The sequence below is a fragment of the Podarcis erhardii genome (genome assembly GCF_964252035.2).
Source record: "Podarcis erhardii genome assembly, chromosome: 4".
NCBI classification, from domain to species: domain Eukaryota; kingdom Metazoa; phylum Chordata; class Lepidosauria; order Squamata; family Lacertidae; genus Podarcis; species Podarcis erhardii.
This window is the reverse complement of record NC_138508.1, coordinates 52,078,767-52,150,855: the sequence shown is the minus strand read 5'-3', so window position 1 is coordinate 52,150,855 and position 72,089 is coordinate 52,078,767. Positions and strand designations below refer to the sequence as shown.

The 72,089-nt window shown below is 41.6% G+C and overlaps 1 protein-coding gene across 1 annotated transcript; it reads left to right on the top strand.

Moving 5' to 3' along the window:
• The first annotated feature begins 13,899 nt into the window (after positions 1–13,899).
• Positions 13,900–70,512, top strand: ADAMTS5 (ADAM metallopeptidase with thrombospondin type 1 motif 5). The gene is made up of 8 exons (XM_081859415.1): positions 13,900–15,693; positions 28,490–28,622; positions 47,853–48,020; positions 54,157–54,440; positions 57,283–57,466; positions 58,079–58,254; positions 59,360–59,535; positions 61,255–70,512. Exons 1-8 carry the CDS (start codon positions 14,596–14,598, stop codon positions 61,823–61,825), a joined length of 2,790 nt encoding a protein of 929 aa, XP_081715541.1. The 5' UTR covers positions 13,900–14,595; the 3' UTR covers positions 61,826–70,512.
• The last annotated feature ends 1,577 nt before the right edge of the window (positions 70,513–72,089 follow it).

Here is a 72,089-nt window from a genome sequence, read left to right as displayed (position 1 = left end):
AGTTTATTCTTGTTTTCCCAGTCATGGTCTGTCCGAGGAAAACAAATCATGACTACTGGTTCAAATGTGGTTTGTTGCTCCCAGTCCAATTAAGGGATTCATGAAGTGGGAGCCATTATATTCACCATGCAGTTCCTTTCTAGGGGACATGCTGGGCTAGAATCTTTGTATCTGACTTTCTACTTTTGCATGCATGCTCTAAAGTATATTTCCAGGAACATTTCACCGTGACAAAGATTTCTCTGCATGTATTAGGCTCTTAGCCATCTAGGTATCTGGTAAATATTTGTCATTCCAATAGCAACTCAGAAACAGGGCATACAATCTATAATATGCATTTAGCAAAAATTATATTTTGATTCTTTGCACTTTTTGCCTTCCTGCTGGAGAGGAAAGTGGTGGGTGGGAAGGTGGCACACACATCTCTGGTGAAATGGCAGAAGCCAAGAAGCTTCCATTTTCTTTGAAATAGTAAGCCACACGTACCAAAATGACATGTTTAGTTCTGCATGCATGAAAAAGGTAATGAAGGGAAGCTGTCAGCCTTTCATCTACTACCATCAAGCTGATTTCTTTTGGAAAATATTATTTGGAGGAATTTTTAACCAGCCTCCTTGGTTTTGACTTGGCCAAGTCACCCCATGCTGATACCTAAGTAGAAGAACGGAAGCACTAATCACACTTCAGGCTTTAGCAGAAACCTGAATCCCCCTAGAAACACACATTTGGAAAACAAAATGTATTTTCTGTCAAAGCAAAGGAGCCATTTGATCTATAACCACCCACACTTTGCAACATACACTGTGTGTTGTGTGTGAGAGAGTGATGCTTGGCTCATGGACCTTTGATGTCAAAAAGAGATAGGCCATTGACTTCACCATGCCCTGGATCAAGCCCAAACACTGAATTTTTTACCTTCTATGCCCACATTTTAAATGTGGCTCTTTTTTGGGGGGGGGGAGGTTGGGGTTGTTTTATTTTGATCATATATATATATATAGAGAGAGAGAGAGAGAGAGAGAGTGGTTTTTATATTGATCTTTCTGTGAACTGCCCTGAGACCTCCGGGTATAGGGTGGTATATAAATTCAATAAATAATAATAATATTTTAATCAAGAATAGAATCGAATGAACATCAGAAGTAAGAAATTCATTGGAATGGAGGCTGTGTCTAGCATTTATATCCTGCCTTTCATGCCAAGAGCTTGGTGTGTAGCATTTTAGCCTGACCCATCACTGTGAAGATAGGTTGGCCATGGGTCCTAATTTATAGAAAAGTCCACTATTTGAATGACAGAGAATTGCCCTCTGTTTGAAGGGCTGCCCTGTTTAAAGACAAACAATTCTGAGAGCAGGGGCTTTGAAGTTGCTCATCAACAGCTATACATATAAATTAGCACATGCAATTATTATTTTTTGCAAATCATTGTCTTCTTTTGTCCCCTGTTTTGTTGATGCATTCCCCCCCCCCATTAATGCACACATGACCACCGTATGTGAGAAAATGTAAAGTTTGAAGTCAGTAGCTTGCCAAGAGCCACTCTGTAACTAAATATGTGCTTATTTGAACCAGTTTCCTAAACCGAATCTGTTACTTCCTACTTCCCACAGCCAAGACAACATTGGCTTATCTCATGTTTCCCATTGTCCATAGCTGAACAGCTGCAATAAATCACCTCTCCTGTGAATAAGGCTTATCTTCTAAAAATTAAATGTGCACAATTTTTTGTGATCAATAGCATTTTTAACAGCACAATATATGTCTACCCAGAAGAAAGTTCCATTGTGTTTGATGAGACTTACATCCATGTAAATTATCTAATTCAGTTTAAACATTTTAGACAAGTCAGTAAATATTTGCTCAACTAACATGAGTGAAGGAAACATTACTCATGTTAAGTTTGCTAGAATGATAAAAATAAAATTGTGTCACGGAAAATGGATACGTTGTGAGCACATCCTTAATTGCCACCTTTACAAAGTTCTGAACCGCATAGTTGTTTTATATTATGAAAGAAACACAACTTTATCTTTAAAAAAGCATGCTTACATTTTAATAAAATGTCAGTAAGAGAAGCATAGCTTTAAATGGAAATATTAAAATATTTTGAATCTCATTAAGGGTGCCCTTCCTTTCAATATTTGTATTCTACCTGCAGATTCCAGGGGAAGAAACTGTTTCATGCAGACCCACTTCTTGCTTGCACGGTGTTGTTAACCATGGATGGAATCTCTGAACAACCCTTTTAAACAATCTGGTCCCTGAAACTCTCCATTATATGCTGTTTTACCCTGATGCATTATTTGTTTGATCTTATGATTTATTATGCCGTGGTACTTTAACAAAATGTAAGCTTCCCTTGAATATAGACACAAGATATATACAATGTCAGAGGTGGCCTCTGTTATATGTGTTTTCTAAATTCTTCTGGATGTTTATCTCTACCAATATGCCCCCTTTGTAGCTATCTGAACTCTCGTCTGGCACTGAATTATACAAACAAAATTGGGAGACTTAACCTTCGAACAAGAAGATAGCACCGCTTAATGACACAAGAAATCCTAGCACATATACAGCCAGCCGACTTTAGTTTGGATTATTCCCCGCCAATAGCAGAGCTGAGCAGGGGAACAGCTGAAGCCCTTGGTACATATGGTCTATAGGGATGCCTTCCTATTTGGAGTGAGGTGCCATAAGTATGCTGATAATACTCAGCTCTCTCTTTCCATTCCAACTGAATCAGGAGATGCCACTGAAGTTCTGGACAAGTGCCTGGAGGTGGCAATGGGTGAGATGAAGGCCAAAAAAAAGAAAAGGAAAAGAAACTGAATCTACACAAAATGAAAGTATTATGTGTTCTGGGTTTATGAGTCCAGAAAGTGATGATACAGCCTGTCTTTAGATGGGGTAGTACTCCTGTGTAAAAAGTGATCTATTCTCTAGTAACCTCCAGACTGTGTTACTGAAATTCACACTATGTGGGGTTTCCCTGAGACACATTTCAGAAGCTGCAAGTAGTGCAAAATGCAACAATTACTGTTGATCAGCATAGTCAGTAGGCCTCATATTTCACCTGTGAGAATTGAATTGGTTGCCTGTTTTAATAGACACCAGTTATTACTGACATTTTATGAAAGCTGAATGTTTGGAAATTTTGAGGAAAGAAGACGAAGAAGAAGAGGAGGAGGAGGAGGAGGAGGAGGAGGAGGAAGAGGAGGAGGAGGAGGAGGAAGAGGAGGAGGAGGAGGAGGAGGAGGAAGAAGAAGAAGAAGAAGAAGAAGAAGAAGAAGAAGAAGAAGAAGAAGAGTAGTAGTAGTAGTAGTAGTAGTAGTAGTAGTTGTGGTAGTAGTATAGCAAAGAAGGAAGAAAATGATATACCAAAATACAGTTTTTGTTGTTGAGTGTGGGAAATGTGTTAATCCTAGCCTCCAAAGCAGCATTTTCTGAGTTGCTTCAGATGTGGCTAGATTTGGAAATTTATTTTGAAAACCACCATTTTGGAATTTCCCAAGTCAGTGGGATGGATCCTAAAGACCTCTACTTGAAAGAGTGCCAATGCAGCAGCTTGAGTTTCTTTCTGAAAGCAGAGTTCTGGTAAATGTTTATAACTCCAACTGCTGTATGCATCCTGTGGTCTATCGTTTCCTCCTGATTACTCTGCAATCCAGCAAAGCTCAGACACCCACGGCTGGCAAGCAAAAGAGATTTCAGCCATTTGAACTGAACGAAAACCCCGTAGTCCCACCAAATGAGGCTTGCACACAATGCAATTTTACCTGCGGTAAGAGAAACACATTTCAAAAATAATGACAGGCCTCATTGGGTTTTATCAGAGCAAACACATGGTAGGTGCTCACACTACTTCCATATGTAATACCATTAGACTGCCAACTTTCTGTGGCTTTTACTACCCCAGCGGTGCCTATTTAAATTTGTTCTGGAATCTTGCCTGTGTCCCAATATAAGTCACATTTCGGGAGAAATATTGATACAGTATTTCAAAGAAGAGTTTTAGAGCAGATATATCTTAAGCAATGCATTTATTTCCGTTCTTCAAATATCTACAGATAATGTACTAATAGGATGGGTCCTTGTCTGCTTTACATATAACTGATTATCTTATTTAAAAGCTATGTATAACTGAGTCACCAGAGTATGTGTGACACAAAGGGTGTTGAGCATGCAGATGCTGTTGGACTTCAACTCCCAATAGCTGCAAGCCAACATGGTTCAAGGGTTGATGGGAGTTGTAGCTATAGTCCAAAAATACCTTGAGGGTCACAGGCTCACCACTGCTGCATTACACAAGCACAAACACATAAGGGCTGATTCTGCCATAGCACATCTCTCACCAACAAGTGCAACTACTGACACAAGGCATGGAAGGGCCAGGATAAGGAATCAATGTGCAGAACGAATCTGTAAGAATTCACCACACTGTGGCAAATGGTGCAACATAGTAGTGCCCTTATGGGAAATGGGGGAAAGGGTCGGATGAAGTAGTTCTTATTTGAAGGGGTGAAGCTACGTATGTGCTGTACTGCTGCACATAGAAAGCAAAATGTCAAGGCTAGATAGAGTAGAAACTTTTTCTCTGGCATTGAAGATTCCTTGGCTTATTTTGTCTGAAGGATCATCTAATAATCTGAGCTTCACCTCCCTCCCAAGAGAGACTCTGAAGTGATATGGTTCAGGAAGAGATTTACCACCACAGTGAGAGATCATATACTTTGGTTTGTCCATGCTTATTCTCCCATAATCTGCTTGACTTTAAAAACAAAGGATGGGGGAGAAATTTGATTCAGATCGTATGTAAATGCAAATCTGCACAATTCATACTTTCTGAAACAATACACAAACCAAAACATAGCCATCCTTAAAAATTGCACTTCTTCAAATTTTGCAACGGAGTTCTCCAATCAAGTAGCATGTACAAAAAAATGCACAAAAATGTGGGTTTTACTGCAAATAACATAAACATGTTATATTTGGGAGCTTTGCTGGAGTGTGTCCAATTAGAGGAGAACATTTGCTTGTAAGTTCTTATCCGTTCCTGAAAAAACAGAATGCTTACATATTGATCCTTTGAAAATTGAATTCTGCATTTTAACATATTTTGCAAGGGAAAAGCCCCAAACAGCTTTGGTATATCAAGGCATAATACACAATAATGGTAAAATATAAAGTCCTCCCTAGTTTTGCACTTTCACTTATATTGATTAATATAGGAAAAGTACTCCAATGATTAAAACTGGTTAGTTGTTCAACATTTGTATATAAAGGGATTCTCAAAACAACTGGCCTGAGAAGAGGACTTGATCAAAGATTGTAAAAGCAATCTCCTAACAATTCTTATCACCTTTTAAAAAAAACCAACCACACTCCCCAGGATTCTTTGGGAGAAGCCATGACTATTTGAATTGTTGTGTTACTGCTTTAAATGCATTTGTATAACATTGTTCTTGTTTATAAAACCCAATAAAAAAAAGTATAATGCAGATGGGGCCCTTTTCACAGCTGACTGTGGCCCACTATAGAAGGGTAGCCAGATCAGCACCACTGGGCACAGTATACCATCGTTGTAACCTAGGCTTGGCAAAGCATATATTTCATCCACCCATCAACTTATTAATTGTACCACTGCCATGTCCAGGGAATAAGTCCAGATGGAATGTACCAAATCTAGAGGTTGTGTCTGGACAGCAGAGGAGAGGAGATCACATGGAGTATGAAATATTAGTGTAAGGAGGACAGGGGAGCTGAAGGGAGCATGGAACAAATGTTGGAACTGGGTGGGTGGACAGAAGAGGGAACAGTGTAGTGGGTAGAGGAGATTAGCTGGGTGGGAATGGATGACCATTGAATAATTGTCAGTAAAGCACATGCTTAAAGGTTTGCACATGTAATGCCAATACTTACTCCCAAGCAGTGCTGTTAGCACAGCAAAACTGACTCAGAAATAGGAGTTCACATTGTATGTTGAAAGCTGTAAGACTCAGAAATACGCTGAGTATGAACTAGCTGCCTTTCTGTTACTGTTACTGTTCTGTTCTGTTCTGTTACTGATGTCAATTATGCCTGCAATCTATTTGCAAATCACCTGTTGTCATTCATTTCTTCAGAACTGGCACAATTAGCATTACATGAAAATATGGCCTTTTAGTAGAAAAATATTATATCCCAATTGTTTCTCCCTTATTCATAAAACAATGCTTTATTGACTAGTTTGAGGAAACAACGTTTGGATCTAACCTCAAGACTGTGCTGCTTGGAAATATATTGAGTAGTATTCAAGTAAGTTTTACACAGAGAAGTTAATGGACCTAACTTAGTCATGTTTATTAATTTCAGTCACCTCTGAGTACAACTTTGTTGAGTACCTTCCCCATTCTTACGCAGTGCAACATAGAAGTTTCGCCAATGCTAGGTCATCAGGGGCAGGCCAGTGAAATAGATCTTTGTGTGCTAGAAAGTGCTTGGTTCACCATTTATTATTTACTGGCTGTAACTGAACAGAATTGCTATCTTCCTGCAGGAAACTGCAAAACAATTTAAGGTTCCTTAGTCCATCTTAAATGTCTTACACAGTAATGTCCTTTGAGAGTAAGTGCTGCTATTGTCTTATGTTACTTTTCAATGATAATTTATCAGGGGCAGAAGGATACAATTTCTCTCTCTCTCTCTTTCTCTTTAAGACAGAGCTTTCAGGTTAGATGAGAAAATGAACTGCACAGGACAATAGAGGAAATGAACTGGAAGAAGTGCATGAATACACAAGGTTTCCTCTGTTCCAGCCATTCATATGGAGACACAGAATGGAATATTATGCACAGTGCAACACCTGATCCTAAGGGAAGCTAGTGAGAATCTCAAGTTATATCAGTCTGGAGACTCCTATAAAGGATGTATTGAAAACGTCACCGCAGGATGGAAGCATCCATGTTTTGTTCCCCCAGGTTAAAATTTCTTGGCAGGCTTAAAATAATAATAAAAGATTGACTATCCCTTCTTTTTATACTATTATTTTAGGCAAATATTAAGGATAAAGCAAACTTTGCTCAGTGGCCAGCTGCTGTAATAATGTATAATCATTAGGCTGCTTGCCTTGGATGGAGTTGTTTTTCAAAATGAATATTACAGCTGTGAGGATATATGGATGTAGAACTCTAGTATTTGAAAGCCATGTCTGACACTTGTACCCTTCAAAAGCTCAAAGCACAATTATCAGGGAACCTTCTATTCTGATCTATTGGAACAGTATCCCCCATATCTAGTAGATGAAACTCCTATCAAGAGACACAGGGAGAGTGAAGAGAAATTGCAGCAGACTCTGTTTTTCACAAAAGGTATTGTTTATTTGTGTAAGGTGAATTGGAGGAACCATGAAAACTGATCTTCTTGCCATTGGGAGATGGATAGCTCATAAATATACTTTGCATGCAGAATATCCTGCTTAACCTCTGACATCTTGAATTAAATGGATCTCAAGAGGGGCTGGGAAATGCCTCCACCTGAGTCCATGCCAGTCCGAGTAGACAAATATTGGGCTAGATCGTTGGTGGTCTATTTCAGGATTTCTCAGAAGCTTCATATGGGCATCGCCTTTATCTTTGTGTTTCTTTCACATGCTCTGAAATGAGCTCCAAAGTATAGCTCATAGAGAAGAGGATAGAAAATGGTGGTAGAGGGAAAAGCTTCCTACAAAGAGGAATTTAAGAGAGAAAAGATGTTAAGAGAGAAAAGTGGATGGAGAAAAGAGAAAAGATCAGGCAAATGGTACTGTGGGAGAAGTAGAAGATTGGAGTCAACAGGTCATGTGGAACAGAAAGGCTAAGAGTGAAGGGAGAAGAAGAATCTCCAGAAATTTTCACAGGAAAATGTCTTGTGAGAAATTTTTGCTCAGCTCTAGAAAATGCTGAGCAAGAAGGACCAACAGCCTGCTTTGGTACAGGGCAACTTCATATATTCATGTAGGCTGTGTCTGGAAGTTATGCTGAATGCACATGGAGGAGATGTGGCCACAGGCGCAATCCCACTTCACACCCATTTGCACATAAACGTGATCAGTCAGCACCAGCAGTCATTCCACTTTTAAGGGTTAAGGCTTAACCCCTGCTGTCATGGCACTCTTGAAAGCAACACAAAAAAGTTATTGGCTATTCTGAGCTTTGAAAGCAACACAAAAAAGTTATTGGCTATTCTGAGCTTTGAATGCCCTTTTCAAGGAATAGTGGCCTAAAGGGCTACTATTGGAACTGCACTTGGGCCTAGTTACATTTGTCCTGCCTTGCTACAGATACATTAACCATTGCAGAGGTGGCTTTTAAATGGCAGGAGAGAGGTTAAGGAAACGTTTGCTTCTCCCAGAGCAAAGTCTTCTAAAGTTTTTGACCTCTGCATTTTTGTGAAGCAACAGCTGGAAACTACATTATCTATATCTCTATATAGAGATATATCTATAGATATCTTGTTTTAAAACATATTTTTACAAGAAGTTTCATATTTTTTTAAAAGGGAACAGTTAACATTTTACCCTTCCCTTGATATTCTTGCTGTGGTTTTTGGAAGAGAGGGTAAGGGTCCAAAAGCATCCGATACTTCCTGTAGTCAGATGTCTCCACCCAACATGTGTTTTAAACACGTTTCATATTAGGTTCAGTGGTCAAAAATTACCCATTTATTTTGCACTGTGATTTATGTGAGTTCAGCAGTTGCATTAAACCTAGAAAATGGTGTGATGTGAGGCCTCTATAAAATACACAAGACTTCATGCACTCTACACACACACACACACACACACACACACACACACACAGAGGCATGTGGATTTTTTTTAAAAAAAACTATCTTCTTTGGAAGGCGTATCAATTAAACTATTATACTGGGGATATTTGTGCCATAAAATTTCAGTATTTCCCATTGCTGCTGATTTCTGAAGCAAAGCAGAAACACGTTAGAGTGCTTGGATTTTCAACCATCTTTTTTTTCTTTGTACCCACAGTTTCATGGACAGGCTGTTCCTGATATAACACACCAGTAAAACCAATTGCCTTTTTTTATGACGCAGCTTCCGCACTGACCCACATACAGCTACTTGCCTTAAGAGGACATATGAAGCTCATGTAGGTTTTCAGCCTGCTGAAACCGTTAGCCATACGTTACACACACACACACACACACACACACACACACACACACAAACCACTTACAAAAACACAACGGCTAAGCCAAAGGCGTTTCCTTTACTTCCCACGCTGCTCTCCTTCAGGAAGATATCACAAAGAAAAGCAAAACTTTGCTTCTTAAAGCTGCAGTGCTCCATGCAGGGCAAAAGGAAAATCCTCTTTAACATGAAGCAAAAGCAACTCAGTGCATTAATTATAAATGAATATTTTTAGATGGGAAAACTACATTTTGGAAACTTTCCTCAGCCATGCTGTGGTATGTGTGTGCTTGGATGTGGTGGTGGTGGTGGGGGGAGTCTGCTGTAGAAGCCCCTGCTGTGTCTGCTGAAGGTGTGAGCTGTTCTGGAGCTATTGCTGGTGGTATTCCTGTCAGCAGCACAGAGCACATGCCCCTCAAATGCCCCTCAGGTGCAGGGCAGAGCATGCCTGGCCAAGGGTCAATGGAGTCTAGGCTTGCCCATCTGCCTTGACTGACAGGGGTCAGCAGGGCTTCAGATATGGCAATACCTCTGTCTCTCCCCCCGGACAGAATTAAAATTGTTCTACAGCATTGTCACTGTAGCATTCTAGTGGGGTGGTGCTGTGGTCTAAACCACTGAGTCTCTGGGGCTTGCTGATCAGAAGGTTGGCCGTTTGAATCCCTGTGATGGGATGAGCTCCCGTTGGTCTGTCCCAGCTCCTGCCAACCTGGCAGTTTGAAAGCACACCAGCACAAGTAGATAAATAGGTACTGCTGTGGTGGGAAGGTAAATGGTGTTTCTGTGTGCTCTGGTTTCTGTCACAGTGTTCCGTTGCGCCAGAAGCGGTTTAGTCATGCTGGCCACATGACCCGGAAAGCTGTCTGGGAACAAACGCCGGCTCCCTTGGCCTGAAAGTGAGATGATCACTGCAACCCCTAATTGTCTTTGACTGGACCTAACCGCCCAAGGGTCCTTTACCTTTTACCTTCTAGTTATTAACACTGTTTTACAGCTGATTTGTAAGACAGGCTGGTATGTAAGGCACCTTTTCTGAGTTTGCTTGATTGGGTCAACAATTCCTTTTGTTCTGGTCACATTTCTTCATTGTGGTGTCCTAGTCAAACTATCCCATAAGACAATACAACTTCTGAAAAGACTGAGACTGATATATCAAAGCAAAGCACATTGTCAGCTCTCCTGCACCTTATGGCAGTGACAGCTTTGCAAAACCTAGGCTGCTTGGTTAGAGGAGAATACAATGCATGTTTTATTCATGTTAAGTAGAATAAGGCCTGTTTTGCAAGAATCTAAACAAAAGGAAAAAAAATATCTATATTGGTTCCTATGTTACTGTCCCAGTGCTTATTCTAACCAGTGTGGTTATCTAATAACAAAGAATAACTTATACCCTGTCAAAAGTACATGTACTGTAGTTCCACCAAGGCCCCACTTGATTTATTTTTTTAAAATGTAACTCATGCAATTTCAAGCTATTCAAGGATTTGGGGCTTTGTACCTTTGAGCTGGGAAAGGTCAGCCCTGTGATTTCCAGGTCAGAACTATCTGACAAGGATTTGGTGGTGTGGTAACCTGAGAAATGTTAACAAGGGAATGCTGTTAAGAATAAAGAGGGCAAGAAGGACAAACACAGAAAAGAAACTATTATATAATGATGTATTATAGTGAGTCTTGACAAATCTCTCCACCAAAAGCTATTCTTTATGACAAGGCATATTACTGAGGTAGTCCCCATAGTGCTGAAATACTGTTGTTTTGAACAGCGATCTATATAATCATGTACAGGTCTTGCTACAAAGTTTCTGTGGGGTCGGTCATGATAGTAAATGCCATATTTACTACAAAGTGTTTGGCCTCTTGAAGCTTCCTAATCTCTCAATAAAAGGATCTTTGTTAATGCCCATGGCATGTAACTGAGGTAGCTTCCTTAGTGTTGTTCTGAACATAAATCTATATAATCATGTATGGGTCTTGCCAGAGAATTTCTATTAAGGTTAGAATCTATCAGTTCTGAGTTCAGACCCAGCTACAGCCTCCTCCCCTTCTGCAGCAGCATTTTTAATGGTAATTTACATTGGGTTTTAACTGCTGGGAACCACTCTGGCAAGCTAAAAATCAAGCAATCAGGCTTAATCCTTTGTCTTTTCTTTGTTTAAAAAAATGACTTCTAGAATCATACAGCTAGAATAAAATCTTGCCGGGAAACTCAAGCTACTGATTTGCTTCCTGATGAACCATGGCCCACTTCAGGTGTTTAAACATGCAACAATAACAAGGATGTAGGGGCTTGGATTCACTCAAGCATTCCATGTGTGCTCCCCTCCCCTCCTATCTTTCTGTTTATTGCAAAATTTTGAAGGGAGCTTCCAAGCACATTTAGCTGGAGACTGGGAAGTGTAGGGGGTGGAGGCACACACCTGCCTCCCACAGTTTGCTCTTGTGTGTCTAAAGAAGTCTATGGTTTGCTGTTACAGCCCAGTTGGGTGTACTATAGTTTGTACTGCAAACTAGGGCTTGCAGGGAAAGCATAAACTACAGCTTGGCAGTTCAGGTATAGACAGCAGGAAGCAGGAAGGTAGGGAAGTGATCACAGCATGGGAGGATAGGAGGGAGTGGGAGTAAGGAGCATGAAGCTTAAGCCTCAACCCACACTCATTCGCATGACTCCAAGACAGGGTTTGACACTAAGCCAGGAGCTCCTGTTCAGCTAGGAAACTTATATATATATGGACAATCCAAAATGAATACAGGGGAAATGCTGAATCCTTTCTTGTTGCACTAGAGACTCCAGAATAATAGAGAAGGCCAAGTGTAATGTTCCCAATTGCCTGTCCTATGATCACAGCCCAGGTCCATCAGGACTACTCAGAGTCTGTACACTGAACCTTGGTTTCTTTGCTGCAATCATGTGGAGCTATTTGTTCTGTTTGCACCTTTCAACAAGTTCCCTGCTTGTAGCCCAGTGTGGTCTGTGATGGGATAGTGGCATAGTAGCCTTAGGCTGCAATCCAGTGCACACTTTGCCTGAGATTAAGCCCTTATGGCCTTACTGAATTCAACCGGAGGACTTACTTATGAGTAGACACGCATATGCACAGCTTCACTGTCAACAGGCCAAGTTACCCTTTTCCTTTTTTAAAAGTGACTTGAGGTTGGGACTGCTAATTCAGAATGCCAGTCATGAACCATACTGTACATTAATTTGTTAGGAGGCAAATGTGAGGGACTTTGAAGAAGTGCAAAGAGTTGGGGTTAGAGTCCTTTCTACTTGGTCCTTTCTAAAAGTAAAATAGAATCGAAACATTGATTATCTTAGCCCAGGATATTGTCACATTTATGTTTTACAGGCCACAATACTGTATACTTTGTATACAGTTTGGTTGATAGAAGCCACAATACTGTATACTTTGTATATGGTTTGGTTGATAGAGCTCATGACACTTAATGTCAGGTTTGCCCCACATTCCTGCTTTGGAGGTGCTTGAACTAGATTATCCTTGTGGTCCTTTGCAATTCTATGATTCTGTGAATAAAAATAAGGTCATTATCTTTCCCAGACAGAATTCTTTTCTACATAGGTGATAAGAGTCCCATTATTTACATAGCCTCTGAAGCTGCAGAGATCCAACAAGCACAGCAGATACACACATACACAACCACAAATAGGACTCCTTGTTTACTCCTGTGAAACTTGTCCACTTTGGTACCTCATTTGACCAGATTAGCAGGAAAGATGGCCTGGTTCCCTTTTCACTTGTCACATCCACTTCTGTAAAGAGGCAGTTCAACCTTGGCTTCTTCCTTTGGGGCTGCAGAGAGCCAATCTGGGTGGAATAATGAAATTGGCAGTCAGCTGAGACTATGTGCCCGCCTGTCGGGTCACCAGGGCAAGGGGACATGGGTTAGGCTGGGCAGAAGGTGGGAAGGCGTTTTCCTTCCCAAGACTGTGGTAAGAGTTAACTCTTCCTAACCTTTTTTGCCCTTCTCTTGGGCGTGGGAGGAAATTACAGGCCTTGGAGACTAAGTGACAGTTGGCTTGGGATAATGACAGGCAGGCTTGCCGTGAGAATCCAAGCGATAAAGATAAAAGGAAGGGGAAAGGGCTCGGCTTTTTCTCCTGTTTGCAGAGAAGTGGCAGCTGCTGCCCTGGGCTGGAGCTGCAGGACAGAGCAGCGCCCCCTCAGCCTTCCTTGGTGCCGTCGCAGTGGCTGCTGCCTCTGGTGCGCTAACCATTCCCTCCTCGCCCTGCTTGCAGCACGCCAGGAAAGTGCCGCACGTGTGTTGTTGTCTTCTTCCCTACCGGGCATCTGCCGAGACGGCGGCAGAAGAAAGAAAGAAAAAGTTTCAGGAAGATCCAGCCTTTTCCTGTCCCTATAAAGTTGTCTCATCACCCGCCCAATAAAGACCTAAGTGCCATAACAGGATCAGGGGCCAACCTGGCAGGACACCGAGGGAAGAAAGCGAAAGGTTGTAGCAAGTAAACAGGACTGGTGAAGAAATCTCAACCTTTTACCAGGGGACGCTGTGGCTTTAAACGATTCCGAGAGGCGATCGGGTGGGTTTCCTCCCCCGCCCCGCTTGAACAAACGTCCCCTCCCTGCTCCGTTGCCCCGCTCGCTTTCTCACCTCCGCGAAACTCCCCCGCCCCGTCCCTCTTTCTTCCTCCCCCTCCCCTTTTCAGCGGTCCTCTCCCCCTCTCCGCCCCCCCCCCCCCGCGCGCTCCGGTGTCTGATTAAACGAGAAGGAAGTGTGGGAGTGGAGGCTGCGAAGCTCTCCCTTTAAGAGGCAGCCTGCAATGACGAATTGTTGAAATTGCCATTGCAGGATGGCATTCCACTATAAATTCATTGTTCCACCTCCTCTCATCTTCACAGCTCTCGCTCTTCTCCTCTTGTTCACATCGGCGGACTGGGGATAACGCCGCCGCCGCCACCAAACACCCATTAAACTCGGAGAGGGAGGAGGGGAGACCTTGAGAATCTGGGACCTTTCTCCCACCCCCTGGCCGGCAAGGGAGGGCTTGTTTTCTCCTACCTCTCTCTCTCTCACACACACACACATTCACTCACTCACTCTTTCTGCCGTCCGCCTCTCCAAACCAACTCATCAACCCCAAAAACAAGGGGACGGAGGAAGCTGGCGAGACCCTCGGAGCTGTGCCAGAGCCGACCTCGCTCCCGTCGGATGACTCGGTGGCCGCGAGAGAGAGCGAGGCGCCAAGTCCCAACTTCGCCGATGCCTCCTGGCCGCTGCGAGAGCCGCGTCTCCCTCCCACCGATGCGCTCTTGACTCGTCCGGCGAAGACTTCTCCAGCCTTTTGTTTTCCACCAGCCTGTCCCGTTCGCGCCCCGATCTGCCCGATCTCCCGCCCGGATCGCCGACCCGGCCATCGATTATCCGTCTGCTGCTGCTGCTGCTGCGGAGCCCACCATGCTGCTGAAGTTGCCTTGCCCTCCGCTGCCGGCGCTGCTGCTGCTTGCAAGCTTGCAAGCGGCTGCCTCGGCCGCCGGAGTTTCCCCGGCAACTTCAGCACCTGCCTATGATAAAGCTGTGCAGCTCTCCAAAGCAGCAGCAGCAGCAGCAGCAGCGCCGCCGCCGGGCGCTGCGCCCCCCTTCTTCGTCCCGGAGCAGCAGCAGCAGCCACGCGGGTCCAGCGGCCTCGTGGAGCGCGTGGACCAGACGTACTCGGGGGGCGGCAAGGTGGGCTACGTCCTGTACGCCGGCGGGCAGCGCTTCCTGTTGGACCTGGAGAAGGACGCGCTGCTGGGCTCCGCGGAGCAGCTGCTCCAGGGCAAGGGGCGCTGCTACTACCGCGGAACCGTGGACGGCAGCGCGCAGTCCTTGGCCGTCTTCGACCTTTGCGGCGGCTTGGACGGCTACTTCGCGGTCAAGCACGCCCGTTACACCGTGAAGCCGCTGCGTCTGGCAGACGACGGCGGGGAAGGGGCCGAGGAGGAGGAGGAGCCCGCCCGGGAGCGCATCTACGACGGGGAGTCCGCGCGGGTGGCGCACCTCTTCTCCAAGGAGCACTTCAGCTTCCAAACGGTGCCTTCTCGGCCCAGCTGCGAGACGCGCGGCTCGCCCAAGCTGCCCTTTCTGGACCAGAAGAAGCTGGGCCTGCGGCAGGAGGAGACGGATTTCACCACCAGGGCGGCGCTGTCGGGAAACTTCTCCCCGCCAGCCGGCCCCCGAAACAGAAAGCGGCGCTCCATCTCGCGGGCCAGGCAGGTGGAGCTGCTGCTGGTGGCCGACGACTCCATGGCCAAGAAGTATGGCAAGGGTCTCCATCACTACCTTCTAACCTTGGCCACCATTGCCTCCCGCCTCTATGGACACGCCAGTATTGAGAACCACATCCGCCTGGTGGTGGTGAAGGTGGTGGTGCTGGGGGACAAGGAGAAGGGCTTGGAGGTGAACAAGAATGCAGCCACCACCCTCAAGAACTTCTGCAAGTGGCAGCACCAGCACAACCAACTGGACGACCAGCATGAGGAACATTATGACGCTGCCATCCTCTTCACCCGTGAGGTAGGTTTGGGAAGAGGCCGTGGCTGAGGGATCCTGCTCAGGCCTCCGCCAGCCTTGCGGAGCTGGGTTCATCACCCTCAGCTTCATTCTTCTGCTTCACCGCAGGTGTGTTGGACTTGATGACCCAAGAGGTCCTCTCTTGGGCTTTATGAATGTATGTGATTGTATTGCTGCTGTCTTTTTTTTTTCTTTCTTTTTAAATTCATCTCTGGTTGTAAATGTCCAAAGGATTCATAGATGCTGTCTTAAGAATCCAAAGTGCTACTGAAAACACCCGTTTGCCATTGGGTTCAATATCACTAATGCTAAGGTGGTGTCACATCAGGTTTAGTAGATACTTGAGGTTCCAGTAATAATTCCAAGCATCTGCTAGGGAGCCTGAGTGAAAGGAGAGAGAGAGAGAGAGAGAGAGAGAGATATGATAGATGATAGATAGATAGATACACATATGGATAGGGAAGCCCAGGGTCCTTCCACACAGCAGCTTGTTGTCGACTCGGTGTTGCTCCTGTGCCCAAGTTCTGCACAGCATTCATGTGATGTCCTCATCAAAAGGTGGTCCCCTGTTATTTTCCCATTTATTGTGGGTTTACTGTTCCTGTAGAAAACTAAAGTTTTGCTTGTGTTTTTTTTTTTTTAAATCATTGGAAATAGTCACTCTGGATTCAGTGGGGGAGGGGGAGGATAGGTTGGCAATTTGATGAGAATATCACATGTGCAAAAGTTGCATGCATGAGCAGCGCTGGGTCCACAATGAACTGCTGTCTGGAAGTGCCCTTGTTTCCAAACAAAATAACAAGCAATCGGGTCATGTGTCCATTTGAGATGCAGCATCCTCCTGCACTCATTGCACTAACTATGAGATGTTTCTCCCACTGGTGCACAGATTGGAAGTAGAACCGTTGGACCTCTGTATGCTGATGGTGAAGAACTGATGCAATTTATGTTGTAGCAAAATCAGGATCTTAAACAGGTGTTTGTAAACACAGTTGCCAACCAGAGGTTTTTGGAACTTATCAGGCCATTGGTCCATCTAGTTCAGTACTGTCTACACTGACTGGCAGCTTCAGGGTTTCATACAGGAGTCAATTCCCAATCCAATGAGGAGGTCCTGGGAATTGAACCTGGGGACCATTTACATGCAAAGCCTGTGCTCTAACCACTGAGCTATGTCCTATCACAGCAATTATGATCTTTAAATCCTGCCCAGTGAGCAGAAACCTGCCTTCTGGCGCTTCTGTGCCAAAGACATCCCTGGCACCTGGTAGTGCTGAGAGAAAGTATGTGCATTGCTCATCTTTCAACAAGCTCTTCCAAGATTCATGTCCTCATTCCACCTACAACCTGTTAACTTTCTCATAAGGCTGTCATGTGTCCATAATTTGCATAGAATAACCATTAGGAGATTCTTATTATAGGAGAGCAAGCTGTTAGGATTTTTAAAAATAAATAAAAGTAAGTGTTTTCTATTGATGTTGCTTCTGAACAGTAGTGTATATCCCTCTATTAAGATGACGCAACACATGTTCTAGCCAAACTTATACCCAGTGCTGAAGCTCACCTAAATATTCTGTTGGGTAGTGGTGGAAATGAACCCATTTAAGTAATAAGATAAGGCACTGGTAGGCTTGCCAATCTTTCAGTGTATCTACCAGATGAGAAGAAGAACTATGAACACCTCTGGCTCAAATCCCAGTCTGACTCTGTTGAGATTAGAGGGAAAGGAAAATGTGTGAGGTGGCCTCAGGGAGCTCACAACTTCCTTGCTTAGTTGCTGGTAATTTAACATGGCATTTCCAGCATGAAAAGAAAGTAGCAATAAAACCGGAGAGGCGCAACATGTGTGGCTCAAGAGAAGGGAACGTAAATTCAAACCACATGTAAACATAGCTGCAGAAAAGTGGTGCACCAAGGTAGGCGAGGGGTGGGGCTCTAATGCCTCATTATCCACAGCATGGAAATTGGTCTCCTAATCTGTTAGAATTCTGAACTGGCAAGGGTTCTCCATATAGCTTTCTGGATGAGTGCTGAGTGAGAATCCAGCAGCATTGGCTGAACTAGTTAAGGGGAGTGGTTCCAGAGGAACATGTGACACTGTTTATGCAGCAGAACTTTTCAACATGAATGTCCCCTTCAGCATGTTCTTCCGCTTTTCCTTCTTTAATTCAGAAAAACACATAACTTTCCATTAGAGTTCCCTTCCTCCGCTACATCACAAGAGTGCCAGGAAAAAGAGAGGCTTGGGATAGTTTGTGGAATGAGTTACTCCAGTGAAGGAGTAAGGAGAGAGACAGAAAAAGCCCTCGTATGTTTATTTATTCCTCCAAATACTTGAAATATTATGGTGTTCCTGTCGTGCTGCACTTGTGCTGTATGTTCTCTCTGTTGATGTCCAAAGCCATTTGTTTTCAACCATGAACTCAGGAGTCTCCTGAGTTCAACCCAGATTTTTATCAACACAAACAAAATCTGACATGCTTTTTTAGGCTCCTTTGAGACTAGCTTCCCTCAGTCTGATTCTGCAGCTTATATAAGCAAGGCGTTTGATGGTCCACCTGATTTTAGATAATTGCTTTGTAGAGAACAGAGCTTGACAACTTGCATTTTTCTCAATACAGTCACACACATATGCATGCACTAGAGTTTCCCAGGGAAAGGGATCTAACAAGGTGGCAACTCAGTACTCTTAAGGCAAGTTTTTAATTACTGCACATCAGGTGTGACCAATATAGTGTCCTTCTGATACTTAGCAATAGCTTTTAGGAGCATTCCATATTACCAAAGTGGGATGATCCACTTCAGATATATAACCAATTCAAATTGACATATAGATAGACAGCCATTATACCTTCAGAACATGAACTGGATGTGCACATGGTGGAATAGTCATATGAAATTGCCATCTAGAGCACAAATCCTTTGTGTATAAAATCAACAAAGAGCATTGTGGCACCTTAAAGGTTAACACATGCCATCAGCTTTCTTTCTTGGACTAGAATCCACTTTCTCTTCTGATGAAGTGGACTCTAGGCCATAAAATCTTACATTGTAATAAATGTGTGTGGTGCCACAGCAATCTTTTTGGTTTTTACTGCAACAGACCTATACAGCTACTCTTCTGGACGTTTTGTGCAGATATGGTCACATGGATCATGGTGCACAAGCTAGCTGACCCACACAAGTCGTCATTTTTTTTTGTTCAGTCCTTGAAGAAGGGTAGAAATGGACTGCTGACTTATTGATTTGTGTTGTAATGCACCAACTTGTAATGAAGAAGTTGTGTGGGCCTTTCGCTGGGTATCTACTGTGATGTTCAACCCTTACTCAACCTTACTAATTCTCTCACTAAATCATTTTGAAAACTTTGGAATGAGATGGTTAAGTTGCAGGTTGGAGGTACATCAAAACAATGTAGAGGAACATTATGTAGAAGAAAAAATGACCATACATTTTGCCCATGTGAGTTTTGCCATGTCCCACTGACATTTCTTTTGACCATTAACAAGGGATGCAGATTTTGCAACAAAGTTAATGGCCAGACATAGCGTTCCTTGTCTATGCTGTCCTTGCAAGGAGTAACTGAAACACGAGAACCGTCACATCTTCTGCTCACTTCAGCTCTGTTTTCTCAGATTATATCAGCTGATGTCTAAATTTGGCATTTTCAGTTCATTGGAGATACATCTGAATTGATTTTCCTCAATTAAAAAAACAATCTAGGGAAGAAAGAGAGGTGTCCAGGAATGAATAAATGTGCATAGGTCTTCATCTAATGGCATTCGAAGTGAATGATTCACTGTTCACATTTGCAGACTGTAAACATGAAAAAGAGTTAAAAGGTAAAAGTGTCAGAGGAGAAACATCTCACAGGGCACAGGGCTTTTTCAAGCCTACTGGTGTTTTTTTGTGGAGGTTTTTTTTTTACCCATTTTTGTTTTCTCAACAAGACGAGAAGTAGCAGCAATTGGCATGAGTGTTCAACTTTTACAACTCTGTTTTGAAAGTATGAAGTCGGTTGCTTAGCAACTAGACGCTTAGCCACAGTACCATGTTTTGATGGGCTCCAAATGCTGCTCTGTTAAGTTTTTGTATACCCAGATGCCTTCTTCTAAATTGTTTGTTTTTCGGTTGTGGATCAAATGTGTGAGGTACACTTTCCATCCCTGTTTATTATTCAAGGCCACTTTGAACTTCAGTAGACTAATATTTACATATCATCTATCAAATGAACCCACCACAATTAGAATTAGGGAGCAATTCATTTCAATTCATGTTTAAAGGCAAATCTATCAAATGGAAGAGCAGGCATTGTTTGAAATTTGTGCTGGGTATCTGAATTTGTAGTTCTCCAACCAATGTTTACGAAAATGCATATATTAGAGGAAAGTGTGCAGAAAATGGGTAATATAGAAATAATGATATAGGGGAAATTGTTTGCAGAAATAGGTCAAAACTGCATATAAAAGTAAGCTTATTAGCAGAAATTGTCATGAAAATGCTGATTAATTTTCACAGTGATTTTTAAAAATCACAAATTGCTCCAGAAATGTGAAGAACTGAATTTAAGACTGGAAAAATGATAATCTAAATGGACAGATCATTCCATCCCTAAACATAATATGCAAACAATTCTTCATGCCTAACTTTATGTTCATTGAATATTCAGATTGCCATAGGATGTGCTCTCATATTGTCAGTGGTCTATAACACAAGTGACTAACAGATGCCACTGGAATACAACCTTCATAATTCCTGGTTTTGGGGCTGTGTTGACTGGCGGGAGTGGAAGTCCAACTATATCTGGCTGGCCACAAGTTAACCATCTCTAGTCTTCAGAAATTCTTGTTTTGAATGCATGTAACATTTGTCAGAATACAGGCTGTTTGCAAAATGGAGTTACTAGTTAAACATTGTTTATTTACTTGTTATGTAGCAACACTTTTTCTTGTGACATTTTTCATGGTGAACTTTTAAGCAGTGATCAAAATCCCCCCTCAAATTGCTGAAACTAGTTCACTGAGCCTAAAGGGGGATGTGCAGTGTGTTTGTCTCACCAAGTTCCACTTGCTCTGTAATAAATTTGCTTAGTTAGCTTCAGACTTGACATGGATGCATTTGTACTGCAGAGGATCATGCCCTGCTTTCTTCACCCACTTGGCCATCTAGACTTGAGGGGTTCTGCACTTGCTCTGTAACAACAGCGCATGCATGCCCAGAGCATACCTTGTAAGCTCCCAAGACTGTATTTCATGGAAAGATCTGAAATAGTAGGTATACTGACTTTCATGAAATCTTGTCTGCTGCTACCATACTTCTTATCAAGGGACTTGTGATGCACTTAGGCTGCAATCCTTAATTAGGATGTAAGCATCATCAAGCTCAGTGAGGCTTCCTCCTTAGTAAACATATAAAGGCTTGTTCTGTTAAGGGGATTGCTTTGAACACTACTGAAAATGACTACAAAACTACTATTACTACCTCCAAAACTCAGCTTTCTAGCATTTATTTAGTATCTGTGTTGAGTAACATGTGAAGAGTGTTTCTGAGGATGATACAAGTGTGTAGAGGACTCAGAGTCCAACATTCAGTCACATATTTTGCTAATCTGTGTCTCTGCTGAAATGCTGGCTTATTTTATGAGGGTTTCATAGAATTGTAGTGTTGGAGGAAAAATTTATTTACCAAATTTTGACCGCTAACTGTAAAAATGTCCCATTTTTAGACTTTCCCCCTAGGAATTGCAGTGATTGTGGTCTTGGACCACATATATACCAAGTTTTAGCTTAATAATTGTAGAAGTAAACTAACAATTTATGTCTCTGTGATGGAGTGAGTCAATAAGCCACACGGAACTTTTATTTGCACAAATACCTGGACAATATAGTATTGAATTTGGTTGTTCTTTGGGAAGTTTTTTTGGGGGGGAAGCTTATTCTGTTGCATGCATTTCAATTTTTGTTTCAATTGATAACCTGTTCTAACTCAGTACCCTGAGACAGGTTAACAGTATTGCAGTTGGAAAAGATGTAGGAATGGGACCTGAGGTGAGAGTCAAAGGAAGTTAGAGGAACTCTGAACTGCCTTGCTATTTATCAGTGAGATTTTTCATTCCCCTTCCCACTCCTGTTTGTTCTGTTTTCTTGATGTTTCCTGTTAACTTCCGCTTTATCTTTGAGCTTCCACACAATGTAAAAGCCACTTCATGGAATATGACAACAATTTAACCTAATAGCCTACATTGGTCCAAGTAGAGTTGTTAACAGCACCATATTCAGTTCAGTGGGATTGCTTCCAAATTGGTATTATAAGACTGAAGATTGATGAGACATGTAATTTATTTGGGTTGCGTGGGTATGTAGTTGGTTAAAAGCCAGATCTGTTTAAGACCTCCTGCCAAGGGTAAGATTTTCAAATGCTCATGCCCAAGGCATTCTGCATGTTAAGTCCATTTACATTAGCCAATATGTTGAGCATCAGTCCTGTCTGCCCATGACTAATTTGGTGGTTCTGGAAACTAGTTATTTGCTGTGTTAACACTGCTTATTGACTCAAACAATGTTCTCCAGACTGCCTGTCACAAGGCAAACACATGATGGAAGAGGGTTCCAGCTGTCTAAACCAACGCCATTCTTCTCATTACTTGAGCCTGTTTCATTGTCGCTCTGTAAAATCCACCAAATCTATTTCTGTCATCACCTGAGATCAATTGGAGCAGAAGCTCTGGGAGACAGAATACAGTAAGCAGTTTGGACTAAGTCCACTTATATTATTTCCCTCTCACCCTTCCCCAAGTCATGTGAAAACTGAAAGAGATGTTTCTCACAAAAGACATAAAAGTAGCCAAGTCTTGATAGCTGGGTGGTTCAAGAACTGGGTGGTATATTCAACAATAATGTTAACATGCCTGTCTCATTAAGAAAAACCACATATCAGCCAGAGGTCATTCCTTTCCCGTTTTCCATGCAGCACTTGTATGTGGGATCCGGTTAATTATCAAAGTGAAAGTGGTACTGAAACTTAACAGCAAGTGCTGAGTTATCCAAGTCCTATAAATGCTAATTATGTTGAGCAAAATGCATGTTTTCTTTGGCACTCATGACTTTTCCTTAACAAACCACTATCCTGTGTTTGTATTCCAGGGGACATGCTATAATACCAAATGCTAGCAATATAGCTATAGGGGTTTAAGTATTTAATGTCAATTTTAACTGAGATCCTGATTGTGCTAAAACGATTGCATTTGATCTTCCTAAAGAAACTTCTCCACTGTCATTCAGGTAAATGACAGTGTAGCATGCTTAAAATATGTCATTCTACTGTGGTGGTATAGGATTATCTCTAAAAGAAATTATCTAGTTGTGCAACATGTGAACAAACATATACTGTAATACTCTCCTTCCATCACTTCAAGTTACTTTAGGCATTTCATGGTGTACTGAAAACACTGGTTTAGTACAGATGTCATGCCAAATAAGGTAACAGGAAGATTAACTATGGTTAGGCATGGCATCCAAATTGTCAAACCATGGTTCAAAGTGGATTTATAAACCATGGTTTGTGCTATGATTCAGTGTGATTCTTGAATTGACAAATAGTAGTAGCTGTACCTCCAGAGACCACTGTACCATAGAAACAAAGGGCTGAAGAGACATACAAATCAGACAGGTAACTCTTGGTGGTGGTTCCCTAAGCATGTGGTGCCTAGCACAATATGTTGCAGCATAGTCTGCTCAGTGCTTCAGTCCATCAGCCATGCCCTATTCTAGCAGGTTTCATTTCCTCCTCCCTGGTTTTCAGTTTCCGTGTTCTAACAGTCAGCTAGTTCTGTGCCCTCTGAGCAAGCTCAGACTTCATTGGGCTATTTGGACTTTGGTTCTTTGCCCTCTTAGTCCCTGTGTCCCCGCTTTTTTTTTTTTTTTTTTTTTGCCTACTTCTGCAAACATCAGGCTTCCTCTGAGTATGTTGATGTCTCATTTTTCTATGTGGATAGTCTCATGTTGACTCAGAAAATGAGTTCGTTATGGGAAAATACAAAATCCCTTATCTTTGATTTCCAAATGTAACTCTGCCCCACCCCCAAAATCCTGACCTCTAAGAGACTGTCAAATGAGTTACAGATTTGTGATGTCCTGCTCATTTTTTCCTAAATCAATCAAGCCTTAAGTTTCCTTATACATTGCAACCCTACATTGCACACTTCCTGTGCTGTGACTTTGTATTGATCCAGCTACTTTGAAGGAATATCAGATAAGTTGAGGCCAGCTGCTGGAATCTTTCTTTTAAAATGCATGTGTGGTACAGCGGTGTTTAGTCAAGAGGCCTAGGTAACATACCTAACTCCCTCAACCATTTCTCATAAGGCTTGGTCACCCCTTTCTGCTCACATTCCGGCTTGTCAATATTCTCCTTAAATTCTACCACCGAGAATTGTACACAGTACTGCAGATCCAAGGCAGAATAGAGTGGTACTATTGCTTCCCTTGATTGGGACACTATACTTTTGTTGATGCAGCCTAGAAAAGCATTAGGTTTTGTTTGTTTGTTTGTTTGTTTGTTGTTTTGCTGGAGCATCACACTGTTGACTAAGACCCCTCAATCCTTTTCACATGTACTATTGGTGTCCTCCATCTGCCTAAGTGTAGAACCTTATATTTGTCTCTCTTGAAATTTATTTTGTTAGTTTTGGCCCAGCTCTCTAATCAGTTAAGGACATACTGGGATTCAGTCTTCTGCAGCATTGGCTACCCTAGTTTGGTGCCATCTGCAAATTCCACAAGCATCCCTCCGCCCGCCCCCCCTGTTCTCCAATGTTCCAACAAATCACCGGTCTGTAGCTGAGTCTCCAGGTCCAGAACTGAAGCATCTAGATGTTAGTCCCACACAGGCCAGGACTTCCTCACTTGGTGGCTGCTTCTGATGTCTCTCACAGCCCCAGCCCTAGTGGCAGATGCAACGATTGTTCACTGTATGAATGGAATCTTTTCTCATTTGGCCCTTTGTCTCAGACAGCTCTTAGTTGCAAATAGATGAATGGAGGAGATACTCCAGTGTGAAGCCTTTGGAGGTCTTCAGTGAGAGAGGCATTGCAGTAGGAGCCATCCCTTTGCCGCTGCACTCTGTCTTTGGCCAATCTAGTTGCCAGCCACCATACTGACCATTTTGGTCATACTACCAATCATAAAAATTGGTCATGAAATTAGCAAAGTATTCCAGCTTTCATGAAATAGCCTGTTTCTTTTCATGAAATCCCTCCTAGCATAATCCTCTTCACACCTACTGAAAAGTAAGCACCTTTTATCAAAAGAAAAGAAAATAAATTTCAGTGGGAGGCCCAGTAAGTAATGTATGTGACTGTAGCCTAGCTTTTATATAAATTACATTTAAAACATTAAATTTGCATGGTTTGCCAAATTCCTGCAAGTTGGTGAATTAGGCAGAAGCATAGCCAATGATGTGAGTTAGTCATTAGATTTGCTTTCTTCCTTAACTAGGCAGAGCATTTTGGATGTTTCATGAACTCGGCAATATTCTACACATTTCATGAATCGTGCAAATTAGCAAATTTAGTGGCATATAGAAACATGCACGCACATCCATAAAGCAACAGTTGTTAAAGTAGGGTGTCTACAATGCCTGTTGCCAGAATTATTAGAGTGAGAGGTTAAGAACTTGCAGCTAAGAGTCACTATGGGATAGTAACAATATAGTATGTGTGCATAATTTTCATGGAAGTGGTAAAAAGAATATTTGAATAAAACGGAAATTGTGGATTTGGAAAAATAAGGCATCGTGCTGATAGGTTTCTTGGATGGTTTCTTGTAAAAACAGCAGTATTTTTATTTTTTGTATTTTAGGTAAAAAAAAAAAAAGGAAAGCCACTTACTCTGATTGGAATTACTCCTAGGGAGCATCTGAATTGTTTTCACAGGTGCTGCTTTTAATCAAGGGTCTGCCACATTTACCTTTTTATGGCCTTTTTGAGCAGTTTTGGTATCTATACACAGGCTAACCTACACCATAAACTCTGAATAATTAGAGACTCACTCATTCATTGCAAGAAATGTGCTGCACTTGCTGTAGAATTGCAGGCATAGAACATGTGTGCCTGACCAGAATGCATACTTTTTTCCAATATTACTTTGTAGAATGAGCAATGGACAAAACGAGGGGCTTTAAGCAGAAACATTTCCCTTTGCGTTGATGAGCATTTCAACCACATTATATATACTGTTATTGTGTCCAAACAACTCAGTGGATTGGCTCAACACTTTGTACTAACACACTTAAATTCCCACTTACGTCAGTGGGGTAATCCATCATTTCCTTTCTGATAAGGGAGGGGCAGATATCACAGCTATGGCCATGTTCTCCAGAAACACTAGTATTAGAACTTAATTGAAAAACATTGCTTGCCAGTACACATAAAATGTTGTTTGTCATGTCACATAATTGCAAATTAAAATGGTGCTCATGGAAAACTTTCATGAGCAATTCCTGACGTTAGAACAGGATTGGTCACGTTTCAAACCCTATGTTTCTGTCTGTGTACACTGTCTACAAGCAAAAGCAGAGGGCCTATCTCAATCAAAGAAAGCTGAATGGTCTCCAAAGTGTCATATGGGATGGGTGCCAGGGGGTGGATCAGCCGTATATCAGCTTTGCCAACACAGGAACCTACCAAACTAAAATACTTCAGAAGATGCCTGGGATTAAACAATCCTGCAATATGATTTAAAACAGGGGTCAGCAAACTTTTTTCAGCAGGGGGCCGGTCCACTGTCCCTCAGACCTTGTGGGGGGGCCAGACTATATTTTTCTGGGGGGGTGGGGGAATGGACAAATTCCTATGCCCCACAAATAACCCAGAGATGCATTTTAAATAAAAGCACACATTCTACTCATGCAAAAACACCAGGCAGGCCCCACAAATAACCCAGAGCTGCCTTTTTAATAAAAGGGTACAATCTACTTATGTAAAAACATGCTGATTCCTGGACCATCCGTGGGCCGAATTTAGAAGGCGTTTTGGCCGGATCCTGCCCCCAGGCCTTAGTTTTAGATTTAAAATGCCAATACCTATCAAGGGTTTGAAGTAAACAGCTATATCAAGGGCTTTATTATTAGAACACTTCTTCAATAATGCAACAACACTGCAATGCATAAAATTGCATGTCCAGGATTTACCATTAGCTGTCCATTAGAGCCAGTGTGGTGCAGCGGTTAGAGTGTTGGGCTAGGATCTGGGAGGCTAGGGTTCAAATTCCCACTCGGCCATGAAGCTCACTGGGTAACCTAAGGTCAGTCAGTATTTCTTGGCCTAATGTACCTCTCAGGGTCATTGTGAGGATAAAATGGGGGGGGGGAGTGATGTATTGCCATCTTGAGCTCCGAGCATTGTCTCTCCTCAAGTGAACTGACCTGGGCCCTGCCATCACCAACTGCCATCACCCTTTTGTGTGCCCACCTCCCATAGGAGGTTGGAGGGTGGCAAAGCAAAAATGAGCCTTTTCTGTGGTGGCTTTTCATTTGTGGAATGCTCTGCCAAAGGAGGCTCACCTGGCACCTTCACTACATATTTTTCGGTTCTAGGCAAAAACATTCCTCTACAAGCAGGCTTTTAAAACTGTGTGTGGGGTACTGTTTTTGTTTACTATTACGGTATGTAGTTTTGTGTTTCTATATTGTAAACTTCCCTGTGATCCTTGGATGAAGGGTGGTATAGATATTCAATAAATAAAAAAATGAAATAAAATCAAAGGTAAGGGGGGATAGAAATGTAATGAATAAAATTACCTGTGCACCTGTATACGTCTCTAAGGGAATAAGAAACCTGAGGCAGGAATATAAAATTAAAAGTGACAGCTATGTGGTAAAGGATCAGCAGTAGCAATCCTTTCTTGATCCATGGAGCTGTGAGCCACACCCATGAGAAATAACTCTGCTTTCAAAGTTACTTATCACAGAATGAAGGAGAAGAGAGTCAGGCTGCTCTGACATTTCCAAGTTTTGTTATTTCTTTTTCAGAAGTTAGATTTACTTTCTGATCACGTTAAAAACAATAGGAGTTGAAGTCGGCTCAGGAGTTGATACTCCAAACACTTCCCATAGATCATGTAAGGAACCCAAACAGATGCGCTTTGCCCTCTCAGCTACAATAACCCTTGCCTTAAAGCAAAATTGTTTTGGCAACCATCCCGGGCCTGGCAGGTCAGAAGAAAGGGGAAGAAGATTATGCCGCAACTGGGGGAAAGTCCCTGGGAAGCACTGAAAAGCTCAGAGATGGGAATAGTTGCCAAAACAGCCTTCATCACTGATAATCAGCACACTGCAGATTCTCATGTCAGCCTGAGTTGGCAAAAGAGAATTGGAACGCCACCTCCCAGTCCAGCAAGGCATACGCAGAGAACTGGCCCACACCAAACCCTCCACAGCCAGCATGTGTCTTCACCTCCTTAGGAACGTCTTCCTCACACTTTTAGAATGGTGTTTCTGAATAGTAAAACAGTATACAGTATATGAGTTAGCTCAAGAGCTCTCCCCCACCCCCAGCTTTCTTTACAATATACGGAAATGGTTTCCGACTGCTCTTAGCAAATTGTCAGCTTGAGCTTTGAGCGAGTCTGCTGAAGAGCCCACGGCGTTGCTCATGTTGACTTTGTCGTTGCCCTCCTGGTGTCGGCTGTTATCGTCCGCTGTGTCTTGCTGCTTGCAAAGAGCCTTCAGCTCAGAGCTGTCATTGCCTGTGGGTGCAAAACTGTACTTCAAATGCTTTCTTTTCCCTTTCCTTCCTCGGCAGGATTTATGTGGGCACCATTCATGTGATACTCTGGGAATGGCTGACGTTGGAACCATATGCTCTCCTGAGCGCAGCTGTGCAGTGATTGAAGATGACGGCCTCCATGCGGCTTTTACGGTGGCTCACGAAATTGGTATGCAGTGCGTTTTCTGTTCCCTTGCCAAATACAACACTTGTAACAGCTGCATTAGTAACCAAAATACTTTACAAGTAATTCCAGATTTCCCCCTGGTTCACATATACACTTGGGGATTAAGGCTGTGTACATAGGCACTTTGGGGTTAACTAATAGGGGATCAGAAGGCAAGTGGAGGTACACAGTAGGTGTTTCCTTTCTGACAGTGTCACTTTTAAGCAATGATCGGAATGGAAATTGGAGGGCTGCTACTGTCTACTCATGTCCCTTTCAAAGAGGGGTCCCTCCCATCGATGAAGAATTTGAGCTCACTTGGCGGGTAAACAGCTTTCTATATATGTCTGCCTACTGGGTTAAGTGGCTTGCTGTTTATATTGTACCACCACATTCCTCTGAATGGCAAGATGCAAGTTTCAAATGATGGGGTAATTGGAAATTCTGGTGAAAGGGAGCACTGTTTATCTCGGGCCGTGGTGTGACTGTAGGGGTGTAACTTTAGATAGCAGTGAGGTTCAGATAATCAAGGCTCGTCTATTGGGGATTCTACAATAATTACAAAATAGACCCAGCAACAGACACCAGGATTATTTTGGAATGTTTTCTTGGCAGGAAAAAAGAGTTGACATTAACGTTCACAAGCAAGTTCAGATTTTCTATGCCATCGCCCAAGTGTATTCATGAACTAGAGATAATCTATTAGTTTCCTCCTTGGTGGTGGTGGTGGTGGGGAGTTATTAAAATTTTCTCCCTTAACATTTCCTCTTCAAATAGCTAATTTTGGCATTTGCAAGTTCATTCCTATGCAGAATAGCAGTAGCTTGAACACTACTGCAACATTTTTCAAGTAGGTATTTTTGGGTATATTTAACTAAAAGTATATTTGACTGGATGGTCACATTAGCTGCCAGCTATAATAGCATCGGATATTAACAGCAAGCTTTGGTATCAAGTTTCACTTCCCATCCCTTTTTTTGAATGGCAAAAATAATGTAAGGCTTTTCTAATGCAGATATATTTTATTTTATACGTGAATTAACCACCTTTCAAAATACAATATTCTCGCAAGGCAGCTTAAAATATCTGAAACCGCCGCACAGCTAAAAACATATACAATTATGCTAACAATGCATCATGCAGTCAGGGAACAATAACATCGCACTATCCATAACAGCAATTTCATAGAATGATAGAATTGTAGAGTTGGAGGGAATCCCAATGGCCATCTAGTCCAGACCCTGCTGTCACATGGAAGATGGAGCAAGCTTGTTTTCTCCTGCTCCAGATGCTGGAACCTGAACCAATGGCTTCATGTTACAAGGAAGGAGATTCCAACTAAACATCAGGAAGAACTTTCTGATGGTAACAGCTGTCTGGTATTGGAACGGTCTCCCTCAGGAGGTTGTGGACTCTCCTTCCTTGAAGATTTTTAAGCAGAGGTTGGATGGCCACCTGTCATGTATAATCTAGTTGAGATTCCTGTGCTGCTGGAGGTTGGAGATGAACCTCAGGGACCCATTCCATGCCTACAATTCTAAAGTGGCAAAATAGCTTTTCAAAGCCAGCAAGCACTGATTAGCACACCAGAATCACTCAAGGTGCTTTGCAGTCCTGCTTCCCTGAGCCAAGCCAACCTTCCCTACTGACTGGCACCTTTGGCAAGATCAGGTCTGTTTGCAGTGTTGTTATTTGGAGTGGCAGGAACATGATCCAGGCAGATCAAGCACCCCATGGCAGATCAGGTGCCGGTGGGCTGATGTGAAGTTTCAAGTGTGATGATTTAGTTTTGACATTACAACAGCCAGAAGCCAGTACAAAAAGAGTTTTGGAACTTATTGAAATATTTGGTCAAGTAGCAGGTTTTAAATTAAATAAACATAAGACAAAGGTGCTGGAAAAAAATCTTACGATGGGGGAAAAAGACAGTTTTCAAAGAGAAACTGGTTTGGAAATTGCTAAAAAGGTAAAATATCTGGGGGTGAACTTAACATCTAAGAATGTGAACCTATTTAAAGATAATTATGAGAAATGTTGGGCTGAAGTGAAGAAAGACTTTGATACATGGTCAAGATTGAGACTTTCCTTGTTAGGCCGAATTGCTGTTATTAAGATGAATGTATTGCCGAGATTGTTGTTTTTGTTCCAAACATTGCAAATTCTAGATAAGATGGATTGCTTCAAGAAGTGGCAGAAGGACATATCTAAATTTATCTGGCAGGGCAAAAAACCCAGAATCAAATTTAAGATTTTGACTGATGCAAAGGATAGAGGGGGCTTTGCCCTGCCGGACTTAAAACTTTACTATGAAGCAGCAGCTTTTTGCTGGCTGAAATCATGGCTACTTCTTGAGAATACAGACATTCTGGATTTGGAAGGTTATGATAATAACTTTGGTTGGCATGCATATTTATGGTATGACAAGGTAAAGGTACATAGAAATTTTAAAAATCACATTGTTAGGAAAGCATTGTACAATGTATGGAATCGATATAAAGATTTGCTTGAAAGTAAAACACCCAGGTGGTTGTCACCAATGGAAGCTAAGGCGGTAAAAAGATTGAACATGGACACAGATTGGCCAAAATATTGTGAAATTATAGAATATGATGGCGAAAAGCTAAAGTTACAGAGTTTTGAGAAATTGAAACCTAAAGTCCGAGACTGGTTACATTATTACCAGATCAATGAAACCTTTAAGCAGGACAGAAAATTAGGTTTTCAGAAGGAGAGGTCAAAGTTAGAAACAGAATTGCTAGAACCCAATACTAAGAATTTGTCTAGAATGTACAATCTGCTGCTAAAATGGAACACACAGGATGAAACGGTTAAATCAGCCATGATTAAATGGGCACAAGATATTGGTCATGATATTATGTTTGCTGACTGGGAACAGTTATGGACCACAGGCATTAAATTTACGGCATGTAGTGCCTTGAAAGAGAATATAATGAAAATGATTTATAGGTGGTACATGACCCCAGTTAAGCTTGCGAAAATATACCATTTGCCCAACAATAATTGTTGGAAATGTAATGAATGTGAAGGAACTTTTTATCACCTTTGGTGGACCTGCCCGAAGATTAAGGCCTACTGGGAAATGATCTATAATGAAATTAAGAAAATCCTTAAGTGGACATTTGTAAAGAAACCAGAGGCTTTTCTCTTGGGCATGGTAGGCCAAACGGTTCCAAAGAAAGATAGAACGTTTTTTATGTACGCAACAACAGCAGCAAGAATTCTTTTGGCGAAGTATTGGAAGACTAAAGAACTACCTACTCTGGAAGAATGGCAGACCAAGGTGACTGAATTTATGGGACTGGCAGAGATGACCGGCAGAATCCGTGACCAGAGGAGAGAGACAGTGGAAGAGGACTGGAAAAAATTTAAAATTTACCTTAAAAATTGTTGTAAAATTACGGAATGTTAAGATGTCAAGGGATTGGATACAAAGAATTACAGCTATAAAAACTGAAATTTATAAAAAAATTTTTAAAGAGAATTAAATATAAAAAGGGATGAAGAATTGCTAAAAAATTTTAAAACAAGGATGCAGTGAAGGGGAGGTTTGGGGAAGTCGTGTTATGTTTGTTTGTTTTTTGTTTATGTTGTAAAACCAATAAAAATTATTTAAAAAAAAAAATGAAGTTTCAAGTGTGCAGCACCCAAGTTGAGGCGTGCCCTGCACTACACGTGCTCTCAAAATATTGCCAGGGGAAGATCATTTGTAGCTTGGAGCATGGATGTTAAGGAAAGGGTTATTGCCGAGTGGCAGAACATATGCTCTGCATGTAGAAGACCCCAAATTTGATTCCTGGTATCTCCAGGCAGGGCTTGAAAGGACTCGTGTCTTACACCCTGGAGAGCCCTTGCCAGTCTCTGTAGATATTATTGAGCTATAGAGAGGAACAGTCCCCCTTAAACGCAAGGAAGTTGCATTCCTAAAGTGTGGGTAGGTTTCAGCGACGAACATGTACAAACACAGCAGCTGCCTTTTTAGTGCCCAGAGAACCCACAGCTTTTCCAGCTTTAATTCACGTAAGGAAGATGATCCATCCAGAGTTTAGCCAGAGAACAGCTGGCTGTAAATTTAAACGACAGCCTTTATTTTACACTGAGCTGTTAAGAGCAGGACGAAGCAGGAAGAGAAGGCTGTTCCAAAATCAGCCCTCTTTTTACCAGGGGTCTCTTGTGCCAGCTAGACATTCTGTAAGATGGAATATAGGGTGCTTCTTGCCTAAAGTAGCAGCCGTGGTGAAACTCAGGGTCCCTGTTTACCAAGAGAGTAGGCTTTTCAGGTCTACATTTGCCTTGCATGCTAACATAGTCACAATCGCTAGAGATGTTTTCCATGAGGAACATTAGCTGTGCAGAGTGAACACTAAATTTAAAAATGGAAAACAGTTCTCCCTCACCCCTTTACATTCTTGGAAGGAAATAACAAGGCTAAGGGAACTTTCAGAGAGTGCCAACTACGGCTTTGCCTTGTAACTTGTGCCAAACCAAAGTAAAGTTTGCTTTGGGAGTATTGCCGTGCCAGTTCAGTTTTCAAACAGCGAGCAGGTAGGATGCAAGGGTGTTGTGCTTAATATCATTTGACCCTAACATAAAGAAACACACAAAATCTGAAATCATGGGTTTTATTAGTAGCGCTAATGTAACTACGGACACCGGACACCCTTTAGCAAAGGAGGAGCTCTAGTCTGGAAACATTTGGAAATAGATCATAACAGTGGCATATTACTGAGGCTCTCTACCTCAGGAAACAAGCCGTTTGAGGCTGCCAAGTGTCACTAAGAGCTGAAAGGACCTGTATCTTTGTGACAGAAAGTATGTATCAGTTGGCAAGAAGAGACCTCTTCCTGAAACTCTGGAGAGTGGCTGCCAGCTAGAGTAGACCTGGGATCACCAACCTGGTGCCTGTGACTGCCATGGCACCCATGAAGGCTTCCAGTGACCCCCTGGGGAGATACTCCAGTGCTACTAGAAATAAAGTTATGGGGGAAAGCATGCAGGTACCCTAAACAATTTATCTGAAATGAGAGTGGTGTTGGTACAGTCAAACCTCAGTTCTCAAATGCCTCCGTTTTGGAACGTTTTGGCTCCCGGACACCGAAAACCCAAAAGTAAGTGTTCCGGTTTTCGAAAAATTTTATGAAGTCGAAAAACCAATCGGAAGCCACACCGTGGTTGTCGAACATTTTGGAAGGCAGATGGGCTTCCTGAAAGCATTACATTCAACAACCGAGGTTTGATTGTTCCTTGATATTTTTCCTGGTACTGAGGAATGCTCCCTACAGCAACAGTGTCAGGATGTGTGTATCTTCTCCATAATCAGGACCAGCAAGACAGAATCATTGACTTGGAAGGGACCCTGAGGATCATCTAGTCCAATCCCCTGCAAGGCAGGAATAGGCAGCTGTTCCCTACAGGGATCGAACCTGCAACCTTAGCATTATCAGCATCACACTCTAACCAACATAGCTGACTCCCCCTGGTAAGCATAAGGTTGTCAGGGGTGACCATCTCTCTAATTTTGTATTATGACACTCCCCGTGGTGGCTATTTTCTGTTATGCCACAGCCCCTCCATGAAAGCCATTTTGTGCATGGTTCCTCCAGCACGCTCTCAAAATTTGAAATGTAGTAGTAGACTGTATTGTTGGTTCCCCATTCATCATGCACCCTTCCTAGGGAAGCTCACTTGAAGCCAACAGCACTAGCTTGAAGAGGCCAACTAACCCCTGCTTTATTTTCTGAGTCTTTTATCTTTCATACAGTTATAAAAATTGCCAGTATTTCTTTCTTGTCTGCCTGCGGCTTTATAATGTGTTTTTATTCTTGTGACATTGTAATAGTGTAGAGCACCCTGGATATAGATTTCTTCAAGGGCGGTATAGAAATCTGCTAAATTAATTCTATATTTGCTTCTACCCTGCTCTTTAGGTATAATTCAAACTGCCAAACTGCTCATGCGACAACAGCAAATATCACATAAAAGGTGGCTATTTGAAGGTTTTGTCGTAAAGCAATTCAGTGGCTGTTAATGGGAAGGGGAAATTATTCCCACGTGAAGAGGTTTTTTTAATTGGATGTCTGAATCCATTCTGTAGAAATTTTATTTGCTTTTGGACTCCCTGGTTGAATAGCTTCTCTCAAATAGGTTTGTGCTGCTGTTATTCTTGCATAGCCAGCCCTTTCAAAAGCTGCACAGTCTCGTTACTCTATGCTACATAGGGATGAGTGAACCTTGTTCTCAGTTTCTCATTTTTCCAATCTTAAAGGTAAAGGGACCCCTGACCATTAAGTCCAGTCGTGGACAACTCTGGGGTTGTGGCACTCATCTCGCTTTACTGGCTGAGGGAGCTGGCGTTTGTCCACAGACAGTTTTTCCGCGTCATGTGGCCAGCATGACTAAGCTGCTTCTGGCGAACCAAAGCAGTGCACAGAAATGCTGTTTACCTTCCCGCCGGAGCGGTACCTATTTATCTACTTGCACTTTGACGTGCTTTCAAACTGCTAGGTTGGCAGGAGCAGGGACCAAGCAATGGGAGCTCACCCCGCTGCGGGTATTCGAACCGCCGACCTTCTGATCGGCAAGCCCTAGGCTCTGTGGTTTAGACCACAGTGCCATCTGCGTCCCTTCCTTCCAATCTTAGGTTCAGATAAATTATCATCACTTTAGTGTGAATTTCTCCCAATTCACACATTTGTGTACATGTTTGTGCAAGTCTATTGCCTAATATAATGCATTTTTCTCTGCGTTATTTTTACTAATAGATGCCTTTTCAGGCACTAGTATATTCACTTTTGTACACATTACTTGGCTGCAGGACGGCACTGAAAAATTTGTAGGAATCTGAATGGTGCCGTCTGGGTATCATTGGGCTACAAATCTCATCATGGCCAGTAGTCAGGAATTAATCCCATTTGAAGGGCACCTCATTGACTACCCTTACATTAGAGTAGCAGTTTCCAGAGGTCTGGCTGTGTTAGTCTCTTGCAGAAAAAATACCCAAGTCTTATTGTTTCATGGTACCTTAAACTCAAACAAATGACATTAGCATTTGGTAGTAGACACCGCTGCTGCTGCTGCTGCTGCTGCTGCTGCTGCTGCTGCTGCTGCTGCTGTTACAAAAGTTAACCTAGCCACATCCAGAGCTCTGAAGTATGTAGGAAACAACTTGTGGAAGTTGCAGGGAGGCACTGAGATTGGGAGTGAGCTTTCTCCTCCTGATCCTTGCTCACTTTCCTCCTTGCAGGTTGAAGATGCTGACTGGATAGGGAACTCCCATCTTTATTTGAGCACAGGATTTCCTGACTGTATCCCTTGCATTCTGTCTTCCAGACTAAGTACAGACGGGTGTGTGCAGCCTGAAGGCCCTTTCCTAAATCCACTCTAGTCTGGATAGCATTCTGGGGGGTACAAACTGAATAAGCTCTTTGTCTGGACAGTGCCCGCCCCCCTTCAAGGGGAAAAATTATTTTTTCTAGCTACTTTCACCACTAGTCTTAACAACTTTCACGCAGCAGCAGCAGCTTTCACCACCAGGCAATAGTGTTAAAAGTGCTCCTTTTTTAAAAATGGAAATGACATAGTCACGTGTCATGGCCTGTATGAGGGCAGCATGAAAATTAAGCATTCAGATTGATCAACTCCAAGCATTTCCTTAACTAATACAAGGAGACTTGCTTAAAAAATGAATTAGTTTACGTTATAATTATTAACCTTTGCCAAACTGGAGATTGGAGGAAGGGCTGTAGCAATCTGGTAGAGTACCTAGTTTGCATGCAGAAGATTCTGGCTTCAATTCCTGATAAGCAAGGGAATTCTGGAGAGGTGCTGCCAGGTAGTTTAGCCCACAGGTAGGCAACTTGTTGCCCATGAGCCACATACAGCCCCTAAACTCATATTATGTGGTCCCTGGTGCCTCCTGAAGCTGTGCATTTTTGCATTTTGGCTTCTTTTTTTCTTCCCTTCCTTCCTATTCATTTCCCCCTATTTATCTTGTGGGGGGGGGTTTAAAAAAAAAGTGCTCCCCCTCACTATGTAATTTCATACAGTGGAAGGGGCAGTATTTCGTTTGATTAAAAATAAATTCATTTAAAAAAATATTTTTACATGCAAGCAGCATGCCCGAACAGGACTACCAGTTTTACTGATTCAGTCCTCCCCAACCTGGTGCCCTCCAGACATTGTTGGACTCCAACTCCCATCAGCCCTAGCCATCATGGCCAATGGTGAGGAGTGATAGGATTTGTTGCCCAAAAGTATCTGGATGGCACTAAGTTGGAGACACTTGCAAATACAGGACAGATCAGATCAGTTTTTTAAACAATAAGAATCCCTTAAACTCATAGTTCTCAAATATTAAAATGTTTTGTCCTGTTGAGCAGTAGAGGACCTGCTTGGCTGGGAGGTTTTACTGGCACCCCCCCCCCCCCATTCATTGGACCTCAACCTCTACAACTTGAGTCTCCATCTATTTTTGGACTACAACTCCCATCATCCCTAGCTAGTAAGACCAGTTGTCAGGGATGATGGGAATTGTAGTACAAAAACAGCGGGAGAACCAAATCCAGTGGAGTGGCCATGTTAGTCTACTACCACAGATGGAACTAGCTTCACCATCTTACACATATTTCCATGAATAAAAGGTAAAGGTACCCCTGCCCGTACGGGCCAGTCTTGCCAGACTCTAGGGTTGTGCGCTCATCTCACTCTATAGGCCAGGAGCCAGCGCTGTCCGCAGACACTTCCGGGTCACGTGGCCAGCGTGACAAGCTGCATCTGGCGAACCAGCGCAGCACACGGAACGCCGTTTACCTTCCCGCTGGTAAGCGGTCCTTATTTATCCGCCACAGGGATTCGAACCGCCGACCATGCGATCGGCAAGTCCTAAGCGCTGAGGCTTTAACCCACAGCGCCACCCGCGTCCCTATTTCCCTATTTCCATGAATAGCTGTCTTTTAAAAGCATGCCATAAGCTACATGGCCCTAGACTCAGACATATTTTCTTCCCCTGCTCTTGGCAAAAATTACTGTTGTTACTGATGATGTCAACCTGGCTATATCCAGAGGTCTGAACAATACAGAAGTAGATTTGTAGAAGGAGAAGGCTGTATACCAGACAATGGTCTAAGATGTTCCAGGAAGTGGTCATGGAATGGGCATGGGACAAATCTCATGGATGCAGGAAAATAACTTCCATAAGGCTAGCTAGCCGCATGCATCTGTTTTGCATGTGGCTGACTTTTATGTACTTGTATAAGTATGTGTGGGAGGAATGGAGAAGACAATAGAAGAGAAGCAAAGAGGGTTGTACTGGCTTGGGGAAAGCTTGGGCATCAACAGAGATCAGATGGGAACAAATGTTTCTACTCACGTTCTCTTCCTTGATATTTCCAACCACCCAGTGCTCAACCTCAGTTGATATTTTAAATGCAGCCAGGTTTCCTTTGTGTTACACTTAAAGACTACAGGTACTACGGGTGTGGGGAATGAGTTACAGTTGCAGAAATCAACAACCGCCAAACTTATTGAGATCTGTGCCTTAGTCAGTATAGACGAGGGGAGCTCTGAAACCTTATCTCAGGACAAAATATATAGGTGAGTGGAGCAATTGCAGAAGTGATGAGGTTGGGGCAGAGGCAACTTTAGGTCAGCGTGACTGGTTCCTCCGCATTGAGTGTAAAGCCAAGAGGTGGGTACCACAACTGTGCATGTGCAGAATCAAAGGTAGGGGGCACCAAATTTTGGCTTTGCACAAGGCTTTGCCACTGAAATTTGAAAGACCAAAGTCCACTCCTGATTGGGGATGCTGTGTGTCTGCAGAGAATATGAGATTATCTCCGTGTACGCTTTATGTTCTAGCAAGCTTGAAAAAGAAAGAATGCTTTCTGCACAACCGGCCATAGCTAGAAAGAGGCACTCCTTGCCTCTGAGGCTACCTGGGCCTCAAGTGACAAAGCCGTATGAAGGAGCACCCCCAAGTAACAGACTTGGCCTTTTCAGCGGAGTTCAGGCTGTCTCTCTCCACTTCTAGGGCTCAAGAATTGCAAATGACATCTGGAAGCCCCTTTGTAGTCTTTGTATGTGTAACCTGTAACCATTTATGGTATTTTCTTTCTTTTGTTCCTTTCAGAGCCATCAGTTGGCATGTTTGAAAGGAATTGGCAGGGACCCGTTTTATGGAGGGGGGGGGAGTGTGTTTTACTTAGGCAGTTTCCTTTGGCTCCCAACAGGGGCTTGGTGGGCTGAATTTGGGGGGGGGAGGGAGGAGGGGTCTTGTGCAGAAGCTCCATAGTGGCTGAATTGTGGGGTCTACACAGTCAATTGTTAGGTCTGGCTGATCAATGATTTTGTGACTATTGAATAAAACTGGGAGGGTTTTGGAAAAAAAAAAAAGAATTGCAAATGACAGTGGCACTAATGCCCAAACACTTTCACCTGGTTTCTGAATTTTCCAGTGGCAGGGCAGTAAGGAGGGTCTCACTGGAAGATGCCAACTAATAGGCGAGAACATAAAGAGAGAGGTACTCCCTCAAATAGTTAGGCCCCACACTGGTCAGGACTTTATATATCATTTGTAAAAATCAGAATTCAGTCCGGAACAAAACACCCACTAATGCATATGTTGTGACGTGGGGTTTGTGATTTCAGCTCTCTTGACATAATATGCTGGAGACAGTTCTCTAGTAACACTTCTTTATTAACGCAACAAGACTGGAACTTGAGGAGGGGAGAGCTACATTTATAGGGACAGGGAACAAGCTAGAAAGGATACATTTTGGAGGGAACAATATCAGGCAATCACAGTCCTGCCTTTTGGAGGCAACCAATAAGACAGAGGATCCAAATACAGCAGCTTAAATGAACCAATAGTAGCTGTACCCTCTGGAACCAAAAGGCAGTTACTTTACCCTAATGCAAATACAGACAATAATAATACAGATATAAAATCCTTTGACTCAATACACAACAGCATATATTTAATAACCGGTGTAATATGGTTCCAGCTGGTGGCCCAACTCAGAAGAGGCATCACAGGTAGATCTTTGTTGGATTCTGTATGAGATAAATGACAAGGCTGGTGCAGTAGAGATGGTACAGAGGTCAAGGCAGATGAAAATAGGAAGGTGCCCTGCTGGGTCACAGGGTAGAATGCAAAGCAAAGGCAGTATGCTGTCAATAGCTTTCTTTTTCCTGATGGCATTGGTGCTATATATATATATATATATATATATATATATATATATATATATATGCAGGTTTTGGTGTCCTCGGGTGTCTTCCCGTGTAAAAGTTGGGGTGTCTAGGCGACGTTTCGACGAGGTCTCACTCGTCATCTTCAGGCTGGTGCTTTCGGCTTCTTGTTACTGGAACAGAGCAGGATCTCAGTGTTTGAGTTCCTATAAATACTGTAGAGGGGGTGTGGTGTATAGCCTCCAATGTTCTGGGCAGAGAGGAAGTTCCCAGGCTAGTGTGCCTTTTCTTCTTTTGTTCCTTAATTACTTGAGAGATATCTTGAGTGATTTCTTGAGTGATATCCTGAGTACCACTTAGGTGGGTCATTAGGTGTGGATTAGTTGTTAAAGTCTTTAACAACTAATCCACACCTAATGACCCACCTAAGTGGTACTCAGGATATCACTCAAGAAATCACTCAAGATATCTCTCAAGTAATTAAGGAACAAAAGAAGAAAAGGCACACTAGCCTGGGAACTTCCTCTCTGCCCAGAACATTGGAGGCTATACACCACACCCCCTCTACAGTATTTATAGGAACTCAAACACTGAGATCCTGCTCTGTTCCAGTAACAAGAAGCCGAAAGCACCAGCCTGAAGATGACGAGTGAGACCTCGTCGAAACGTCGCCTAGACACCCCAACTTTTACACGGGAAGACACCCGAGGACACCAAAACCTGCATTCCTGTACCCGTGAAAATCTACGAAAGCATATATATATATATATATATATATATATATATATATATATATATATATCTGTGTGTGTGTGTGTGTGTAGAATGTAGCCAACGTCCTCTGTAACAGGTGCATTCAAATCTGTGATTCAGTAATTTATACACAATGCTTAAACTAATAGCAGTATGCACTGCTTTGAGCAAACACTGTGTTCCGTATGGGTAGTTTATTATTTGAAAAGTGCATGCGAAAACATTATAAAATCCACGGTTGCTTCTTCTTCTTTTTTAACGCCCGTGCTGAACAGGGAGCTTTTTGAGTTGAAGGCTTGTCAGGATAGCTTAGATAAGAACAAGCCCTAGGCTAGACAGGAGCAAATCTTTTGGAGTCCTTATGGGCAAAAGAAACAATTGTGAAGTATGTCTAGCTTTCATCTTGGCCTTCCCCTGGGAGAGATAAAGTTTGGGCAAATATCCAGGTGTCTGAATCAGGCTCTGTGGCTTTTCTAAAAACCCAGAGACTATAATTAACCCACAGCTGCTCTGCTGACATCTGTGGGAAGAAAATATTTAATGCATTCGCATTGTTACTTCTTTGAAAAGTTCCCCATTTAAGCTTCTGGTGTGAGCAAAGCATTTGGGCTAAGCCCCCATAAACATGCTTACTCGGGCAAAGAGAAAAGACGAGCACTCAGCATTAAGCCTTGGTGAGAGGTGAGCGATAGGGCAGAGACTTCAACTGTTGCTTTCAGCCTTGGGCATGACCTTTGCAAAAGGTTGCTGATTAATGCCAGTTTAAACTTTGACTACAAATTCTTAGCTTGCCCAGGTCTGTTTTCATTAACTTGTAAGGGCAATAATTGTCCCACCTGCTGTACGGACATGGTGGCATGAAATTTCCCCTTTCAATGAAGGCTGTTCTGTTCTGTAATTGGCATGTCAGACGAGAAGGAAACTCCATTGCTTCAGAAGAATGGGGCTCTTCAATACTTTTTCTACTGCTGATATTCTTGAGTGTTTTTAAAAGCAGAATCCAGTCTTGCAGTTACAGAGGCTGTGAAGTGATTTTTAATGGGAACTCAGGCATGTGAAAATCAAAGGGAACAATTCTAGCCAAGACCATGGAAGTACTTCAGACACAACAGCATCTCCACTTGAGTTTGGCTGTGGTTAAAGTTTGTGCTGATCTCTGTGTGAATGTACCCTCTGTGGATGATTAGATTAAGAGAGGTCATGTTTTCAAAAGTTACACAGCAGAGCTCGAAACCTCAGCCAGATACCCAGAGCCAAATCTCAGTATCCCTGCCCTCAGGAAAGCAGCAGGAAACCGAGATTGACCTCAGCTCTTGGAATCTATGTTTGAAGGGGGGGGGATGAATTTATGATAAGCATGGATGTCAGTATCTATTATATTTTTACTGTAAAGCAAACAGTGGCATTAGTAAACAATATGATATTAGACTCCCATGAAATGTTAGCATCTTGATGTTGAAATTTGACCTTGAAGAAATATGACCTCTGTTTGTGTGGCAAAATATAACAGGGTCGGGGAGAGAGTTTTCTAATAAGACAAGCATCTTAGCAGCTGACTGGTATTCAGGATCATACCATGTGTGTTTAGCACTAAAGCTTTACTGTTTTAATACCTTAACATTAAAAAATCCTTATCTGCAAATCATTAGCCTCAGGCCAAGGCTGATGCCAGATTTGAGGGGGCAACGTGCCCTCTGACTGGCTGCCTCTCTCCCTTGATGGGCTCTGGCAGTCTTGCCTGGCCATGGTGGCAAGTAGCAGCAGTGCACCAATTCATAAAGGTGTAACTGGAAGATTCCATTTTAATTTCCCGCTATGCTCCACTGTCATGTTAAATGACATGCCAGTTAGATCCAGCTGCCAGGTGTTGCTCATAGCACCAGGCCAGGAAATTTTCTTAAAGGGGGCCCAGGGTAGGTTTCAGTGGAGTTTAAAGATGTCTGATGCTGTAGCCAACCCTGGTTACCCAAAAGGTTAGAAGACTGCAGCCTGTAACAAGCATCACTTCTTGGTGTGTAGCTTGCAAGGAGCATGCCTAACGCACTGCTTTTCAAATCAGCACATTGCTGTGTATGTACAAATAAACAAGTTACTGCATAGTCTTTGTGGCTGACTCAACCTGGGCAAGTAGCTTGACATCCTGCTGCCTCAGTTATGCCAGCTGGTAAGTTAGGTAAAAGTCATGGCCACACTGAGAAACAGATGTCTCATGCAAGCTGTGATTTCCTGAGTAAATATATTGTAAGACGTGTGGCATTCTTAGCAAGCTATGTCACTGCTTCTGTCCAGTGGTCCAGTGTAAACATAGTGACAGCAATGCTCTGATGGAATAAAGTGTAGTACACCTGTGCGTAGTAATAATTCTTTTCCAAACACTTCTGTTTAACTTCATTTCCATGCCTATATGTTGAATTGGACTGTAGAATTGCACTGTTTCTCTGTTTGTAGGTTAAGATAGAAGGAAAGAAAAACAAAAGCCATTTTAAATTTGCTTTTGAATGCCATGTATTAAGAAACAAAACAAAATTCCTACATTATTTCGAGCAGAAGTACTTAAACCGTGGTCTTCAAGGTTGATTCAAGTGGCTCATGGAAAGCCTACAGAACAGTCAAGAATGCTTTCTTTCTGACAGTGACCAAGGCCATTTTGACAGGAAATTATTGAACAGCTAACAGGGTCCTGGCCGAAGGCCCCTGATCTTCATACTATGGTGCTAGTTTTGCTGGTGATGCCAGCAATGGGGGAAAAAGTTATTAAAAACAAATAATTTATGTGCTTTGATTTGGAGAACAAAATAGTTTATTAGAGTTTATTAAGCTTATTTAAAAGGTTGTTAAATGGTCTGCCAAGACCCCCAGCCATTTTCAAGTGGTTAAAGGAAAATTAGATTAAGGACCACTGACTTAGAGCATGCGTTTTGGACTTGTCATGGTCCTTTAATTAATGGGCAGTGCATATCACCAGAATGCCTGTATATATGCATTCCATTTGATTCCCTTACATGTATGTATGCATGCATTCATTCATCTGTGCAACTATTCAACACAATTATTTTCAACAAAGAACTGTGCTGACTTCTTTTTTCCACACACCTCTTTCCCTTAACCATATGCTACATATGTAAGATTCATTGAAGTAGAATTGAAATCTATGAGATTATACTGAAATGTATGGTATCTAAGTTGCAAGCATAATATCTTAAAACAAACTTCAGAATGAAAAAATGGCTAAATACAACAAGGCAAAATATCCATGAACCAACAAATCAAGCTCTAAAATCTGTCAGCAAACATAAGCACCAGGAATATTCTCTTGTCCTCTTGTTACCACTACAACCACCTTCCCTTTAAAAAGAAAAGAAAAAAGCATCAGATACAATCCAGGGTTCTCTAAGCATGCAATTGCAGCAACAAAAATTCCAACCCAAATATTTTTGGTGAGGCCCCTTCAGTTGTGCTATGATGTTTTCAACCTATTAAGTGAAAATATGTGGTTGCAATCAGTTCCTAAAGTAACTGAGCAGAGAGAATATCTAATCACAGAGCTGCTTGTACAACTGAAGGGCATTGCTTCAGTTGCAAGTGGGGTGGGGGAGGTAAGAGAAATAAACCCAAATAATGCTGCAAGTTGTAGTGGAGTAAGTCCTTAATGTATAGCTTTGATTTAGCTAATGGAAAATCAACATGAACTTCACAACTTCTATAAATATGGACACACATACCCTAAAAGTTGGTCATGCAACCACTGTTCTGTTAGGTGTCAGCTGTGTAATGTTACAATCATGCTTTTCATAATAATCTTGGCACATTTCTAGACATTGAAGTAGAAATATTTAGCACAGGGCTAAAACATGTAGAATTCAAGTCTGTTTTGAACAAATACAACATGCTCAAATTCGTTACTCATTTTAACCTTCTCCCATGCAACTGAGGGTGCCTAGCTGTGTGGACCAGCACTCACGGGGCTGCGTTTGGTGCTGAAACTTAGTAGGACAGCACACCTTTAGTGTAAAAGACATCCCAAATTCCAGGGGAATTGCCATATGCACAGACACACACCTGAGATAGTATAGTATTTCAGCCAGTCAAAGGGGACATATGGACCAACTGAAGGAGGTTCGGATAGGTGTCCAAATCTACCAGGTACCAGTATGTTTCCCCAGTGGGAATGGTTTGACTTAAACAATCTATTTTGTTAGCATACCATTATTCTGGCACAGAAGATGGGAGTGATCTGTGAGTGGGCCTACTTTTCTTTGTGACAGGATCCCACAGGCACAGTGATACTGCTCACTGGCATAGATTTCACTCTGTCCGTATATTGTTGCATCAGTGCAAATGAATGTAGTGGTGATCCTGTTGCACTCCTCAAGCATAACTGTTGGATAGGATCACTCCCCTGGTTTTATCCCCCAGAATTTTCTTAATTTAGGACACTTGCATCTTTGCACCACCAACAGCCGGTTCTATTTATCCGATAAGGATGTAGTAGTGTTATGTACCAATGGAATGGAAACATGTAAAAACTTCCCTTAAGGACTGTTTGCTGAGGAACATTATGCCAAATCCAATTCCACTTATCAAGTAGAATTACCCATCCCAAATCTATCTTGGCTGTTTTCATACGAGTTTTCTATAATATATAAGCCCAATATAATTTCATTTATTTTAATTACTTTGTTGTGTTTCCCTTTTTAAGAAATGTTTCAGAATCTGTTATATGTCCAAATCTTGAAATTAAACTACGATAACACATTGTTCAAACCCCAAAGTCATAGGCATCTTTCCACAGTATACATATATAGGATGCTTCCAGGTAAGCCGTTCCTCTGCCTACCAACATGCCTGACAGAGATAATTACAGGAGCAATGTATTAGCTTGGCACTTCCAGTGCAGACACGCCTTTTTCTCGGGACACCACATTCCCAGATTTTACAAAAACCAGCTCATTAACATATCATTGGCTTTTTCAGAGCAAGCTTGATGTCAATTGCAAATGACTATAATAAGAGCTCAGTTACCTCAGAATTCATTGAAGTGTTGAGTGTCACCTGCCTGCAGTGCCTTTAAAACAGTGAGTAGAGCATCCTGGTGACACTCATTCCATGAGTTTGATGTACTCTCTGTGATAACATCAGCCATGGAGACAGCAAAGCCAGCCCTGTCTTCATGTTTCTTAAAGGCATCCTTTGTTTCAGGATAGCCTTTCAAGATTTTTTGGCACTGACAGAGAAAGAAGACTATACAGAGCCTCTGTCTTAAAATTTCTTCCAATCTGTTGGAAGTATACGAATCCACAACTTGACAAAGGGTGCAGTCTGGCCCATGGTTACATGTCAGGCCCTTTTTGTTGATGTTTGTTTCAGGAGTCCATGGTATACACAAGCATAGTACATGCTGAGTACTGTGCTGAAAGTTTTCTGGTGATTTCAGAGCATTATCTCCAAAATGGCAGTGATTTGAAAGGGGAAATTTCCCCCGGATGTTCCCTCAGGGATAAATAAGGGAGGAGTCGAGAGAAGTGAGATTGCACAATGTGGTAGCATGGAATGACAGCAACTAAGGGGATACCATTTTTGTGTTTGTGATGCACCTTTTTGTTTGCCACCCCACTCTAGATCTTAGAAACAATCTCCCACACCTTCTAGTGTTTCCCGGTGAGTTGCGGTTGAAGCTACAAGGATGTGCCATTTGTAGGCCAGTAATACAGTAATGCTAGGGATGCAGGTGGCGCTGTGGGTTAAACCACAGAGCCTAGGGCTTGCCTATCAGAAGGTCGGCGGTTCGAATACCCACGGCGGGGTGAGCTCCCGTTTCTCGGTCCCTGCTCCTGCCAACCTAGCAGTTCAAAAGCACGTCAAAGTGCAAGTAGATAAATAGGTACTGCTCCGGCAGAAAGGTAAACAGTGTTTCCGTGCACTGCTTTGGTTTGCCAGAAGCGGCTTAGTCATGCTGGCCACATGACCAGCTGTACGCCGGCTCCCTCGGCCAATAAAGTGAGATGAGCTCCGCAACCCCAGAGTTGGTCACGACTGGACCTAATGGTCAGGGGTCCTTTTACCTTTACCTTTAATACAGTAATGCTACTTCTTCTGCCAACTGTGGGACGAAGTCCTTCTTTAGAATGAGATGTGCTAACAAAATCTATATGCCCATTGCTGAAGTCTCAGGAGAGATGTGTGCTTAGATCCTACCTGCTAGCAGCTTGGAAGCAGGGGCAGCACATATTCCCCTGTGGTGTATGAGTTCTTTCACTAGCTTGCATTATCAAATTTGTGTAGCAAGCATCCCTGACATGAAACATCTTGCTTGCACTTCATCTCCTCCTCTATAGCCCATTATAGCCAGGATCATCTGCAGCAGTATGGAGCAGTATTGAGCAGTAGACCTTGGTCTCACATTATACTGTGCCGAGCTTATGTGTGTCCCACTGATGCACACGGTGCCTTGGAAAGCAACCCCTGTGTAAATGGGGAGTTGCTTGTACCTGGCAGGGGAGGTACAAACACTATACAAACACTAAGCTATAAATATCTATAGTTTTATATCTAGAATAAAACTTACTGGTTCTCTATGTTAATATCACACTGTGTATAACGATCTAAATAGTTGTGGTCATTTCTGTGGTGCTGGTTCAGAATGGCCTTCTCAAGGAAAAATGCCTCACATTGACATTGTAATCTTTTTGATGCCAGATTAGGACTTTCCTATTTCCCTAGATTAGATTATTTTAACTGGAACTGCTTTGTTTGGTCCTTAGTTTTATGTGTTTGCTCCACTACCTTTTTTGTGTTTTTCGTTATCTTTTGTTTTTGTTGGATATGTGGATAGTTTTCATCACACTTTTGTACACTGCCCGGGAATCTCCTGCTTGAGGGTGATTAAGAAATATTTTAAATGACTAAATAAATGAAATACTGATTCTGAGGATAGCTCAGTCAGTAGAGCATGAGACATGAGGGTTATGGGTTTAAGCCTCAAGTTGGGCAAAAAGATTCCTGCATTGCAGGGGGGTGGACCCTCGTGGTCCCTTCCAACTCTACAATTCTATTATTCAGTTTATTTAGAATATTTATTTCCAACTTTATAGTCCCAATCACATTCATAAAGCTTTGCAAGTATAATCCGAAATAACATAATGGCAGGTTTATTCAACAAGCTGCGTTTTTGTCCCTTCATTCTTAAATAAATGACTAATGAATCAATAGTTGGGTGGATATTTTAATTTAAAAGAAGTATTAAGACTGAGATGCTGTTCTGTTTCCTTCCTTCAGGACATCTCCTTGGACTTTCCCATGACGACTCCAAATTCTGTGAGGAGAACTTTGGTTCCATGGAAGATAAGAGGCTTATGTCTTCCATCTTAACAAGCATTGACGCTTCTAAACCCTGGTCCAAATGCACTTCAGCAACAATAACAGAATTTCTGGATGATGGCCATGGTATGTATGGATATCTTAGTGTCCTATATCATGCTGGACATTATGTGCTGCTAGGAACTTTATTTAAAAAAACATTTTAACTCTAATTTATAAAATATGTGTTTGTTATTCTAATTAGAATTGAAGTTACTTTCACTTTTCTTTAACATTCTTCATGCTATTACAATAATCACTATCTGACTCCTAAATGCAATGAAGTACAGCCCCTGACACTCTGCTACCGCTACCTAAATGAGGAGGAAAAGCAGTAGTATGAATAGTAAATAGCAGTGAGATGTTGTATTAGTAATAGTGGTAGATAAAAATAAGTAGTAATAGCAAATACCAAAAGGATTGCAAATAGGTAGATTATTTACAACAATGTGAAGTACAGTGGTCCCTCTCACTTAGTCTAGCCTAAGCCATTGCAGTGGTTGCCATGAACCAGGGCTAGGAAACATTACAGTGCACAAGACTCAAATAAGGATGGGGTTTGGGCTACTTCCTCAGAGATGAAACCTCCAGTACAGTGGTACCTCGGGTTAAGTACTTAATTCGTTCCGGAGGTCCGTTCTTAACCTGAAACTGTTCTTAACCTGAAGCACCACTTTAGCTAATGGGGCCTTCTGCTGCCGCCGCGCCGCCAGAGCACGATTTCTGTTCTCATCCTGAAGCAAAGTTCTTAAAGCACTATTTCTGGGTTAGCGGAGTCTGTAACCTGAAGCGTATGCAACCTGAAGCGTATGTAACCCAAGGTACCACTGTAGGCCACTTTTATCACCAGTTGGCAGGTAGAGAACTAAAATTGAGCAAAGTGACTTGCCCAAGAGGTCAGGGGCTAAATAGAGATTTCAACTCAGGTTTCCACATCTTTTCAGAAGACAGCCCTGCTTCAAAAGCTGGCAGTTTGATTTATTTAGCTAATATTAGTATTTCAGTGTTCTTTCCCAGCTTCTCCTTAACAACAACAAAATGCTCTTAAAATCCTTCACTGTGCTGCTAACGCAACTGCAGCTCTTAAACAACCTTTTCAAATTCCAGAATGCTTAGATAAAAATGACCTAACTGAACGAATGGATCTAGTTGTTATGGAAACTGAAATCCTTATGGATGAAAAACATACTATATGCATGCAGAACTTGTAAAAGGCAACATTGTGTAGGATGGTTTTGAGTGCTGTATGCAATGGTATGTTTCATCCCGTTATCATTTGTTGATAACTGCCTCTAACACAGCCAAATGGGTGGGGTATAAATAATAAAATCATTAGTATTATTAGCTTTCTGCAGTTTTATTAGGCATTTATTAAAGATCTACAGTTGTATTTCCCATAGTACATCTATACTCCTTTAGTGTTGTCTTAAACACATTGCATTTCAGTCTTATCCAAGTTAACATTAGCTGGACAAGGATGGGATTGCAACAAATGTCCATTCACTAGTGTAGCTCCAAATCACACCAGCTTGGTAAGTTGTGATGGTCTAGTCACAAGATTTAACATAAGGGTAAAGTCAGTGTAAGTTTTGTGCAAATGTAATTAGAATGGCATAAGGAGAAGCAATGGATAGGGGTCTCATTCTGAGACGAATGGGTGGCTTAGTCTGCTTCTTATTCTCCCCCAGGCTAGGCCCCAACTCCCCTGTTGGCATCAACAAAATAATGGTTATATGAAAAGAAGCACTCACAAGAGGTAGTGGAGAGCTCAGGAGAACAACTCCCCCTCCTCCGTACCCTCTTCCCGCTATCACTAATGGTGGATGATTTAGAAGCCAATCATAGCACACCATCAAAAGTCCATGAGGCACACTCATACATGTGTGAATGTCCCAAAGAAGCAACTTGTGATGTGAAGTCACTATGCTAGTTTCCTGGCATGTGGTAGGAGAAGTCAGGAGATAGAGGCAGTGGGGAGGTCAGCAGAGTGCAGACACGTTGGCAGGAGTGCCGGATTAGCTCTACCCATGCATTTGCACCACCCTGACTTTCCTGTCACTTTCTCCCCTCCCTCCCAGCAAGCAACAGCGACCTACTTACCAGGAAGCTAGCATAGCAGCTCTTCCCCCACTTGGCCAGCTGCTTCTGCTGCACCTATGAAACATGAGAATGCAAGTAGGAACTGTGGTGGAGGAGGATTCAGTTAAAGGCACAGTTTGCACAATCAACATGATACTTGGGGAGGATGTGTGTTACAGGGTTCACTCCCAGGATAACAAAAATCCTATAATGTGTCTCCTTTCTGCTCTTACATGTGTGTGTTGAGAGTAGGATTCTTGCACACCAACCCTGCCTTCTGTTGTCTCTCCCTTTCTCCCCACCTCCGAAACACAATATTGTTGTTTTTGAGCTCCCAAAAAGAAGCAATGAGACACAAAGACTCGCCAGGGATGAGATCTTTAGGTTGTGGAGAACTGGCCCATGAAAACATGACCCAGTGTGTGGCAGTGGTGCGAAAGACAAATTCTGTGTTAGGGATCATTAGAAATGAGACTGAAAATAAAGTGACCAGTGCCTTCATATAAATCTGTGGTCCAATCACCCTTGGAATACGACATACATTGCTGGTTGCTGCTTCTCAAAATGAATGCTGCAGAGCTGGAAAATGTGCAGGAAAGGGCAACCAAAGCAACTGAGGGGCTCAAGCAACTCTTCCATTATGGGAGATGTGTGGCGTTCACTACTATATACATTGTCTGCATAGAAGGATGCAGCAAAACTTGAAGATCCCCATCTCCTGCCCCAGAAATCTATATGGGTCCTACAGCCTAGCCTCCTCGCCATTGGCCACGGCATGCCCTAACAGATCAGGCACTGTTGTCAATGCACGGCAGACTCTATGTGCAATTTATGCCTTCCATGTATGCCTAATAGGGAGACACTGTTGGCAAGTGTCATCATGATTCCCATATGTCATTATAGCTGCTGTGGACCTTGTGGGTGGCTGTCTTGTTAGCTCCCCCCCCCCCGCCCGTATTATTGTTATTGTGTTTTGGATATTGTTCCTGGGGGAGCACGTAAGCCTAACTAGAACTTTCCACTACCTCTTTCTGCAGGACTTAATCTTGAGTAGTTCTATGTGTGGTTAATAGAGTTTTTCTCAAGCACAGCCTTCATGGTTACTTGCAGCCACCAGCTGGCTTCTGAGCAGCTGCCTCATCATAGACCGCCATTGGCATTTCTCAATCCACACACATAGCAAACTTGCAAAGTAGCTGACTTATTTTTCTGTTTATTGTTAGAATAAACAATGTGGTGAGTAAATATTGAGGGTCACATGCTGAGCTACCAAAAATACTGTTTTAACTCATTAATTGGAACATTTAAAGCAATGAAGAAGCTTGTTTGTAGTGTCTAAATGTGTTTATCCAAGAACTGAGACAGAATGTTTTTGAGAAAAGGAACAGTTTAATCCTTGCATTTAATCCTTATTTGACAGAGGCCCCCAATGTTAAGTTTCTGGGCATTTTGCACCCCTTATCTATTATCCAGAAAGTTCACTTGGTGCACTTCTAGAAAACACAAAGACCAGGGGGAGGAACCTTCAGATACAAATGGAAGCTTTGAGTAAAGTCCTCAGATTTATTTTTAATACTGAAGCTATAAATGGGAATCTTGTGGGGCTTTAGCACCCACAGCTGTAAGCAGGTCAGTTTACAATATTACAGAGCCAAGACAGAAGGTTAAAAACCCTGGACAGATTAATAGCAAGACAAAATTTAGAAATCTTCACTGCCTCCTGGGCCATAGTATAATAGACCTGAATAATACTGTTGGACCAATTACTTTAATTGGCTCTTTTGATGCACTGCGGTAAATGTATGTGGTTTTTCCCTGACCTGTCTCATAGGACATTGTACCTAGGGACTTCTTGTGTACTGAGCCATTACTTTTCCACCGTCCTATGGCCCCACAGTGCCAGATTACATGGTTTGGTTTGCTTTGCCATGTGCATGGCTGTGAGAAAAGGGAGGCAAACATACGTGTTGTATGTTAGGCTGCTTTGAGACTACAGTAATATGAAGAGTACAGTGTGGTTAAGACAAGAGTGGGTGGTTGACCAGCTTTGGCCCAAGGGACACAGGATTCCAGCATTTCTTCTGAGGTGGGGTGGGTCTGCCTACATGTCTTCTCCCAACCACAGGGCTATGGACTTGGCTTATATTATAGGAATGGCAGATTTTCTTTTGCTGTGCAGTTCTGGCATTTTCCCAGGCAAAAGTATGCTTGTTTGAAGGATGCTGTTAGCTGTGTGTGGATTTCCATATTAGAAACAACTACTGAGATGATTGTGCTGTTGACTTTGCTGCTAGCATAGTATAGAATCACAACATTACTCCAGTGTTAGCCATGCTGTATATTGTGGACCATATACAGTGGACTATATAAAGGTAGCAACTGTATATGTTGTAAATGTTTTTAATATAGTAGCCTTGCATCTAGCACTGCTCAAGAATTCTAAGAAGCAAAAAAACAGGGCTATTTTTAAATTCGTGATTAGAATTGGTGGTTTTGAAATATTTATTCCACTGTCTTGATTCAAAATGATGCCCAATTGTATCCAAATAGAGACCAAACAAAAAAACCCTGCTCCTTGATGTCAGGAACAATAATGCAAAATTTTGTTTTATCTTAAGATGTGTCCAAATTCATAGCTAACAAGCAACTTTCCCAAATATATAGCTGATAAGTTGTTTGGTCTCCTTATCCTATTCATTCACCAAGCACAGTTCAGCATGCACAAGATAACCCAGGGGTGTTTTATTTCACAACAATGTATCATCAAGTAGCAAGGACACATTATTTTATTTTTAAAATGCAGTGAAATATGCCTGAGGTAAAAGTTATATCCTGCATGCTGGCTCAGGGTCATCAGAGAGCTGATAAAATTATAAACTTGAGGAGAGAAATAAGTGATGATGCAGAAGGGTGTTTTAACTAAAATTGAATCATGGGGGGGGGGGGAATAATCATGGTGGTTGAGTTCTGTTTATGGCAGTGAGGTATCATTTATTTTATTAAAAAGAAATGTTCTGAAATATAGACCTTTATCCCAATTATGTTTTCAAAGTCCCTGAAGTTGGGAGGTATTTATATTCTGCATGCTTTCATCCATCATCAAGTGGAAGTTGGCACTGCTTGCAGCGAGAGACAGGTTGTGGTAATCTATTTTGGCTCAAGAGAAATGAAGCTTCGCTGAACCACAGGCACCCACACAGGACTCTTACAAGGGTTATAAACAAGACAGAAAGCTCTTCAGATTGGCTGTAATTCCCTGTATTAGCATAAAAGCCGGTTACTTCTATGAGAAAGAAAAATCCTCTAAAATTGAATTTCCAGGACAACTACTTGATGTTGTTTTGGCTTTTTTTCCCAAAGAGATAGTGCCAGGTCAATGCTTGACATCACAGATAACATAATTATGCCTTATACCATGTTCTTTTCCATTTGTATAGACGTGAATTGTTTGTTCTTTGGTCTTGTGGCTCTCCTTGGTTTTAGGGGGTCCCAATGAGCACTTGCCACCAATATAGCCTTTCCTGTGCTGATTTGGTTTTTGATTTAATGAATCCTCCTCCCTTCTTACAAGTTTCCCTTGGCTACAGCTGTGTGTCATGCTTTTTCTGGCTTTCCTTATTAAGAAGGCTTAGCTTTTCAACAGCATGTTCAAATGACAGCTTTGTTTATTTTGAAATGTGTCTAGGTCCCATTGATATATATGGAAGACCTCACTCACAGAGTGGGTTTGAGTACACGGAAATTAAAAAGAAACGAAAACCCCTATGCCCGGTTCTGAAGCTGATAGTACCAATTATAAACTGACATGCAAGCCAGAGCAATCTTTTCTTTTTTTAATAGTAGGGGAAATACTTTTTCTATATCTGTAATTTAAAGACCAACTTACTCTGGTGGGACTACTAGAAAATAAAATAAATGGGTTATGAATTGCAGCCTGTGAAATAAAGGTTATTGTAAAAGCAGAGGATATATAGCCACAAGCAGGTTACAGTTAGAGGTTTCCACATGATATATAAGAGCCCAACGGATTTGAACTGAATGGATTTGGAACAAACTCTTGATCACTTTATCTAGTTTGGAAGCTTCAGAGGTATGGCAAGCATCATAGAGAGGAAGCAAATTATAAACTGGGTTGTCCTTTCAGGTAACTGTTTACTGGATCAACCACGAAAACAGATCTTGGGCCCTGAGGAGCTTCCAGGACAAACATATGATGCCATTCGTCAATGCAAGCTGGCATTTGGGTCTGAATACACAGTGTGTCCTGGAATGGATGTGTGCTCTCGTCTGTGGTGTGCGGTTGTTCGCCAAGGTCAGATGGTGTGTTTGACCAAAAAACTCCCTGCTGTGGAGGGGACGCCATGCGGAAAAGGAAGGATCTGCCTTCAGGGGAAATGTGTTGATAAAACGAAGAAAAAATATTACTCGGTATGTTGCTACTTTAATGATCAAACCATATGAAAGTGTACAAGGCCCAATCATGCTGTGGCCTGTTTTGAGTGAGAATTCAAGGGAAATTAATCATCAACAGAACAAGGTATTAGTCTAGGCATCCCACTTTTCTTTGTTAGGATACAGTTGATACTGGACCTCTTGCCTGCTCACCTGGATTAAAAAGAATTCTCGAGCTCTCGAACAGCCACAGAACATGACTTACAATACGATATCTTTATTGTCATTGTCCCTTGTGGAACAATGAAATTGAAAAACTACATAAAACTACCACAAAACTACATAAAACTACATAAAAACTACATAAAACTACATAAAACATTCAAAAACCCCTAAAAAACCCTTAAAAACTCTAAAACCCCATTTTAAAATACACTATACTACAGAGACCCCTTATGCTGCGTTTAGAACCAGAATTGCATTAGCGTAGAAACTGTTTTTCAGGTGGCGAGTCCTGGCCTTTATAACCCTATACCTTCTTCCAGAAGGCAGAAGCTGAAAGAGATCATTTCCGGGGTGCGTACTATCATGTGCTATCTCTGCCGCTTTCTTATGGCACCTGGCAGCATAGATTTGATCTAAGGTGGGAAGAGTGCACTCAATAATTCTCTCTGCAGTCTGGATAGCATTGTTTTTTCCCTGGCCGTGCAGCTCCCAAACCACACGCACAGACCATAAGTTAGTACGCTCTCCACAGTGCAATGGTAGAATGCCATCAACAGGTCCTTTGAGAGATTGTTTTTCCGGAGGATTCTCAGAAAATATAACCTTTGCTGTGCTCTCTTCACCAGGTCTTTGCTGTTCTCTCCCCAGGTTAGGTCGTCTCTCAACTCCATTCCCAGAAATCGAAACACTGAGACCTGTTCCACACACTTCCCCTCAATAATAAGTGGCTGAATATTCAATTTACATTTCCTAAAGCCCACAATGATCTCTTTTGTTTTCTTTAAGTTAAGCAGTAAGTTGTTTTTCCTGCACCACTCCCCCAACTGCTCAACTTCCTTCCTATAGGCCTTCTCCCCCTCTCCAGCCGTAATTAAACCAACCACCGTTGTATCATCTGCGAACTTAATGATCTTATTACTGGGGTATTTGGGGGCACAGTCAGCTGTATAGAGCGTGTATAAAAGTGGGCTCAACACGCACCCCTACGGCGTCCCCGTATTCGTGATGAGATCCGCAGAGACGTGGGAACCCAACCTGACCCTTTGGAAATGGTTTGATAGAAAGTCTAATATCCACCTGCACAAATATGGTGGAAGTCCCAGGTCTAATAATTTGGGCACCAATCTATGCGGAAGAATAGTATTAAATGCAGAACTAAAGTCTATAAATAACAATCTCGCGTAGTTCCCTTGCTTCTCCAAATGAGCATGTAAAGCCATTGCCACAGCATCCTCTGTGGATCTCTTTGCCTTGTACGCAAACTGGTAAGGATCAAGTCCCACTGGCAGACAAGATAAGATGCGCTTCCTCACCAGTTTTTCGAAACATTTCATTATAATGGGTGTCAGCGCCACAGGGCGAAAATCATTCAGACTGTCTAGCTTTGATGTTTTTGGCAGGGGTATAATGGTAGCAGATTTCAGACAGGGTGGAACAGTGGCTTGGGCCAGAGACTGGTTAAAAATCTTCGTAAAGATTCCTGCCAGTTGGTCCGAACAATCTCTTAGCACCCTGCCAGCCACCCCATCCGGGCCCATAGCCTTCCTCGTGTTTACCTCCTTTAATATTCGCCTCACTTCTCCCTCTTCCACCCTGGCAGCATTTCCTGTAGGTAGTGACGCCAATAGCTCTGGCATCCCTGTTGGAGTCACCTCAAATCGGGCAAAGAAGGTATTCAACTCTCCCACCAAGGAAGCAGTACTCTCTACCACTGATGAATTCCTTGATTTATAACCAGACAGATGTTGGACTCCCTGCCACATTTGTCTAGTATCATGATTTCTCAGATGGTTCTCAATTTTTCCTCTGTACTCCGCTTTTGCTTTCCTGATACCCCTCTTCAAGTTCGCTCTTTCTATGCCATACAATACCCGGTCCCCAGTTCTAAAAGCAGGACTTCTGCTGGTCCTGTAGTCTAGCATTTTAACAACACTTGATAGGGGCTCCTGCCTTCACTGGAACCAAACTTACTGGAATTGGAACAGTTTCTGGATACATTAGCCATGACAGGATGTTACCTGGTTGATTGATTATGGGCTGTTAGTGAACAGCCAAGTGATTGTATCTGCACCAGAGTGGGAGCACCTGACATAGTTGCTGGTACAAAGGCTGTCCCAGGTCAAATTGGGTGTTAACTCCAAGTTCTTCCATACCTTGTAGTCCTTGGTTTTAGAAACACAAACTCCTTGTGCCCTTAGTGTTACTTCTATCCTGCACTAGAATGCTACATCTTGCAGTACTCTCCTAGTTTGATTCTGATCCAATATGGAATATTGAAAAGGTAACACGCTAAGGGCAAGAGAACACAAGAAATGCCCTGCCAGATCTGAACAATGTTCCATCTAGTGTAGCATCCTATACCACACATTGGCCAATCAGATGCTCAAGAGAAGCCGAGAAGCAGGTCAGGAAGGCAACAGCTCTGTCCTTTTGTTGAATACCAGCTGTTGGTAATCAGTGGCATGCTGCCTTTGAACCTGGACACTGCATACCAACATCAAGATTTCTAGTTTCAGTAAAAGAGAAAAAGATGCAGAGAAAGAAATGAATGCAATTAGAAAACGGGGAGACTAATTCCAGTGAATTTGGAAGTTGTGTTTCTTCTCCAAGTTTGGCTGATGAGCTTTGCTAACCTTTATCCTTTCTATTTCAGGCTTCAAACCATGGGAACTGGGGTTCCTGGGGACCATGGGGACAGTGCTCTCGCACATGTGGTGGAGGTGTTCAGTTTGCATATCGTCACTGCAATAACCCTGCACCTAGAAACAATGGCCGGTATTGCACAGGAAAGCGAGCAATCTATCGCTCTTGTAATGTCCTGCCATGTCCTGCCAATGGTATGTTTTCCACAAATCAAAGTCAATAACAATGTCAGAGACTGTGTTGTGCAAATGGTGTTTCTTACTGTACCCAGAGCAGTAGTGACATGGTTAAAGACTCTGGACTATTTCTGCAGAGACTCTAGGTTTAAATAATAATTGACATTTCTGCATTCACTATTGCTCTGGGTTGACTACACTGACTACATTCACTTTATGCAACTGCAACTGGTTATCTGATCTAGTGGATTGAAGAAGAGAAGTCCAAGAAATGAAGAGTTGCCCAGAGAGATTTTGCAAGGATCTGTTAGGGCTTCACTAGATGAGTGTTAGTTGCACATTAGACCTACAGGCCATATACAGTATATCAAGGCTTTTTCCTACTTTATGCTACGACAGCTGTTCCACAGATGAATCACAATATGGTAACAGTGTGGCATACTGTTTGATATGATATGTTGTTTTGTTGGATATGATTCGTAAGCTTTGCATTGGCTGTCCCTTGATAAGATGGATTCTGGGTCTTCCAGTGTTGTGAATTTGCGTTTGAAATGATGCACACCTTGTGTGTATGCTAGCATTGGGAGAAAATATGTATACAAATAGTAATGAATGATCATCCTTCTCCAGCTAAAGCTTTTCGCCAGGAACAATGTGAAGCAAGAAACGGTTACCAGTCCGATGCAAAAGGTGTCAAAACCTTTGTAGAATGGGTCCCCAAGTATGCAGGAGTGCTGCCAGGAGATGTTTGCAAGCTCACTTGTCGAGCCAAAGGAACTGGCTACTATGTAGTTTTCTCTCAAAAGGTAAATGTAGTTTCAATAACTGCTTCTCTCTAAGATATCAAAATATTTGTGTTATGAATAGCAGGGGTGGCCAAGGTCTGTTTAAGCTGAAAGCTTTTATATATCCAAATCTTCAACAGCCCCTGGCCAGGCTGTTGCTTCTTCTCTCTCTCTCCCCTGACAGATCTGGCAAGCCCCAGATAATATGCTAAGCCAAACCTTGTTTTAACTAAGCATGGTGCAGTAGCAAAAAGAACCAGGGAAGGGCAAGGGGGGCTACTAGCTGTTATTTGTGAACCTGCATGCTCACACAGTTTTATGAAGCCAATCTTTGGCTTAGCATGCTGTGGAAATGCGACTATATACATGGGTAAAAGACCTTCTTTGAATTCTGTGGTTTTACATAGGTAAAGGTAAAGGGACCCCTGACCATTAGGTCCAGTTGTGGCTGACTCTGGGGTTGCGGCGCTCATCTCGCTTTATTGGCCAAGGGAGCCGGCGTTTGTCATCAGACAGCTTCCGGGTCATGTGGCCAGCATGACTAAGCCGCTTCTGGCGAACCAGAACACTGCACGGAAACGCCGTTTACCTTCCTGTCAGAGCAGTACCTATTTATCTACTTGCACTTTGATGTGCTTTCGAACTGCTAGGTTGGCAGGAGCTGGGACTGAGCAATGGGAGCTCACCCCGTTGCGGGGATTCGAACCGCCGACCTTCTGATCGGCAAGTCCTAGGCTCTGTGGTTTAACCCACAGCACCACCCGTGTCAGGACATGATAACAATCATCTGTTCCTTAGCAGGTCTTAAAATTAGATAAATACAACAAATGACATGGTACACCATGTCATGACTCCTCCAACCATGCTTTTTTGTCAACATTGTTTGGTTGGCGAACTGCATCACAAAATTCAGATGACTGCGAATTTGAAAACACAGCTGTGCTTCATTCTTGATACTGTTTTGGGAAGTATGAATTTGACAGATTCAGCTTTAAATGCAAACTGAATTGAATTCCTGCCATCCCTGCTCTTGAGCTTCCCAAAAAGTTAAGAATGTTCACTAAGAAATCATCCAGAAATAAATCTTAAAACTGTAGTTTTAACCAGCAGTGACTTCATCCAACAGGTGACTGATGGAACGGAATGCAGGCCGTACAGTAATTCAGTCTGTGTCCGCGGCAAATGCGTGAGAACAGGATGTGATGGCATTATTGGCTCAAAGCTGCAGTATGATAAATGTGGAATCTGTGGCGGAGACAATTCCAGCTGCACAAAAATTATGGGAACCTTTAATAAAAAAAGGTAAGAATTCTGATCACAGCTATTGTTTTGCAAGGCGAATTGTTTGTTGCAATGGTGAAAGCTAATTATGTAGGGTTCAGTGAAATACAGTGTTGAATAGCAAATTTGCATGGCAAAGATACAGCCAAGAGTACCTCATCTTCCACTGGAAAGGTCTCACAGGTGCTGCTGCACATTCAAACATAGAGTGTGTAGCAGATGTGTAACAGAACTCATATATAGCAGATAGCAGAGCTTCCACCACTAAGCTGCTTTCCACCAATTTAACACACACACTCTTAACAAAATAGAGATTTTGTTTTCACTCAAAGCGAAGGCATTTGTTATCGGCAAGTAAGTATGCCACTTGATTAGGTTGGCTTGTTTGCTAGATAATCCTACCTTTCTAATAATATTTCTAATAACTGATTGGTGGTAACTACCTTGCACAACCAAGTTACCACTGCTCTCAAACTGTGTATATTATACATTATTATATTATGGATATTATTATATTATATTATATTATATTATATTATATTATATTATATTATATTATATTATATTATATTATATTATATTATATTATATCATATCATATCATATCATATCATATCATATCATATCATATCATATTATTATATTATATTATATTATATTATATTATATTATATTATATTATATTATATTATTATTAGTGTGTGGATACTTCACCCTTTTTTGTTCCTGACCAGACTGAGCATTTCAACTATATTTCAAATTTCACATTTTAAATATATAAGACCTCACTTAATGTCAGGTTTCCTGTTATGAAACTCACTCATATATAACACGACTGACACATGAGAGTAATAATTCTTCAAAAAGCAATAGAAATTATACTGTGTAAAATGTATTAGTTAAATGTTACCACTAGAGATAGGTGAGCTTCCAAAGTGGCTTTTGGATTAACTCAGAAATTAATACTAGTCAGAAATTAATACTAATACAAAAAGATACTAGTCTCCAATAATTATTTTTCACAGGGATTATGAATTAAATAATCAAAATTAGTATTACCGTTATTACTTTTGTGTGTGTGCATGTGTACACTTAATTTTAATTTTCATTCAGTTGTATTTTTTCATTTCTTTAAAAAGCAGGGGGAGAACTCGGGTATATTTTCCAAATTAACCCCACATCTTTTACCTGTCCCCATACAAGCTTGCTCTATTAGTGTCATTGTTTCATGATATTTATTAGGGGGAAATTAAGAAGACAGGGAAGCTGGTATTTCTTCTCCCATTCAAATTTTAATATGAAGGTGGTTCTAGAGGGTGTAACCTTTACCTCTTCTTGGAAGTAATTTAACTTAGTTTAATTAAGTCCAAAAAATTCTTTCTGAAGCCTCAAATAGTTTTCAATTAAGTTTTACTTAGACCTACAAAACTTGATGAACTACTTAGCTGTGTTCAATGGGTCTATGAGTAAAGTTTAGTTGACTATCACCCTATTTCTTGTCATCACGTTTGTGATATCGTATTTCAACAAATGCTGATAAAGTGAGATAAGTGGGATGCTTTCATTGGCTTCAGCAGAATTTGAATTAGCTCATCTTCTATTGGAAATTAGAAAAGACAGATACATTTAACGCTAGACCCAGTTCATTGTCAGATAAGTGAACTACTATCAATGGCTTCAATAGGTTTTGAAAGACTATCCATTTCTTCCTCACTAACATGTACTTTTCTTACATTTCAGTAAGGGCTACACAGATATCGTGAAAATACCAGAAGGAGCAACACACATCAAAATCCGACAGTTCAAAGCAAAAGACCAGAGTAGATTCACAGCTTACTTGGCCCTGAAAAAGAAAAATGGTGAGTACCTTGTCAATGGGAAGTACATGATCTCAACCTCAGAAACCATCATTGACCTCAACGGAACTGTCATGAACTATAGCGGCTGGAGTCACAAGGACGATTTCTTGCATGCAATGGGACATACAGGCACGAAGGAGATCCTGATTGTACAGATTCTTGCAACTGACCCAACTAAACCATTGGATGTCCGTTACAGTTTTTATGTGCCAAAGAAGCCAACCCAAATGACAAACTCTGTCACCAGCAACAGCAGCAGTAACAAACTGGCAACGCCACTCACCCAACCCCAGTGGGTGACTGGACCGTGGCTTTCTTGCTCTCGAACATGTGACACAGGCTGGCACACAAGAACTGTCCAGTGCAAAGACAGAAATGAAAAATTAGCTAAAGGGTGTCTTCTGTCTCAAAGACCTTCAGCATTCAAGCAATGCTTGCTCAAAAAATGTTAACCTGTGGTTCCGTCGGCTTCTTAAAAAGGAGCCTCATTAAGTCGTAGTTGACATGTTGACATAAGGTCTACCCCGGCACAGAGAAAAGCCAACATTTCAATGTGCTTTCATGTTGTCTCAAATTATGGGCAGAATCTGCCTATTTGGACCAAATGAAGATATGCACTGCTCTGAGTGACAGTGAGGTGATCTTAATATGTCAAAGGCACTAAACATTAGTCGCTACAAGCCCTTTGTATCTGCAAATAAGAAGAGGATAAACCAGTGAATCATCTCCCTTATCTCACCTACCTCTAACACAGTATGTCCTTAGACAACTTGTCATACTTACCCACGATACCACAATAGCTTTTTTATACTATTTGTAAATATCTCTGCTTTGGTATGTCACTTTATAATCACTTGATCATCTTGTGGAAGAACAAAGGCCTTTCTATACAACACAAGTGATTGACCAAAGTATGTCTGCAGCCATTGAGGACTCCACCTTTTCAAAAATGGCTGCGGATATTTTACTGGAAAGTTAAAGAGCTTGCTGCTTTATTTAAAAAAAAAAAAAAGATTTAATTTTTGACAAAAGGAAATGCATTTCCATCCTAGGAATTTCCTGACAAGACTTTAGTTCTGTATTAATGCCTTTCTTACCAGATATTCTCATACAAGTGGACCTCTGCAGCAAAGAGAGAGAGAGAGAGAGCTGCTAGCATGTATCTTGAAAATGTAAAAGGGGGGCATACTTAATTCTGTTTTAGCAAATGAGAGGGTCATGATCCAGTCCCATATGTGCATCCTTCCACGTGCAGGGAGACAGTGTGAAGGAATTCTACATGTCAGAGCAGCACATATAAGAGAGTTTGGTGAGGCACTGGATAACGCCTTCAGTGTCTTCTATCTCAAATATTCTGATACCTATTCACATCTTTCTTTTATTAGTTTCACAGTGGCTTCTAATGGAAATCTAACAATGTAGTGAATTTGTTATCTACTGAAGAAGCTATGAAGAAATCAAAATACATAGCATAGGTTTCTTGCATGTAGCAATGTATTGTCTAATACTTCTAATTTTGGGATGCATTTTTACCACTTGGACAACACCAATCCAAATGCACAGGCTCAGTTATGAACCAAGATATATTGTGCACGAACTGTCCCATTGTTGCGATGGAGCATGTGCAATCTTCTGCACATGTGGCTTGGGCCACTCCATTGAATTCTTTCAGGTGCACCTCAAAACTCCCATACAATTGGGGGTGCCCATGCACAATTTGTTTTAATTAGTTAATTTTAAAACAAACAAAAAAACTATAAAATATATTTATTTTTTTGTGACATTGCATATTTTTGTAGATTAAGGCTGCAATCCTTACTTGGGAGTAAGCCCCACTGAGTATAACGGGACTAGCTTCTGAGAAAATATGTACAGTATAGCTCAGCAAGGGCCACAAGAAGTGATAGCTATAGTCAGTGCTTTTTTGGGGGGACACAGGGGTACACATACCCCTAAACATTTTGTGAATATAAGTTTAGCCTCATTGAGGGGCAGTATTTCAATATGAGTAGGAAAATGAGAGTATCCCTAAACATTTATTTTTTTTGGGGGGGGAAGCACTGGCTATAGTCAATATTCTGAAGAGTATTTCCACCAATAAAAGGATGCAATTTTTTCCAGGGCATAGGCAAATAAATTTTCCATTTTAGAAAGGTAACATAAATACCTCGATCTGAAATGTGATGAAATTAATTGAATTTTGGATGATGTTTATATAATATGGAATATATATATATGGGTATAAAATCTCAGTAAAAGAAGATTGCCCCTCTGCTCCTAGTGCCTTCCACAAATATTGCAAGTATGGACAATTCTTGATTTTCCATTGCAATTTAGTTTTAGATTTCAGGGGAGTCAGGACTATATCTGAAAGTACCCAAGTTTAATTTTGATCTAAAGTATTTGCACTCCAGCACCAGTTCTGATGTTGTTCTGGAACAGTGGTTAAAATGCACCATTCCAAGCATTTATTTTCTAATGTAGGACGTTTTAGGGTGAATAGATTGTTAAACCACTCCCATTTATATAGGCCAGGAGTAGGAAACCCTGTGGCCCTCTAGAAAACTATGTGTTTGCATTCCTGTTGGCACTCCAGAACCTGTGGCATTTCAGACATCTTTCACCATCCCTGATCATTGGACATATGAACTAGGGCTGGTCAGGTTTGGTGTCCAACAACATCGGGAGAGCTATAGGTTGCCAACACCTGATACAAGTCCTGTTTACAGCTATTTCATTGGAGTACAGTAGTACTCCCATTTATAAGTAATAGCCTGACTTGATAAGACATTATCATCAATGATGATTGACAACTGCACTTTCACATCCAGGTCAGATTGATGCCCATTAGGACTGATAGCGCAGAAGGCAGGGAGACCAACAGTAGACAGAGCCAACATCAGCCAGAACCAGAGCCAATGACTGGTGGAGCCAATGAATTCTCAGTATGTCTCTAGTCTCTTCTCTGTTGCATTATAAAATGGCAACACCAAGACTAACAAGGAGGAAGCTGACAGCAGCAGCAGCCGCCGGACTGATTGTAGGAAGGCAGGCATTGTCCTAATTGCCCTAAAAGACCAGCCGAACAGATATGGGTTTGAAGAATGTAGGTGCATTTACTAGGTACATAATATGTTGATCCAAACAAACAGGCGTTTCCAGAAAACACATTGATGGATTAAAACAGCTGTTCTCCAGCACTGTTCTAGCGTATGTAATTACGCATAGCTAGTTGTGGCAGAATATGAATAGGGTTGTGCATCCAGATTTAGATCAAAAAGTGCATCCCATCTGTAGCATTGCAAGGTGAATTAGCAACATCCACATTCAAATGCACGCCTCCTTTTTATACCTGTGATTCCTGTCCAGAGAAAGAGTGACACATATGAAATACACTTCTGCAGAATGCTTCCACCTGTGACTATCGGACTAGGAGAGATATCAGTTTAGTACATTCTTTGATCCACTTTCTGTTCCAAATTATAGAGGTCCCCTGACTTTAAACAGTTCTCATGCCATTAAACAAATTCTGATCTTATGTGCATAATCAAGGAGATAGAGCTTTCTATCTATAAAAGATGTAACTCTTTCTTCAGTGATCTTGGGCTGTGATCGGTTTTTTTTTACTGAAAGAAAGGGCAGTGCAGAGATTTTTTAAAAAACCCAGGAAATGAACTTCAAGCTGGTGCCAATCTTCAATATTTAATCTTTTTATATTAACTGAAGAATCAATCATATTTGGCACCATGTCCAGGATCACCTTTCAGTACTTGCCTAAATTCTTTATGAGCAGAGGCCTGAGGTGCTTGAACATTATGGGTTATATCCAGGGCTTTTTTCCAGCTGGAACTTGCTGGAACTCAGTTCTGGCTCCTTTCAAGTGGGTGCCATTGCCATTATAAGGCAACAAGGGAGGTGCTCTTGGTGAGTTCCAGCATCTTTTTTTCTAGAAAAAAAGAACTGGTTAGATCAGTGAATCAATGCTCCTATATTCTAGGGTTGATGAACCTGTAGCCATCCAGATGTTGTTGGACTTCAGATCCCATCAGCCCCAATTAGCATGGCCGATGGTCAGGGATGAAGGAAGTGATAGCCCAACAACATGTGTAGGGCCACAGGTTCCCCATCCCTGCCTTACACTCTAGTTTTCCCAAGCAATAGTAAAGGAAACTTTTAACTGAAAGTAGTCCCTTCAAGAGCAGGAAAGGGAAAACTCAAAAGAAGCAACTGAATCCAGTAAGCTAAATGCAGAGATGGTGTACATACAGTGTAATCCTACACATGTAGAAGTGTGTGCGATTGAGTTCCATGAAACCAACTTCCTGGTAAGCGTGTTTAGGATTACTGCCATCATGGTCTAAGTTACATGGGCACATGTAAGTTACTCAAACTCAGGTAAAAGCATGGAAAGAAACTGAATTTTAGTTTCCTTATTATAGCATGATCCTAGGACATGTGTGACATATGGTAAGCACAGTACACTTTGGCAAGAAATAAAAAAGGCAAAATTAAGGAGAACTGTGTGTTTGCCCTTTTCCTGGCCCCTCCCTACCTCTCTTGCTCTCTTCCACATTGCTTTCTGCACTCATAAATGTGAAACTGGTGCCAATTGTGTCACTTTATAGTTTCTGACTATGTTTGAAGCAGGTCAGTGCCAGAGACTCAAATCTAGTCACCACCTGATGTACTGTTTGGTTATTCAGATTTTCTCTGAGAATTCTACTAGCTTGAATGGGAGCGTATCCACTGCTAAAATCACAACTGGTGCCATGATTCAGTGCATCTCTGCACAGTGAAGGCTAACTTTCCAAATAATCCTCTACACTAGAAAGCTGTAATCCTCAAACCACATGCTGTCACTGTATGAAACCTATTGGGTGGTTTAAAGATTGAATAAGGCTGAATGGAGTAACTTTTCCATGGAAATAGTTTATCCTATGGGGAAGGTGTGGGGAAAGATGTTGGTAACTGATCACAGATGTAAAAAGAAAAAAAGAAAATTAAAAATTAAAAAAACAAAAAAGTAAAAAAGCAACATAGCACTGAAAAATAAATAATTTATTGTTTTTACAAATTGGTATGTGAATGGATGTAATGAATTTATTTATTCTTATTTAACATGAAATGCCAATTGTGAAAATTCTTCTATATTTAAATTGTTTTGCTATCACTTCTTTGTCTGTCTTTCCCTCTTTTTCCCCTTTAATTTATGCCTTATATTTGAATGGAAAGTACTATGTGAATTTATCAGCACGCAGCACTGGTTGCTTTTATATTGTTTTTCTTTGATTTATCTGGAACGCGTGTGTATGTGAATGTGGTGCATGCATGTGAGAGTATGGTTAATAGTACAAATAAATATACTTGGGTGAATGGCTGTGTGGGTGTTATCACATATATAAACATACAGAATGCACACGCATCCATACAGATATGTGTCTGTATATGTATACTGATATATTTTGTAACCACGGCTTTTCTTTTCCTTGCAACTACCTTGCATTGCATTATTTTCAAAGCTTGTAGTTACAGGGTGCAGTCACAGGTTTAAGCATTGTATAAGAACCTTCTCCCGTCACCTCATTCTTGTACCTCCATCTACCCAAGGCCTGCTTTCAAACATTATTTCTGCAGCTTCCTCTATAGCTTCCTTTGGGATGTCATGGGGAAGCTGTTTGTGCGAAGTAACTCTCTTGTGGTTCCCCTTTAACCATACCTGCAGCTTCTTTGAAAATGATGGGTTTTGGTGTTTTGACATTAGTGGGCCCCTTACCATAAATGGCTTCCCATGTAGCTGGTATCTAGGCAGTTCCCCATTTAATTTGTAGTTGTGCTGCAAAAATAATGCCTGGGTTTGTCTTGTAAGCTCACTTTGATCTGTTTGCACTAGTGGTATGACAAACTAATCACACAAACCATTTTCCATGGGTAGAAGGCTGCCAGAGAAAAAGCATAGTTACCACAGAGATGGCAACCGGTCTCATTCATTTGATATCTCATGTTACGGATAGCCAAGAGCCTCAAAATCAATAGGGCCTAAGCATATATCCATCATTGTAATACATGTTTATTTCAGTGGGACTTGAATAAGGCTGTAGTAAATAGCTGGTGGTTCTAAAATGCACTTCATGTGCACAGCCAGGCATCTGATTCAATGTTCTTTGCGTTTTGAGCTGAACACACATATATCCTAAAATACATGGTTCATAATCTAGTGAACAAAGGTATGATGGGGCACCTGAGGTTTTCTGGAGACTCCACAGTACCAAAACCCAGAACCAAATGGGTTTCTCTCATCCATCCACTTTCCCATTGCTTCTAGTGAAGCAGTTTATACAAGAGCTGTTTCTCTTTCTTCCTGCAAAGAGCTTCAGGTAACCTGAAGATTGGGGAAAACATAATTAGCTCAGCCCCAGAGAAGCAAGTACTAGCTTTGGCATGTCCTCAGTGGAAGCAGAAGCCTGAGAATGAAGAAAACATACTGAGTCATATTTCTGGATGTGAAAGTACCAATGCATTGAGAATGCAAAAGCAATTAAATCAATATTACTGAGGCAACTGGCTTATGAAACCAACTTTTCATAAACCATACTGTAAATCTGCAATCCTAAGCCTATTTACCTGGGAGTAAATCCTATTTAACTCAATAGGACTTCCAAGTAGGAATGTATAGATTACACTGTCAATCCGGATTAATCTTAGAACCACCTTACTTGTTTAAAGGCCCCTTCAGTGGTGCATATCAGACACACAAAACAAAAATTACACCAACCATATTAGTGATTCTGAAACGTATTTAAACTCTTCAGGTTGGAAGCCATTGTCTTTTGCCAACTAGTAACAGATGGTTGTTCCATCCAAACGGTTACAACATATTACTGGTGCATCCAGCAACAACATCTGAAACATTTTTAATGGCCAAAAGTCCTAGGAGCTGCCACTATTGCACATATATAACAACAGGTGCATTTTGTGAAGTAGCTGAAGAAACCAGATGGCTTCACTAGATGCACAACAGAAAAGTTCAGACACTTGTTTAATACTATGAATAATTCATGGTAGAAATATGTAATGCCATCTATTTATGAGAACTTTTTTCTAGTAGTTCAGGAATTCTAGCAACCACCCTGCACAGCTAGAGAGAGAGAGAAAGAGCGCAATACCAAAATTTCAATCTAGTTACAAAACATTTTTCAGTATGTAGCATACAAGTTAAGAAAGTGTGTGTCTTTTATTAGCTTCCCCTTCTATGTACCATTTTATGTTGTTTTCCAACTGCTACTCAGTCAGTTTCACAATTCAGTTGTTTTAGCCCTGGTGAATGACTTCTGATGTTCAGGTTTCGCCGCAGTACTGGCCTATTGATTACTTTTATCCTTGAATGTGTAAACTCAGTTGCTTTAGAATGTGAAAAACATTCAGGGCAGGCACTATCAATTCTCAATACTTCTAACTCAATAACAAATTGGGAAATAAATGTTCATGTCTGTTACACTGGATTCAGTGAAGCAATCTAAGCAGGTGTGGTGTCTATTGTAACGGGTGACGGTTACAGATTAACACCCCAAAAATACCAGATATTTTGCTAGTATCTTGTAGTCAGAAATCACTTAGCCTAATGCTCCTGCTCCCTGAACTCTTAATTCAAAGCTGAGATGTAACAAACAAATGCCAGAAAATGTGTTTTCATGCCAGCTGAAGACTTTTATGTACAACTAAATAATTAGATGTGTGTGTGTGTGCAGATTCATGTATCTGTATAAAATATGTGCTGTATATGGATGAGCAAGGAGATCAACATCAGCCTTCACCAGCTTGGAACCCTGCAGCTGTTTTCAACTACAGTTCCATCAGTCCTAGTCATCCCATCCAATGGGATGGGAGTTGTAGTCCAAAATATCTGAAAGGCACCAAGTTGCCAAAGGCTGGCCTATTTAATTATTGGGTACATAGTGAGCATTTATTACTTCCACTACATCAGGCTATAGCCAGAATAACTTCACCAGAGTTAACAATTTACATAATTATATATGTGAATTTAACGCAAAATACACCAAATTTGATATATTATACTATAAAACATAATGGCACTTCACAGCAAAACCCATTCAAAACACATGGTAAACTGCCCCATCGAATGCTATACTAAACATCCGTGCACCGGAGAAATGTTGGTTCAATCAATTTTAACCTTGCTACAGATAAATAAACTTTGGGGTGGGGGAGTGAACAAACATGTAAGAGAGAAAAGGCTGGGCTACACTAGGACTCCATAGAATAATAATAAAAATAAAAAAACTAGCAGAGATCTTGCTGTTGGAAGATGACTTAAAAGCCAGTGGGTTCGGTCTGGCTGTACCAACAGGACACATTGCACTAAAATACAGACAGCCAGTCTATGGCCTGTGTGCTCCATGGCCCTGCTTGACACGATTTCTGGCACACATACCAAGAAAGTTGGCCATCATGGCACTAAAGCACCACAGCTTTTTTTTTTCCTTTAAAGTTGCTGATGAAGGAAAACTCCACAACTGCTCTGAGCAATGAATTCCACAGGCCAACTGTCCTTTACTTATAAAACCTTGTTGCATACTGATTTCTCTTTACCCTTGCCTCCCTGCAGTGTTTTCTGTATACTAAACATGTCTTTTGACAGTGCAGTGACCAAAGCTGGACAGTAACTCCAGCTGAGAACCAATACTGCTAACTATAATGGTGCTATAAACTCCTGGGTCTTTCATATGAATCTGCTGTTAATGCCAACCAAAATGATTTTTTTATTTTTTTGCATTTCCTGGCCTTATAGTAAACACCTCATTATTGAATGTTAGTGTGGCCGTTGTGTTCTGTAATACCTTGCACTAGATGTTTTAGACATTTATTGGTAAACACCTTAGGAAACTGATGTGTGTGTTGCCAGCTTTTTGTCTTTTGTTGGGAAAATGCCTTACCATAGTGAATTAACACTGGAGAACACTGCAGTGTCAGCCATTGTACAAGATTTGTACTGTATTATGAAATATTAAAGGCCAGCGCCTTGAAGCTATACAACTATGATGACCAATGTAAAAGAGACCAGTTGTGATCTTAACTGATTTTGTGGCTTCAGTTGAAGTAATAAACAGTGTCATGGGCTTGACTAGTTCCTGTAGATTTTGTCTTTCCATTCCTCCAACCAGCAGCCTTAACCAGAGACTGGGTTGTTTCTATTCTGCAAGGTTCAGTGAGGTGGCTGTTCATGTACATAAATAGATGTGCATTAAAAAACAGCTGCTTTTTACTTATAGAAGGAGTGGAGGGAGGTGCACCTAAGTTCCACCCAGTGAAAATGGTTATCAGTATAACTTTCCTTAGTGGTAGTAAAGGGGGTAAGGAAACTCAAAAATATTTGAAATCTTCACTCACCACCCCTGAATTCAGAATGATGTTATTCTTCAAAAGGTTTTTAGCTGACATCTAGATGAGAAGCTTACAAATTAAATGAATATTGATGAGAAAAGGTGAAATGTTATCCCCCCCGCCCGCCCCCCAATTGCTCTCTCTCCATTCTGGAATGTTGTGTTGTTCTTCAACAGATTTCATATTTGGGGTGGATATATATTATATATAGTCAGAAAATAGCAAAGTAAATGTCCCCCCCCTTTGAATCTGCCTACATAGTTTTTAATACAGCTGTTCATATGCAGCTACTTTGAGCTATAGTATGATGGCACAAGAGAGAGACACAGATAGGCTACCAATGATTTTCTTCCACACAGCACTGAAAGCTTTGATTTGCCCAGGAAAGTAGTCCATAGAGAATATTTTACTGTGCTGTAATATTTTTTCCAAAAATAACAGGGTTACACCTATGCAATGTGGGTTGAGTAAAAATTCTTTCCCAAGTCCCAGTTCTATTTATGTGGCAAATTGAGAACTGCTACCCATCCAGTTGCTTTCAAGCCAGCATCTCATTTGAAGTCGGTGTTGTCCTTTCTAGTTACAGCCCTGTTCATTCCTTATAATAAGAGGGAAATGGAAAGAAGAACAGCTGCCTAGGGTCTTGTTGCAATCGCCACATATTATCTATACCTGTGGATACAGCTTCCTTTGATAGGAATCTAAGCTATGAAAAGATTTTGAGAGAAAATACCAGGAGGACATTGCATTCCAATACACAGAGCTATAAACTTGGCTTCCCCTCTTCAACAGAAAAAAAGGGAAATCGTGGGTGGTGTTTTTCATTTTTATATTATTATTTTTTTGTAAACCTCAGTCTCTTGAAATCAGTAGTCAGATGTCAGTGTGGGTTTTTCTTTCCCTTGAAATACTAAATGCTTTTGGAGTTAGTTCATTTTCTATACCTAAATGTTTGCCCCAAACGTAACTGAAAGTTAAAGCAAATGTGTTTAACAATACCCCAGTGGTGTTCTTTTAAAAGACAGGTGGGTAGCTGTTTTGGGATGGAAAAAATTAAGAAGGAAAGGAAAGGAGGTATTTAATCCTTCCTGCATGTCAAATCTCACCCACAAAGACATCCCTCCTCCCTCTCATACACACTCCTGTTTCTAAACATTAGTGAAAAGGATACATGTGTGTTTCTAGAATGTGGGGTGCGTGGGGTGGTTTGATGTTGATGGGGAAAGGGTTTTTCAAAAGGCTTGGGTTGGAACCCCTTTTTTCTGAATTTGTCTAGTTTTTGTCCAGGCCGTCACATCTCTAATAACAAATAAATTG

Bases quoted from the DNA above. Each gene is read 5' to 3' on its own strand.
- ADAMTS5 (XM_081859415.1), top strand. From the start codon at position 14,596: ATGCTGCTGAAGTTGCCTTGCCCTCCGCTGCCGGCGCTGCTGCTGCTT. The intron at 57,467-58,078 runs GTATGTTTTCCA...ATCCTTCTCCAG, and splicing joins CCTGCCATGTCCTGCCAATG to CTAAAGCTTTTCGCCAGGAA. The intron at 58,255-59,359 runs GTAAATGTAGTT...TTCATCCAACAG, and splicing joins ATGTAGTTTTCTCTCAAAAG to GTGACTGATGGAACGGAATG.